The sequence below is a fragment of the Patagioenas fasciata genome, chromosome 24 (genome assembly GCF_037038585.1).
Source record: "Patagioenas fasciata isolate bPatFas1 chromosome 24, bPatFas1.hap1, whole genome shotgun sequence".
NCBI classification, from domain to species: domain Eukaryota; kingdom Metazoa; phylum Chordata; class Aves; order Columbiformes; family Columbidae; genus Patagioenas; species Patagioenas fasciata.
In genome coordinates this window covers 383,386-455,474 of record NC_092543.1, presented here as the reverse complement: position 1 = coordinate 455,474, position 72,089 = coordinate 383,386, and positions in this window count along the sequence as shown.

Below are 72,089 nucleotides of genomic sequence, written 5' to 3'. Positions count from 1 at the left end.
ACAAGCGGGGGTCTCCATGGTGTCACAATGGGCCCTGGGGACAATGGGGGGTCCTGGGATGTCACAATGGACCCTGGGGACAAGGGGGTGCCGAGGATGTCACAATGGGCCCTGGGGACAATGGGGGGTCCTGGGACCTCACAATGGGCCCTGAGGACAATGGTGGGTCCCCTGAATGTCAAAATGGGCCCTGGGGACAAAGAGGGGTCCCCTGAATGTCACAATGGGCCCTGGGGTCATGGGGGTGCAGTGGATGTCACAATGGGCCCTGGGGACAATGGGGGGCGTCCAGGATGTGAGAATGAGTCCTGAGGACAAGGCGGGGTCCCCATGGTATCACAGTGGGTCCCCAGTGACAAGGAGGGGTCCCCATGGTGTCACAATAGGCCCTGGGGACAAAGTGGGGTCCAAGAATGTCACAATGGGCCCTGGGGACAAAAGCGGTTGCCATGGTGCCACAATGGGCCCTGGGGTCAAAGGGGGTCCCCATGGTGCTACAATGGGCCCTGGGGACAAAGGGGGGTCCTGGGATGTCACAATAGGCCCCAGTGACAAAGAGGGTCCCCAAGATGTCACAATGGGCCCTGGGGACAAAGAGGGGTCCCCTGAATGTCACAATGGGCCCTGGGGACAAGGGTGGTACCCACGGGGTCACAATGGGCCCTGGGCAAAACGGGGGGTCCCCATAGTGTCACAATGGGTCCTGGGGACAATGGGGGGTCCTGGGACGTCTCAATGAGCCCTGGGGACAAGGGGGGGTCCCCAGGATGTCACAATGGGCCCTGGGGACAAAGAGGGGTCCCCTGAATGTCACAATGGGCCCTGGGGACAAGGGGTTGCAGTGGATGTCACAATGGGCCCTGGGGACAATGCGGGGTGTCCAGGATGTGAGAATGAGTCCTGAGGACAAGGGGGGTCCCCATGGTGTCACAATGGGTCCCCAGTGACAAGGAGGGGTCCCCATGGTGTCACAATAGGCCCTGGGGACAAAGTGGGGTCCAAGAATGTCACAATGGGCCCTGGGGACAAAAGGGGTTGCCATAGTACCACAATGGGCCCTGGGGTCAAAGGGGGTCCCCATGGTGCTACAATGGGCCCTGGGGACAAAGGGGGGTCCTGGGATGTCACAATGGGCCCTGGGGACAAAGGGGGTGTCCCCATGGTGCCACAACGGGCCCTGGAAGCAAGGGGGTGGCCAGGATGTCACAACGGGTCCTGGGGAAAATGGGGGGTGCCCAGGATGTCACAATGGAGCCTGAGGACAAGCGGGGGTCTCCATGGTGTCACAATGGGCCCTGGGGACAATGGGGGGTCCTGGGATGTCACAATGGACCCTGGGGACAAGGGGGTGCCGAGGATGTCACAATGGGCCCTGGGGACAATGGGGGGTCCTGGGACCTCACAATGGGCCCTGAGGACAATGGTGGGTCCCCTGAATGTCAAAATGGGCCCTGGGGACAAAGAGGGGTCCCCTGAATGTCACAATGGGCCCTGGGGTCATGGGGGTGCAGTGGATGTCACAATGGGCCCTGGGGACAATGGGGGGCGTCCAGGATGTGAGAATGAGTCCTGAGGACAAGGCGGGGTCCCCATGGTATCACAGTGGGTCCCCAGTGACAAGGAGGGGTCCCCATGGTGTCACAATAGGCCCTGGGGACAAAGTGGGGTCCAAGAATGTCACAATGGGCCCTGGGGACAAAAGCGGTTGCCATGGTGCCACAATGGGCCCTGGGGTCAAAGGGGGTCCCCATGGTGCTACAATGGGCCCTGGGGACAAAGGGGGGTCCTGGGATGTCACAATAGGCCCCAGTGACAAAGAGGGTCCCCAAGATGTCACAATGGGCCCTGGGGACAAAGAGGGGTCCCCTGAATGTCACAATGGGCCCTGGGGACAAGGGTGGTACCCACGGGGTCACAATGGGCCCTGGGCAAAACGGGGGGTCCCCATAGTGTCACAATGGGTCCTGGGGACAATGGGGGGTCCTGGGACGTCTCAATGAGCCCTGGGGACAAGGGGGGGTCCCCAGGATGTCACAATGGGCCCTGGGGACAAAGAGGGGTCCCCTGAATGTCACAATGGGCCCTGGGGACAAGGGGTTGCAGTGGATGTCACAATGGGCCCTGGGGACAATGCGGGGTGTCCAGGATGTGAGAATGAGTCCTGAGGACAAGGGGGGTCCCCATGGTGTCACAATGGGTCCCCAGTGACAAGGAGGGGTCCCCATGGTGTCACAATGGGCCCCAGTGACAAGGAGGGATCCCCAGGATGTCACAATGGGCCCTGGGGACAATGGGGGGTCCTGGGACGTCACAATGGGCCCTGGGGACAAGAGGGGGTCCCCAGGATGTCACAATGGGCCCTGGGGACAAAGAGGGGTCCCCTGAATGTCACAATGGGCCCTGGGGACAAGGGGGTGCCGAGGATGTCACAATGGGCCCTGGGGACAATGGGGGTCCTGGGACGTCACAATGGGCCCTGGGGACACAGAGGGGCCCTAGGACGTCACAATCAGTCCTGGGGACAAGGTGGGGTCCCCTGAGAGTCACAATGAGCCCTGGGAAGAGAGGGGGCTCCCAAGGACATCACAATGGGCCCTGGGAACAATGGGGGGTCCTGGGACGTCACAATTGGCCCTGGGGACAAGGGGGGGTACCCATAGTGTCACAATGGGTCCTGGGGAAAATGGGGTCCCCAGGATGTCACAATGGGCCCTGGGGACAATGTGGGGTCCTGGGATGTCACAATGGGCCCCAGTGACAAAGGGGGTCCCCTGAATGTTACAATAGGTCCTGAGGACAGTGGGGAGACCTGGGACGTCACAATGGGCCCTGGGGACAAGGAGGGATCCCCAGGATGTCACAATGGGCCCTGGGGACAACGGGGGGTCCTAAGACGTCACAATGGGCCCTGGGGACAAGCAGGGATCCCCAGGATGTCACAATGGGCCCTGGACACAATGGGGGGTCCTGGGACGTCACAATGGGCCCCGTTGACAAGGGGGCATCCCCAGGATGTCAAAATGCGCCCTGGGGCCCAGGGGGGTCCTGCGATGTCACAATGGGCCCTGGGGACAAAGGAGGTCCCCTGGATGTCACAATGGATTCTGGGGACAAAGGGGATCCCCACGGTATCAGAATGGGCCCTGGGGACAAAGGGGGGTCCTGCGATGTCACAATGAGCCCTGCGGACAAGGGTGGGTCCTGGGACGTCACAGTGGGCCCTGGGGACAAGGGGGTGCAGAGGATGTCACAATGGGCCCTGGGGACAATGTCGGGTCCTGGGACCTCACAATGGGCCCTGGGGACAAGGGGGGGTCCCCATAGTGTCACAGTGGGTCCTGGGGACAAGTGGGGTCCCCAGGATGTGACAATGTGTCCTGGGGACAATGTGGGGTCCTGGGATGTCACAATGGGCCCTGGGGACAAAGGGGCCACCTGAATGTCACAATGGGTCCTGGGGACAATGGGGGGTCCTGGGACGTCACAATGGGCCCTGGGGACAAGAAGGGATCCCCAGGATGTCACAATGGGCCCTGGCGACAATGGGGGGTCCTGGGACGTCACAATGGGCCCCAGTGACAAGGGGGGGTCCCCAGGATGTCACAGTGTGCCCTGGGTACAAAGAGGGGTGCCCTGAATGTCACAATGGGCCCTGGGGACAAGGGGGTGCAGTGGATGTCACAATGGGCCCTGGGGACAATGGGGGGTCCTGGGATGTCACAATGGGTCCCAGTGACAAGTGGGGGTCCCCAGGATGTCACAATGGGCCCTGGGGACAAAGAGGGGTGCCCTGAATGTCACAATGGGCCCTGGGGACAAGGGGGTGCCCTGAATGTCACAATGGGCCCTGGGGACAATGGGGGGTCCTGGAATGTCACAATGGCCCCCAGTGACAAAGGGGTTCCCCATGGTGTCATAATGGGCCCTGGGGACATAAGGGGTCCCCAGGATTTCACAATAGCACTGGGGACAAAGGGGGGTCATGGGATGTCACAATGGGCCCTGGGGACAAGGGAGATCCCCATGGTGTCACAATAAGCCCTGGGGACAAAGTGGGGTCCTGGGATGTCACAATGGGCCCTGGGGACAAAGGGGGGTCCTGGGATGTCACAATGGGGCCCAGTGACAAAGAGGGTCCTCATGGTGCCACAATGGGCCCTGGGGACAAAGGGGGTCCCCTGGATGTCACAATGGGCTCTGGGGACAAGGAGGGTCCCCAGGATGTCACAATGGGCCCTGGGGACAAAGAGCGTCCCCAGCATGTCACAATGGGCCCTGGGGACAAAGAGGGCTCCCCAACATATCACAATGGGCCCTGGGGACAATGGGGGGTCCTGGGACGTCACAATGGGCCCTGGGGACAAGGAGGGATCCACAGGATGTCACAATGGGCCCTGGGGACAATGGGGGGTCCTGGGACGTCACAATGGGCCCTGGGGACAAGGGGGGGTCCCCAGGATGTCACAATGGGCCCTGGGGACAAAGAGGGGTCCCCTGAATGTCACAATGGGCCCTGGGGACAAGGGGGTGCAGTGGATGTCACAATGGGCCCTGGGAACAATGGGGGGCGTCCAGGATGTGAGAATGAGTCCTGAGGACAAGGCGGGGTCCCCATGGTATCACAATGGGTCCCCAGTGACAAGGAGGGGTCCCCATGGTGTCACAATAGGCCCTGGGGACAAAGTGGGGTCCAAGAATGTCACAATGGGCCCTGGGGACAAAAGCGGTTGCCATGGTGCCACAATGGGCCCTGGGGTCAAAGGGGGTCCCCATGGTGCTACAATGGGCCCTGGGGACAAAGGGGGGTCCTGGGATGTCACAATAGGCCCCAGTGACAAAGAGGGTCCCCAGGATGTCACAATGGGCCCTGGGGACAAAGAGGGGTCCCCTGAATGTCACAATGGGCCCTGGGGACAAGGGTGGTACCCACGGGGTCACAATGGGCCCTGGGCAAAACGGGGGGTCCCCATAGTGTCACAATGGGTCCTGGGGACAATGGGGGGTCCTGGGATGTCTCAATGAGCCCTGGGGACAAGGGGGGGTCCCCAGGATGTCACAATGGGCCCTGGGGACAAAGAGGGGTCCCCTGAATGTCACAATGGGCCCTGGGGACAAGGGGTTGCAGTGGATGTCACAATGGGCCCTGGGGACAATGCGGGGTGTCCAGGATGTGAGAATGAGTCCTGAGGACAAGGGGGGTCCCCATGGTGTCACAATGGGTCCCCAGTGACAAGGAGGGGTCCCCATGGTGTCACAATGGGCCCCAGTGACAAGGAGGGATCCCCAGGATGTCACAATGGGCCCTGGGGACAATGGGGGGTCCTGGGACGTCACAATGGGCCCTGGGGACAAGAGGGGGTCCCCAGGATGTCACAATGGGCCCTGGGGACAAAGAGGGGTCCCCTGAATGTCACAATGGGCCCTGGGGACAAGGGGGTGCCGAGGATGTCACAATGGGCCCTGGGGACAATGGGGGTCCTGGGACGTCACAATGGGCCCTGGGGACACAGAGGGGCCCTAGGACGTCACAATCAGTCCTGGGGACAAGGTGGGGTCCCCTGAGAGTCACAATGAGCCCTGGGAAGAGAGGGGGCTCCCAAGGACATCACAATGGGCCCTGGGAACAATGGGGGGTCCTGGGACGTCACAATTGGCCCTGGGGACAAGGGGGGGTACCCATAGTGTCACAATGGGTCCTGGGGAAAATGGGGTCCCCAGGATGTCACAATGGGCCCTGGGGACAATGTGGGGTCCTGGGATGTCACAATGGGCCCCAGTGACAAAGGGGGTCCCCTGAATGTTACAATAGGTCCTGAGGACAGTGGGGAGACCTGGGACGTCACAATGGGCCCTGGGGACAAGGAGGGATCCCCAGGATGTCACAATGGGCCCTGGGGACAACGGGGGGTCCTAAGACGTCACAATGGGCCCTGGGGACAAGCAGGGATCCCCAGGATGTCACAATGGGCCCTGGACACAATGGGGGGTCCTGGGACGTCACAATGGGCCCCGTTGACAAGGGGGCATCCCCAGGATGTCAAAATGCGCCCTGGGGCCCAGGGGGGTCCTGCGATGTCACAATGGGCCCTGGGGACAAAGGAGGTCCCCTGGATGTCACAATGGATTCTGGGGACAAAGGGGATCCCCACGGTATCAGAATGGGCCCTGGGGACAAAGGGGGGTCCTGCGATGTCACAATGAGCCCTGCGGACAAGGGTGGGTCCTGGGACGTCACAGTGGGCCCTGGGGACAAGGGGGTGCAGAGGATGTCACAATGGGCCCTGGGGACAATGTCGGGTCCTGGGACCTCACAATGGGCCCTGGGGACAAGGGGGGGTCCCCATAGTGTCACAGTGGGTCCTGGGGACAAGTGGGGTCCCCAGGATGTGACAATGTGTCCTGGGGACAATGTGGGGTCCTGGGATGTCACAATGGGCCCTGGGGACAAAGGGGCCACCTGAATGTCACAATGGGTCCTGGGGACAATGGGGGGTCCTGGGACGTCACAATGGGCCCTGGGGACAAGAAGGGATCCCCAGGATGTCACAATGGGCCCTGGCGACAATGGGGGGTCCTGGGACGTCACAATGGGCCCCAGTGACAAGGGGGGGTCCCCAGGATGTCACAGTGTGCCCTGGGTACAAAGAGGGGTGCCCTGAATGTCACAATGGGCCCTGGGGACAAGGGGGTGCAGTGGATGTCACAATGGGCCCTGGGGACAATGGGGGGTCCTGGGATGTCACAATGGGTCCCAGTGACAAGTGGGGGTCCCCAGGATGTCACAATGGGCCCTGGGGACAAAGAGGGGTGCCCTGAATGTCACAATGGGCCCTGGGGACAAGGGGGTGCCCTGAATGTCACAATGGGCCCTGGGGACAATGGGGGGTCCTGGAATGTCACAATGGCCCCCAGTGACAAAGGGGTTCCCCATGGTGTCATAATGGGCCCTGGGGACATAAGGGGTCCCCAGGATTTCACAATAGCACTGGGGACAAAGGGGGGTCATGGGATGTCACAATGGGCCCTGGGGACAAGGGAGATCCCCATGGTGTCACAATAAGCCCTGGGGACAAAGTGGGGTCCTGGGATGTCACAATGGGCCCTGGGGACAAAGGGGGGTCCTGGGATGTCACAATGGGGCCCAGTGACAAAGAGGGTCCTCATGGTGCCACAATGGGCCCTGGGGACAAAGGGGGTCCCCTGGATGTCACAATGGGCTCTGGGGACAAGGAGGGTCCCCAGGATGTCACAATGGGCCCTGGGGACAAAGAGCGTCCCCAGCATGTCACAATGGGCCCTGGGGACAAAGAGGGCTCCCCAACATATCACAATGGGCCCTGGGGACAATGGGGGGTCCTGGGACGTCACAATGGGCCCTGGGGACAAGGAGGGATCCACAGGATGTCACAATGGGCCCTGGGGACAATGGGGGGTCCTGGGACGTCACAATGGGCCCTGGGGACAAGGGGGGGTCCCCAGGATGTCACAATGAGCCCTGGGGACAAAGAGGGGTCCCCTGAATGTCACAATGGGCCCTGGGGACAAGGGGGTGCAGTGGATGTCACAATGGGCCCTGGGAACAATGGGGGGCGTCCAGGATGTGAGAATGAGTCCTGAGGACAAGGCAGGGTCCCCATGGTATCACAATGGGTCCCCAGTGACAAGGAGGGGTCCCCATGGTGTCACAATAGGCGCTGGGGACAAAGTGGGGTCCAAGAATGTCACAATGGGCCCTGGGGACAAAAGGGGTTGCCATGGTGCCACAATGGGCCCTGGGGTCAAAGGGGGGTCCTGGGATGTCACAATAGGCCCCAGTGACAAAGAGGGTCCCCAGGATGTCACAATGGGCCCTGGGGACAAAGAGGGGTCCCCTGAATGTCACAATGGGCCCTGGGGACAAGGGGGTGCAGAGGATGTCACAATGGGCCCTGGGGACAAGGGTGGTACCCACGGGGTCACAATGGGCCCTGGGCAAAAGGGGGGGTCCCCATAGTGTCACAATGGGTCCTGGGGACAATGGGGGGTCCTGGGACGTCACAATGGGCTCTGGGGACAAGGGGGGGTCCCCAGGATGTCACAATGGGCCCTGGGGACAAAGAGGGGTCCCCTGAATGTCACAATGGGCCCTGGGGACAAGGGGTTGCAGTGGATGTCACAATGGGCCCTGGGGACAATGCGGGGTGTCCAGGATGTGAGAATGAGTCCTGAGGACAAGGGGGGTCCCCATGGTGTCATAATGGGTCCCCAGTGACAAGGAGGGGTCCCCATGGTGTCACAATGGGCCCCAGTGACAAAGGGGGTCCCCTGAATGTCACAATAGGTCCTGGGGACAATGGGGGGTCCTGGGACGTCACAATGGGCCCTGGCGACAAGGAGGGATCCCCAGGATGTCACAATGGGCCCTGGGGACAAAGAGGGGTCCCCTGAATGTCACAATGGGCCCTGGGGACAAGGGGGTGCAGAGGATGTCACAATGGGCCCTGGGGACAATGGGGGGTCCTCGGACATCACAATGGGCCCTGAAGACAAGGAGGGATCCCCAGGATGTCACAATGGGCCATGGGGACAAAGAGGAGTCCCCTGAATGTCACAATGGGCCCTGGGGACAGGGGGGTGCAGTGGATGTCACAATTGGCCCTGGGGACAATGGGGGGTGTCCAGGATGTCAGAATGACTCCTGAGGACAAGGGGGGGTCCCCATGGTGTCACAATGGGTCCCCAGTGGCAAGGAGGGGTCCCCATGGTGTCACAATAGGCCCTGGGGACAAAGTGGGGTCCAAGAATGTCACAATGGGCCCTGGGGACAAAAGGGGTTGCCATAGTACCACAATGGGCCCTGGGGTCAAAGGGGGTCCCCATGGTGCTACAATGGGCCCTGGGGACAAAGGGGGGTCCTGGGATGTCACAATGGGCCCTGGGGACAAAGGGGGTGTCCCCATGGTGCCACAACGGGCCCTGGAAGCAAGGGGGTGGCCAGGATGTCACAACGGGTCCTGGGGAAAATGGGGGGTGCCCAGGATGTCACAATGGAGCCTGAGGACAAGCGGGGGTCTCCATGGTGTCACAATGGGCCCTGGGGACAATGGGGGTCCTGGGATGTCACAATGGACCCTGGGGACAAGGGGGTGCCGAGGATGTCACAATGGGCCCTGGGGACAATGGGGGGTCCTGGGACCTCACAATGGGCCCTGAGGACAATGGTGGGTCCCCTGAATGTCAAAATGGGCCCTGGGGACAAAGAGGGGTCCCCTGAATGTCACAATGGGCCCTGGGGTCATGGGGGTGCAGTGGATGTCACAATGGGCCCTGGGGACAATGGGGGGCGTCCAGGATGTGAGAATGAGTCCTGAGGACAAGGCGGGGTCCCCATGGTATCACAATGGGTCCCCAGTGACAAGGAGGGGTCCCCATGGTGTCACAATAGGCCCTGGGGACAAAGTGGGGTCCAAGAATGTCACAATGGGCCCTGGGGACAAAAGCGGTTGCCATGGTGCCACAATGGGCCCTGGGGTCAAAGGGGGTCCCCATGGTGCTACAATGGGCCCTGGGGACAAAGGGGGGTCCTGGGATGTCACAATAGGCCCCAGTGACAAAGAGGGTCCCCAGGATGTCACAATGGGCCCTGGGGACAAAGAGGGGTCCCCTGAATGTCACAATGGGCCCTGGGGACAAGGGTGGTAACCACGGGGTCACAATGGGCCCTGGGCAAAACGGGGGGTCCCCATAGTGTCACAATGGGTCCTGGGGACAATGGGGGGTCCTGGGACGTCTCAATGAGCCCTGGGGACAAGGGGGGGTCCCCAGGATGTCACAATGGGCCCTGGGGACAAAGAGGGGTCCCCTGAATGTCACAATGGGCCCTGGGGACAAGGGGTTGCAGTGGATGTCACAATGGGCCCTGGGGACAATGCGGGGTGTCCAGGATGTGAGAATGAGTCCTGAGGACAAGGGGGGTCCCCATGGTGTCACAATGGGTCCCCAGTGACAAGGAGGGGTCCCCATGGTGTCACAATGGGCCCCAGTGACAAGGAGGGATCCCCAGGATGTCACAATGGGCCCTGGGGACAATGGGGGGTCCTGGGACGTCACAATGGGCCCTGGGGACAAGAGGGGGTCCCCAGGATGTCACAATGGGCCCTGGGGACAAAGAGGGGTCCCCTGAATGTCACAATGGGCCCTGGGGACAAGGGGGTGCCGAGGATGTCACAATGGGCCCTGGGGACAATGGGGGTCCTGGGACGTCACAATGGGCCCTGGGGACACAGAGGGGCCCTAGGACGTCACAATCAGTCCTGGGGACAAGGTGGGGTCCCCTGAGAGTCACAATGAGCCCTGGGAAGAGAGGGGGCTCCCAAGGACATCACAATGGGCCCTGGGAACAATGGGGGGTCCTGGGACGTCACAATTGGCCCTGGGGACAAGGGGGGGTACCCATAGTGTCACAATGGGTCCTGGGGAAAATGGGGTCCCCAGGATGTCACAATGGGCCCTGGGGACAATGTGGGGTCCTGGGATGTCACAATGGGCCCCAGTGACAAAGGGGGTCCCCTGAATGTTACAATAGGTCCTGAGGACAGTGGGGAGTCCTGGGACGTCACAATGGGCCCTGGGGACAAGGAGGGATCCCCAGGATGTCACAATGGGCCCTGGGGACAACGGGGGGTCCTAAGACGTCACAATGGGCCCTGGGGACAAGCAGGGATCCCCAGGATGTCACAATGGGCCCTGGACACAATGGGGGGTCCTGGGACGTCACAATGGGCCCCGTTGACAAGGGGGCATCCCCAGGATGTCAAAATGCGCCCTGGGGCCCAGGGGGGTCCTGCGATGTCACAATGGGCCCTGGGGACAAAGGAGGTCCCCTGGATGTCACAATGGATTCTGGGGACAAAGGGGATCCCCACGGTATCAGAATGGGCCCTGGGGACAAAGGGGGGTCCTGCGATGTCACAATGAGCCCTGCGGACAAGGGTGGGTCCTGGGACGTCACAGTGGGCCCTGGGGACAAGGGGGTGCAGAGGATGTCACAATGGGCCCTGGGGACAATGTCGGGTCCTGGGACCTCACAATGGGCCCTGGGGACAAGGGGGGGTCCCCATAGTGTCACAGTGGGTCCTGGGGACAAGTGGGGTCCCCAGGATGTGACAATGTGTCCTGGGGACAATGTGGGGTCCTGGGATGTCACAATGGGCCCCAGTGACAAAGGGGCCACCTGAATGTCACAATGGGTCCTGGGGACAATGGGGGGTCCTGGGACGTCACAATGGGCCCTGGGGACAAGAAGGGATCCCCAGGATGTCACAATGGGCCCTGGCGACAATGGGGGGTCCTGGGACGTCACAATGGGCCCCAGTGACAAGGGGGGGTCCTCAGGATGTCACAGTGTGCCCTGGGTACAAAGAGGGGTGCCCTGAATGTCACAATGGGCCCTGGGGACAAGGGGGTGCAGTGGATGTCACAATGGGCCCTGGGGACAATGGGGGGTCCTGGGATGTCACAATGGGTCCCAGTGACAAGTGGGGGTCCCCAGGATGTCACAATGGGCCCTGGGGACAAAGAGGGGTGCCCTGAATGTCACAATGGGCCCTGGGGACAAGGGGGTGCCCTGAATGTCACAATGGGCCCTGGGGACAATGGGGGGTCCTGGAATGTCACAATGGCCCCCAGTGACAAAGGGGTTCCCCATGGTGTCATAATGGGCCCTGGGGACATAAGGGGTCCCCAGGATTTCACAATAGCACTGGGGACAAAGGGGGGTCATGGGATGTCACAATGGGCCCTGGGGACAAGGGAGATCCCCATGGTGTCACAATAAGCCCTGGGGACAAAGTGGGGTCCTGGGATGTCACAATGGGCCCTGGGGACAAAGGGGGGTCCTGGGATGTCACAATGGGGCCCAGTGACAAAGAGGGTCCTCATGGTGCCACAATGGGCCCTGGGGACAAAGGGGGTCCCCTGGATGTCACAATGGGCTCTGGGGACAAGGAGGGTCCCCAGGATGTCACAATGGGCCCTGGGGACAAAGAGCGTCCCCAGCATGTCACAATGGGCCCTGGGGACAAAGAGGGGTCCCCTGAATGTCACAATGGGCCCTGGGGACAATGGGGTGCAGTGGATGTCACAATGGGCCCTGGGGACAATGGGGGGTGTCCAGGATGTGAGAATGAGTCCTGAGGACAAGGGGGGGTCCCCATGGTGTCACAATAGGTCCTGGGGACAAAGTGGGGTCCAAGAATGTCACATTGGGCCCTGGGGACAAAAGGGGTTGCCATGGTGCCACAATGGGCCCTGGGGTCAAAGGGGGGTCCTGGGATGTCACAATGGGCCCTGGGGACAAGCGGGGGTCTCCATGGTGTCACAATGGGCCCCAGTGACAAAGGGGGTCCCCTGAATGTCACAATAGGTCCTGGGGACAATGGGGATCCTGGGACGTCACAATGGGTACTGGGGACAAAGAGGGGTCCACTGAATGTCACAATGGGCCCTGGGGACAAGGAGGGATCCCTAGGATGTCACAATGGCCCCTGGGGACAATGGGGGCCCTGGGACGTCACAATGGGCCCTGGGGACAAGGGGGGGTCCCCAGGATGTCACAATGGGCCCGGGGGACAAAGGGGTGCCGAGGATGTCACAATGGGCCCTGGGGACAATGGGGGGTCCTGGGATGTCACAATGGGCCCTGGGGACAATGGGGGGTCCTGGGATGTCACAATGGGCCCTGGGGACAAGGGGGTCCCCCAGATATCACAATGGGCCCTGGGGACAATGTAAGGTCCTGGGCTGTCACAATGGACCCTGAGGACAAGGGGGGTCCCCAGGATGTCACAATGGGGCCTGGGGACCAGGGGGTATCCTGGGATGTCACAATGGGCCCCAGTGACAAAGGGGGTCCCTATGGTGCCACAATGGGCCATGGGGACAAAGGGGGTCCCCTGGATGTCAGAGTGGGCTCTGGGGACAAGGAGGGTCCCCAGGATGTCACAATGGGCCCTGGGGACAATGTGGGGTCCTGGGATGTCACAATGGGCCCCAGTGACAAAGGGGCCCCCTGAATGTCACAATGGGTCCTGGGGACAATGGGGGGCCCTGGGGACTAGGAGGGATCGCCAGGATGTCACAATGGTCCCTGGGGACAATGGGGGGTCCTGGGACGTCACAATGGGCCCCAGTGAGAAGGGGGGTCCCCAGGATGTCACAATGGGCTCTGGGGACAAAGAGGGGTCCCCTGAATGTCACAATGGGCCCTGGGGACAAGGGGGTGCCGAGGATGTCACAATGGGCCCTGGGGACAATGGGGGGTCCTGGGATGTCACAATGGGCCCTGGGGACAATGGGGGGTCCTGGGATGTCACAATGGGCCCTGGGGACAAGGGGGTCCCCCAGATATCACAATGGGCCCTGGGGACAATGTAAGGTCCTGGGCTGTCACAATGGACCCTGAGGACAAGGGGGGTCCCCAGGATGTCACAATGGGGCCTGGGGACCAGGGGGTATCCTGGGATGTCACAATGGGCCCCAGTGACAAAGGGGGTCCCTATGGTGCCACAATGGGCCATGGGGACAAAGGGGGTCCCCTGGATGTCAGAGTGGGCTCTGGGGACAAGGAGGGTCCCCAGGATGTCACAATGGGCCCTGGGGACAATGTGGGGTCCTGGGATGTCACAATGGGCCCCAGTGACAAAGGGGCCCCCTGAATGTCACAATGGGTCCTGGGGACAATGGGGGGCCCTGGGGACTAGGAGGGATCGCCAGGATGTCACAATGGTCCCTGGGGACAATGGGGGGTCCTGGGACGTCACAATGGGCCCCAGTGAGAAGGGGGGTCCCCAGGATGTCACAATGGGCTCTGGGGACAAAGAGGGGTCCCCTGAATGTCACAATGGGCCCTGGGGACAAGGGGGTGCAGTGGATGTCACAATGGGCCCTGGGGACAATGGGGGGTCCTGGAATGTCACAATGGGCCTTGGGGACAATGGGGGTCCCCAGGATGTCACAATGGGCCCTGGGGACAATGGGGTTGCCCAGGATGTCACAATGGGCCCTGGGGACAATGGGAGTCCCCAAGGTGTCAGAACGAGCCCTGGGGACAAAGTGAAATCCTGGAATGTCACAATGGCCCCAGTGACAAAGGGGTTCCCCACGGTGTCACAATGGGCCCTGGGGACAAAAGGGGTCCCCAGGATTTCACAATAGCACTGGGGACAAAGGGGGGTCATGGGATGTCACAATGGGCCCTGGGGACAAGGGGGGGTCCCCATGGCGTCACAATAAGCCCTGGGGACAAAGTGGGGTCCTGGGATGTCACAATGGGCCCCAGTGACAAAGAGGGTCCTCATGGTGCCACAATGGGCCCTGTGGACAAAGAGCGTCCCCAGCATGTCACAATGGGCCCTGGGGACAATGGGGGGTCCCCACGGTATCAGAATGGGCCCTGGGGACAAAGGGGGTCCCCTGAATGTCACAATGGGCCCTGGGGACAGTGGGGGGTCCTGGGACGTCTCAATGAGCCCTGGGGACAAGGGGGGGTCCCCAGGATGTCACAATGGGCCCTGGGGACAAAGAGGGGTCCCCTGAATGTCACAATGGGACCTGGGGACAAGGGGGTGCAGTGGATGTCACAATGGGCCCTGGGGACAATGGGGGGTGTCCAGGATGTGAGAATGAGTCCTGAGGACAAGGGGGGGTTCCCATGGTGTCACAATGGGTCCCCAGTGACAAGGAGGGGTCCCCATGGTGTCACAATAGGCCCTGGGGACAAAGTGGGGTCCAAGAATGTCACAATGGGCCCTGGGGACAAAAGGGGTTGCCATGGTGCCACAATGGGCCCTGGGGTCAAAGGGGGTCCCCATGGTGCTACAATGGCCCTGGGGACAAAGGGGGGTCCTGGGATTTCACAATGGGCCCTGGGGACAAAGGGGGTATCCCCATGGTGCCACAACGGGCCCTGGGAGCAAGGGGGTGGCCAGGATGTCACAATGGGTCCTGGGGAAAATGGGGGGTGCCCAGGATGTCACAATGGACCCTGAGGACAAGCGGGGGTCTCCATGGTGTCACAATGGGCCCCAGTGACAAAGGGGCTCCCCTGAATGTCACAGTAGGTCCTGGGGACAATGGGGGGTGCTGGGACGTCACAATGGGCCCTGGGGACAAGGAGGGATCCCCAGGATGTCACAATGGGTCCTGGGGAAAATGGGGGGTGCCCAGGATGTCACAATGGGCCCTGGGGACAAGGGGGTGTCCCTAGGATGTCACAATGGGCCCTGCGGACAAGGGTGGTACCCACGGTGTCACAATGGTCACTGGGCACAAGGGGGGGTCCCTATAGTGTCACAATGGGTCCTGGGGACAAGTGGGCTCCCCAGGATGTCACAAGGGCCCTGGGGACAATGTGGGGTCCTGGGATGTCACAATGGGCCCCCGTGACAAACGGGGGCCCCTGAATGTCACAATGGGCCCTGGGGACAATGGGGGTCCTGGGACGTCCCAATGGGCCCTGGGGACAAGGAGGGATCCCCAGGATGTCAAAATGGGCCCTGGGGACAATAGCGGGTCCTGGGACGTCCCAATGGGCCCTGGGGACAAGTAGGGATCCCCAGGATGTCACAATGGGCCCTGGGGACAATGGCGGGTTCTGGGACGTCACATTGGGCCCTGGGGACAAGGGGGGTCCCCAGGATGTCACAATGGGCCCTGGAGAAAAAGAGGGGTCCCCTGAATGTCACAATGGGCCCTGGGGACAAGGGGGTGCTGAGGATGTCACAATGGGCCCTGAGGACAATGGTGGGTCCCCTGAATGTCACAATGGGCCCTGGGGACAACGGGGGGTCCGCAGGATGTCACAATGGGCACTGGGGACAAAGGGTGGGTCCCCATGGTGTCACAATGGGCCCAAGTGACAAGGAGGGTCCCCACGGTGCCAGGATGGGTCCTGGGGACAAGGGCGTCCCCCAGATGTCACAATAAGCCCTGGGGACAAAGTGGGGTCCTGGGATGTCACAATGGGCCCTGGGGACAATGGGAGTCCCCAAGGTGTCAGAACGAGCCCTGGGGACAAAGTGGAATCCTGGAATGTCACAATGGTCCCCAGTGACAAAGGGGTTCCCCATGGTGCCACAATGGGCCCTGGGGACAAAAGGGGTCCCCAGGATTTCACAATGGCCCTGGGGACAAAGGGGGGTCCTGGGATGTCACAATGGGCCCTGGGGACAAAGGGGGTGTCCCCATGGTGCCACAACGGGCCCTGGGAGCAAGGGGGTGGCCAGGATGTCACAATGGGTCCTGGGGAAAATGGGGGGTGCCCAGGATGTCACAATGGACCCTGAGGACAAGCGGGGGTCTCCATGGTGTCACAATGGACCCCAGTGACAAAGGGGCTCCCCTGAATGTCACAGTAGGTCCTGGGGACAATGGGGGGTGCTGGGACGTCACAATGGGCCCTGGGGACAACGAGGGATCCCCAGGATGTCACAATGGGCCCTGGGGACAAAGAGGGGTCCCCTGAATGTCACAATGGGCCCTGGGGACAAGGGGGTGCAGAGGATGTCACAATGGGCCCTGGGGACAATGTGGGGTCCTGCGATGTCACAATAGGCCCCAGTGACAAAGGGGGTCCCCTGAATGTCACAATGCGTCCTGGGGACAATGGGGGGTCCTGGGACGTCACAATGGGCCCTGGGGACAAGGAGGGATCCCCAGGATGTCACAATGGGCCCTGGGGACAATGGGCGGTCCTGGGACGTCACAATGGGCCCTGGGGACAAGAGGGGGTCCCCTGGATGTCACAATGGGCTCTGGGGACAAGGGGGGTCCCCAGGACGTCACAATGGGCCCTGGGGACAAAGGGGGGTGTCGACGGTGTCACAATGGGCCCCAGTGTCAAAGGGGGTCCCCATGGTGCCACAATGGGCCCTGGAGACAAAGGGGGTCCCTTGGATGTCACAATGGGCTCTGGGGACAAGGAGGGTCCCCAGGATGTCACAATGGGCCCTGGGGACAATGGGGGGTCCTTAGAATTCACAATGGGCCCTGGGGACAAATAGGGGTCCCCTGAATGTCACAATCGGCCCTGGGGACAATAGCGGGTCCTGCGACGTCACAATGGGCCCCAGTGACAAGAGGGGGTCCCCAGGATGTCACAATGGGCCCTGGGAACAAACAGGGGTCCCCGGAATGTCACAATGGGCCCTGGGGACAAGGGGGTGCAGAGGATGTCACAATGGGCCCTGGGGACAATGGGGGGTCCTGGGACGTCACAATGGGCCCTGCGGACAAGGGTGGTACCCAGGATGTCACAATGGGCCCTGGGAACAAGGGGGGGTCCCCATAGTGTCACAATGGGCCCTGGGAACAATGGGGGGTCCTGGGACGTCACAATGGGCTGTGGGGACAAGGGGGGGTCCCCAGGATGTCACAATGTGCCCTGGGTTTCAAAGAGGCGTCCCCTGAATGTCACAATGGGCCCTGGGGACAACGGGGGTTCCTAAGACGTCACAATGGGCCCTGAGGACAAGGAGGGATCCCCAGGATGTCACAATGGGCCCTGGGGACAATGGGGGGTCCTGGGACGTCAGAATGGGCCCTGGGGACAAGGGGGTGCAGTGGATGTCACAATGGGCCCTGGGGACAATGGGGGGTCCTGGAATGTCACAATGGGCCCTGGGGACAAAGGGGATGTCCACATGGCGCCACAATGGGCCCTGGGAGCAAGGGGGTCCCCAGGATGTCACAATGGGTCCTGGGGACAATGGGAGGTGCCCAAGATGTCACAATGGACCCTGAGGACAAGCAGGGGTCTCCATGGTGTCACAATGGGTCCCCAGTGACAAGGGGGGGTCCCCATGGTGTCACAATGGGCCCTGGGGACAAACGTGGTTCCCCTCAATATCAAAATGGGTCCTGGGGACAAAGTGGGCTCCTCGGATGTCACAATGGACACTGGGGACAACGGGAGGTCCTGGGACGTCACAATGGGCCCTGGGGACAAAGTTGGTCCCCACGATGTCTCAATGAGCCCCAGTGACAAAGGGGGGTCCCCAGGATGTCACAATGGGCCGTGGGGACAATGAGGGGTCCTGGGACATCACAATGGGTCCTGGGGACAAGGGGGGGACCCCTGAATGTCACAATGGGCCCTGGGGACAATGTGGGGTCCTGGGATGTCACAATGGGCCCCAGTGCCAAAGGGGGTCCCCTGAATGTCACAATGGGCCCTGGGGACAATGGGGGATCCTGGGACGTCACAATGGGCCCTGGGGACAAGGGGGGTGTCCCCTGAATGTCACAATGGGCCCTGGGGACAATGTGGGGTCCTGGGATGTCACAATGGGCCCCAGTGACAAAGGGGGTCCCCTGAATGTCACAATGGGCTCTAGGGACAATGGGGGTCCTGGGAAGTCACAATGGGCCCTGGGGACAAGGGGGGTGTCCCCTGAATGTCACAATGGGCCCTGGGGAGAAAGGGGGTCCCCAGGATGTCAAAATGGGCCTTGGGGACAAAGTGGGGTTCTTGGATATCACAATGTGACACAGTGCAAAGGGGGTCCCCATGGTGCCACAATGAACCCTGGGGACAAAGGGAGGTCCCTAGGATGTCACAATGGGCCCTTGGGACAATGGGGTTCCTGGGATGTCACAACGGGTCCCCAGTGACAAAGGGGGTCCCCAGGATGTCTCAATGGGCCCTGAGGACAATGGGAGGTCCCCATGGTGTCACAATGGGTCCCCAGTGACAAGGGAGGTCCCCACGGTGCCAGGATGGGTCCTGCGGACAAGGAGGTCCCCAGGATGTCACCATGGGCCCTGGGGACAAAGGGGGTCCCCAGGATGTCACAATGGGCCCTGGGGACAAAGAGACTCCCCAGGATGTCACAATGGGACCTGGGGACAAGGGGGTCCCCAGGAACTCACAATGGGCTCTGGGGACAATGGAGGTTCCCCAGGATGTTCACAATAGGTCCTGAGGACAAGGGGTGGTCCCCATAGTGTCACAATGGGTCCCCAGTGACAAGGGGGTCCCCAAGGTGTCACAATGGGCCCTGGGAACAACGGGGGGTCCTGGGACGTAACAATAGGCCCTAGGGACAAAGGGGGTCCCCACGGTGTTACAATGGTCCCGGGTGACAAAGGGGGATGCCCAGGATGTCACAATGGGCCCTGAGGCAAGGAGGGGTCTCCATGGTGTCACGATGGGTCCTGGGGACAAGGGGGTCCCCAGGATGTAAGAATGAACCCTGGGGACAATGGGGGGTCCTGGGACGTCACAATGGGTCCTGGGGACAAAGGGTGTCTCCAGGATGTCACAATGAGCTCTGGGGACAATGCAGGGTCCTGGGACGTCACAATGGGTCCTTAGGACAAAGAGGGGTCCCCAGGATGTCACAATGGGCCCTGGGGACAATGTGGGGTCCTGGGATGTCACAATGGGCCCCAGTGACAAAGGGGGTGCCCTGAATGTCACAATGGGCCCTGGGGACAATGGGGGGGTCTTGGGACGTCACAATGGGCCCTGGGGACAAGGAGGGATCGCCAGGATGTCACAATGGGCCCTGGGGACAATGGGGGGTCCTGGGACGTCACAATGGGCCCTGGGGACAAGAGGGGGTTCAGGATGTCACAATGGGCCCTGGGGACAAAGAGGTGTCCCCTGAATGTCACAATGGGCCCTGGGGACAAGGGGGTGCAGAGGATGTCACAATAGGCCCTGGGGACAATGGGGGGTCCTGGGACGTCACAATGGGCCCTGGGGACAAGGAGGGATCCCCAGGATGTCACAATGGGCCATGGGGACAATGGGGGGTCCCGGGACATCACAATGGGCCCGGGGAACAAGGGGGTTCCCCAGGATGTCACAATGGGCCCTGGGGACAAAGAGGGGCCCTACAACGTCACAATCAGCCCTGGGTACATGGGGGGATCCCCTGAAAGTCACAATGAGCCTTGGGAGCAGACGGGGCTCCCCAGGACGTCACAATGGGCCCTGGGAACAATGGGGGTCCCTTGAAGGTCACAATGGGCCCTGGGGACAAAGGGGGGTCCGCAGGATGTCACAATGGGCACTGGGGACAAAGGGGAGGTCCCCATGGTGTCACAATGGGCCCAAGTGACAAGGAGGGTCCCCACGGTGCCACGATGGGTCCTGGGGACAAGGGGGTCCCCCAGATGTCACAATGGGCCCTGGGGACAATGGGGTTGCCCAGGATGTCACAATGGACCCTGGGGACAAAGGGGGATCCCCAGGATGTCACAATGGGCCCTGGGGACCAGGGGGGTCCTGCGATGTCACAATGGGCCCTGGGGAGAAAGTGGGTCCCCTGGATGTCACAATGGGCTCTGGGGACAAGGAGGGTCCCCAGGATGTCACAATGACCCCTGCGGACAAGGGGGGTGTCGATGGTTTCACAATGGGCCCTGGGAACAAGGTGGGGTCCCCATAGTGTCACAATGGGTCCTGGGGACAAGTGGGGTCCCCAGGATGTCACAATGGGTCCTGGGGACAATGTGGGGTCCTGGGATGTCACAATGGGCCCCAGTGACAAAGGGGTTCCCCATGGTGCCACAATGGTCCCTGGGGACAAAGGGGGTCCCCAGGATTTGACAATAGCACTGGGGACAAATGGGGATCATGGGATGTCACAGTGGGCCCTGGGGACAAGGGAGGTCCCCATGGTGTCACAATAAGCCCTGGGGACAAAGTGGGGTGTTGGGATGTCACAATGGGCCCTAGTGACAAAAGGGGGTCCCCATGGTGCCACAATGGGCCGTGGGGACCAGGGAGGGTACTGCAATGTCACAATGGGCCCTGGGGAGAAAGGGGGTCCCCACGGTATCAGAATGGGCCCTGGGGACAAAGGGGGGTCCCCTGAATGTCACAATGGGCCCTGGGGACAATGGGGGTCCTGGGATGTCACAATGAGCCCTGCGGACAAGGGTGGTACCCACAGTGTCACAATGGGCCCTGGGCACAAGGGGTGGTCCCCATAGTGTCACAATGGGTCCTGGGGACAAGTGGGGTCCCCAGGATGTCACAATAGGTCCTGGGGACAATGTGGAGTCCTGGGATGTCACAATGGGCCCCAGTGACAAAGGGGGTCCCCTGAATGTCACAATGGATCCTGGGTACAATGTGGGGTCCTGGGACGTCACAATGGGCCCTGGGGACAAGGAGGGATCCCCAGGATGTCACAATGGGCCCTGGGGACAATGGGGGGTCCTGGGACGTCACAATGGGCCCCAGTGATAAGGGGGGGTCCCCAGGATGTCACAATGGGCCCTGAGGACAAAGAGGGGTCCCCTGAATGTCACAATGGGCCCTGGGGACAAGGGCGTGCCGAGGATGTCACAATGGGCCCTGGGGACAATGGGGGGTCCTGGAATGTCACAATGGGCACTGGGGACTATGGGGGTCCCCAGGATGTCACAATGGGCCTTGGGGACAATAGGAGGTTCTGGGATGTCACAATGGGCCCTGGGGACAAGGGGGGGTGCCCAGGATGTGAAAATGAGTCCTGAGGACATGGGGGGGTCCCCATGGTGTCACAATGGGTCCCCAGTGACAAGGAGGGGTCCCCATGGTGTCACAATAGGCCCTGGGGACAATGGGGTCCCCTGAATGTCACAATGGGCCCTGGGAACAAAAGTGGTTGCCATGGTGCCACAAGGGGCCCTGGGGTCAAAGGCGGTCCCCATGGTGCTAAAATGGGCCCTGGGAGCAAGGTGGTGGCCAGGATGTCACAATGGGTCCTGGGGACAATGGGGGGTGCCCAGGATGTCACAATGGACCCTGAGGACATGGGGGGGTCCCCATGGTGTCACAATGGGTCCCCAGTGACACGGGGGGGTCCCCATGGTGCCACAATGAGCCCTGGGGACAAAGGGAGGTCCCTACAATGTCACAATGGGCCCTGGGGACTAATGAGGTCCCCACGGTGTCACAATGCGTCCTGGAGAAAAAGGGGGGTCCCCAGGATGTTACAATCTGCTCTTGGCACAATGGGGTTCCTGGGATGTCACAATGGGCCCTGGGGACAATGGGGGTCCCCACGGTGCCACGATGGGTCCTGGGGACAAGGGCGTCCCCCTAGATGTCACAATGGGCCCTGGGGACAATGGGGTTGCCCAGGATGTCACAATGGACCCTGGGGACAAAGGGGGGTGGGCAGGATGTCACAATGGGCACTGGGGACAAAGGGGGGGTCCCCATGGTGTCACAATGGGTCCCCAGTGACAAGGAGGGTTCCCCATGGTGTCACAATAGGCCCTGGGGACAAAGTGGGGTCCTAGAATGTCACAATGAGCCCTGGGGACAAAGGGGGGTCCTGGGATGTCACAATGGGCCCTGGGGACAAGAGGGGATTCCTAGGATGTCACAATGGGCCCTGGGGACTAATGTGGTCCCCACGGTGTCACAATATGTCCTGGAGACAAAGAGGGGTCCCCAGGATGTCACAATGGGCCCTTGGGACAATGGGGTTCCTGGGATGTCACAATGGGTCCCCAGTGACAAAGGGGGTCCCCAGGATGTCTCAATGGGCCCTGAGGACAATGGGAGGTCCCCATGGTGTCACAATGGGTCCCCAGTGACAAGGGAGGTCTCCACGGTGCCAGGATGGGTCCTGGGGACAAGGAGGTCCCCAGGATGTCACAATGGGCCGTGGGGACAAAGAGGCTCCCCAGGATGTCACAATGGGACCTGGGGACAAGGGGGTCTCCAGGAACTCACAATGGGCTCTGGGGACAATGGAGGTTCCCCAGGATGTTCACAATAGGCCCTGAGGACAAGAGGTGGTCCCCATGGTGTCACAATGGGTCCCCAGGGACAAGGGGGGTCCCCAAGTGTCACAATGGGCCCTGGGGACAATGGGGGTCCCGGGACGGAATAATAGGCCCTGGGGACAAAGGGGGGGTCCCACAGTGTCACAATGGGCCCTGGGGACAAAGGGGGTCCCCACGGTGTTACAATGGTCCAGGGAGAAAAAGGGGGATGCCCAGGATATCACAATGGGCCCTGAGGACAAGGGGGTTCCCCAGAGTGTCGGAATGGGTCCCCAGTGACAAGGAGGGTCCCCATGGTGTCACGATGGGTCCTGGGGACAAGGGGGTCCCCAGGATGTAACAATGGACCCTGGGGACAATGGGGGGTCCTGGGACGTCACAATGGGCCCTGGAGACAAAGGGGGTCCCCAGGATGTCACAATGGGCCCTGGGGACAATGTGGGGTCCTGGGACGTCACAATGGGCCCCAGTGACAAAGGGGGTCCCCAGGATGTCACAATGGGCCCTGGGGACAATCTGGGGTCCTGGGACGTCACAATGGGCCCTGGGGACAAGGAGGGATCCCCAGGATGTCACAATGGGCCCTGGGGACAATGGGGGGTCCTGGGACGTCACAATGGGCCCTGGGGACAAGAGGGGGTCCCCAGGATGTCACAATGGGCCCTGGGGACAAAGAGGGGTCCCCTGAATGTCACAATGGGCCCTGGGGACAAGGGGGTGCCGAGGATGTCACAATGGGCCCTGGGGACAAGGGGGGGTCCCCAGGATGTCACAATGGGCCCTGGGTACAAAAAGGGGTCTCTAAAGTGTCACAATGGGCCCTGGGGACACAGAGGGGCCCTAGGACGTCACAATCAGCCCTGGGGACAAGGGGGGGGTCCCCTGAAAGTCACAATGAGCCCTGGGAACAGAGGGGGTCCCCAGGACGTCACAATGGGCCCTGGGAACAATGGGGGTCCCTTGAAGGTCACAATGGGCCCTGGGGACAATGGTGGGTGTCCTGAATGTCAAAATGGGCCCTGGGGACAAAGGGGGGGTCCGCAGGATGTCACAATGGGCACTGGGGACAAAGAGGGAGTCCCCATGGTGTCACAATGGGCCCAAGTGACAAGGAGGGCACCCACGGTGCCACGATGGGTCCTGGGGACAAGGGGGTCCCCCAGATATCACAATGGGCCCTGGGGACATTGGGGTTGCCCAGGATGTCACAATGGGCCCTGGGGACAATGGTGGGTCCCCTGAATGTCAAAATGGGCCCTGGGGATAAAGGGGGGTAGCAGGATGTCACAATGGGCCCTGGGGACAATGGTGGGTCCCCTGAATGTCAAAATGGGCCCTGGGGACAAAGGGGGGTAGCAGGATGTCACAATGGGTACTGGGGACAAAGGGGGCGTCCCCATGGTGTCACAATGGGCCCTGGGGACAATGGGAGTCCCCAAGGTGTCAGAACGAGCCCTGGGGACAAAGTGGAATCCTGGAATGTCACAATGGCCCCAGTGACAAAGGGGTTCCCCATGGTGCCACAATGGGCCCTGGGCACAAAGGGGGTCCCCAGGATTTCACAATAGCACTGGGGACAAAGGGGGGTCACGGGATGTCACAATGGGCCCTGGGGACAAGGGAGGTCCCCATGGTGTCACAATAAGCCCTGGGGACAAAGTGGGGTCCTGGGATGTCACAATGGGCCCCAGTGACAAAGGGGGTCCCCATGGTGCCACAATGGGCCGTGGGGACAAAAGGGGTCCGCAGGATGTCACAATGGGCCCTAGTGACCAGGGGGGGTCCTGCGATGTCACAATGGGCCCTGGGGACAAAGGGGGTCCCCTGGATGTCACAATGGGCTCTGGGGACAAGGGTGGTACCCACGGTGTCACAATGGGCCCTGGGAACAAGGCGGGGTGCCCATAGTGTCACAATGGGTCCTGGGGACAAGTGGGGTCCCCAGGATGTCACAATGGGCCCTGAGGACAATGTGGGGTCCTGGGATGTCACAATGGGCCCCAGTGACAAAGGGGGTGCCCTGAATGTCACAATGGGTCCTGAAGACAATGGGGGGTCCTGGGACGTCACAATGGGCCCTGGGGACAAGGAGGGATCCCCAGGATGTCACAATGGGCCCTGGGGACAAGGGGGGGTCCCCAGGATGTCACAATGTGCCCTGGGTACAAAGAGGCGTCCCCTGAATGTCGCAATGGGCCCTGGGGACAAGGGGGGGTCCTGGGATGTCACAATGGGCCCTGGGGCCAAACAGGGATCCCCAGGATGTCACAATGGGCCCTGGGGACAATGGGGGGTCCTGGGACGTCACAATGGGCCCCAGTAATAAGGGGGTATCCCCAGGATGTCATAATGGGCCCTGGGGACCAGGGGGGTCCTTCGATGTCACAATGGGCCCTGGGGACAAAGGGGGTCCCCTGGATGTCACAATGGGCCCTGGGGACAAAGGGGGGTCCTGGGATGTCTCAATGAGCCCTGCGGACAAGGGTGGTACCCACGGTGTCACAATGAGCCCTGGGAACAAGGGGGGGACCCCATAGTGTCACAATGGGTCCTGGGGACAATGTGGGGTCCTGGGATGTCACAATGGGCCCCAGTGACAAAGGGGCCCCGTGAATGTCACAATGGGTCCTGGGGAAAATGGGGGGTCCTGGGACGTCACAATGGGCCCTGGGGACAAGGAGGGATCCCCAGGATGTCACAATGGGCCCTGGGGACAAAGAGGCGTCCCCGGAATGTCACAATGGGCCCTGGGGACAAAGAGGAGTCCCCTGAATGTCACAATGGACCCTGGGGACAATGGGGGATCCTGGGACGTCACAATGGGCCCCAGTGACAAGGGGGGGTCCCCAGGATGTCACAATGGGCCCTGGGGACAAGGGGGTACCCTGAATGTCGCAATGGGCCCTGGGGACAATGGGGGGTCCTAAGACGTCACAATGGGCCCTGGGGACAAGGAGGGATCCTGGGACGTCACAATGGGCCCCAGTGACAAGGGGGGGTCCCCAGGATGTCACAATGGGCCCTGGGGACAAAGAGGGGTCCCCTGAATGTCACAATGGGCCCTGGGGACAAGGGGGTGCAGTGGATGTTACAATGGGCCCTGGGGACAATGGGGGGTGTCCAGGATGTGAGAATGAGTCCTGAGGACAAGGGGGGGTCCCCATGGTGTCACAATGGGTCCCCAGTGACAAGGAGGGGTCCCCATGGTGTCACAATAGGCCCTGGGGACAAAGTGGGGTCCAAGAATGTCACAATGGGCCCTGGGGACAAAAGGGGTTGCCATGGTGCCACAATGGGCCCTGGGGTCAAAGGGGGGTCCTGGGATGTCACAATGGGCCCTGGGGACAAAGGGGGTGTCCCCATGGTGCCACAACGGGCCCTGGGAGCAAGGGGGTGGCCAGGATGTCACAATGGGTCCTGGGGAAAATGGGGGGTGCCCAGGATGTCACAATGGACCCTGAGGACAAGCGGGGGTCTCCATGGTGTCACAATGGGCCCCAGTGACAAAGGGGGTCCCCTGAATGTCACAATAGGTCCTGGGGACAATGGGGGGTCCTAGGACGTCACAATGGGCCCTGGGGACAAGGAGGGATCCCCAGGATGTCAGAATGGGCCCTGGGGACAATGGGGGGTCCCCTGAATGTCACAATGGGCCCTGGGAAGAAGCGGGGGTCCCCAGGATGTCACAATGGGCCCTGGGGACAAGGGCGTGCCGAGGATGTCACAATGGGCTCTGGGGACAATGGGGGGTCCTGGGCTGTCACAATGGACCCTGAGGACAAGGGGGGTCCCCAGGATGTCACAATGGGCCCTGGGGACAAAGGGGGTCCCCACGGTATCAGAATGGGCCCTGGGGACAAGGGGGGTCCCCTGAATGTCACAATGGGCCCTGGGGACAATGGGGGGTCCTGGGATGTCACAATGAGCCCTGCAGACAAGGGTGGTACCCACAGTGTCACAATGGGCCCTGGGCACAAGGGGGGGTCCCCATAGTGTCACAATGGACCCTGGGGACAAGGGGGTGCCGAGTATGTCACAATGGGCCCTGGGGACAATGGGGGGTCCTGGGACCTCACAATGGGCCCTGAGGACAATGGTGGGTCCCCTGAATGTCAAAATGGGCCCTGGGGACAAAGGGGGGTCCGCAGGATGTCACAATGGGCACTGGGGACAAAGGGGGGGTCCCCAGGATGTCACAATGGGCCCTGGGGACAATGTGGGGTCCTGGGATTTCACAACGGGACCCAGTGACAAAGGGGGTCCCCTGAATGTCACAATGGGTCCTGGGGACAATGGGGGGTCCTGGGACGTCACAATGGGCCCTGGGGACAAGGGGGGGTCCCCAGGATGTCACAATGGGCCCTGGGGACAAAGAGGGGTCCCCTGAATGTCACAATGGGCCCTGGGGACAGGGGGGTGCAGTGGATGTCACAATGGGCCCTGGGGACAATGGGGGGTCCTAAGACGTCACAATGAACCCTGGGGACAACGGGGGGTCCTGGGACGTCACAATGGGCCCCAGTGACAAGGGGCGGTCCCCAGGATGTCACAATGGGCCCTGGGGACAAAGAGGAGTCCCCTGAATGTCACAATGGGCCCTGGGGACAATGGGGGTCCCCAGGATGTCACAATGGGCCCTGGGGACAATAGGAGGTTCTGGGATGTCACAATGGGCCCTTGGGGTTTAGAAGTCAGGTCTAAGAGTGCAGCGTTTGGGGTGCAGGGGCTTGGGGGGAAATTTAAGGTTGCAGAGTGTGGGGTGCACAGGACTGGGGCACAGGATTTGGGGGTGCGGGGTTTCAGGGTTCAGGATTTGGAGGTGTGGAGTTTTGGGGTGCAGGGGTTGGGAGTGCAGGGTGGTGGGGGTGAGAGATTTGGGTGCAGGATTTGGGGGTGCAGAGTCTTGGGAGGCAAGGATCCGGGTCTTCAGGATTTGGGGGTTCAGTGTTTAGGGCAGCACAATCTTGGGGTGCAGGGGTTTGCAGTGAAAGGTTTGGTAGGCAGGATTTGGGGTGCAGGATTCTGGGGTGCTGGGTTTGGGGTACAGGATTTGGTGTTGCAGGTATGGGGTTGAAGGGCTTGGGTTGCCAGGCCTTTGAGGTGCAGGATTTGGAGGTGCAGGGTTTGGGAGGGAATTCTTTGGGGTGCAGGGTTTGGGGGCAGGTTTAGGGGTGTAGGGTATAGGACGGAAAGATTTGGGAATGCAGGGTTTGGGGTGCAGGTTTCGGGGTTCAGGAAGGTAGGGAGGGCAGGATTAGGGGGTGCAAGGTTTCAGTTGTAGGGTTTAGGGGTGCAGAGTTTGGTAGGGCCGAATTTGGGGGTGCAGGATCTGGCTTGCAGGGTTTGGGAAGACAGGATCGGGGGTGGAGGATTTGGGGGTGCAGGATTGAGGGGCAGGGTTTTGGTGCAGGGCTTGGGGTCAGGATCTGGGGTGCAGGTTTGGGAAGAGTATTTTGGGGTGCAGGATTTTGGGTGCCGCGTCTGCGGGGCAGGTTTGGGGTGATCACTGCTGATCCGCACACACTCTCTCTCTCTGTCCCCATTGTCCCCAATGCCCCCTTACCTGTCTCACCTCCCTCTCCAGCTCCGCTCCCACCCCCCCAATCCCCCTCAGCGGGGCCAGCCCGGGGTGCAGCTCCTGCAACGGCTCCTCCTCTGCATTCATTAACAATTAACACCCTCAGCAGCTCTAATTAACACCCCCCCCACCCCCCCGTATCCCCGCTGCCCCCTAATTACCCCCTAATTCGCGCTAATCACCCCTAATTCCCCCTCATTACTCACCCAGCAGCCCCTCGATGTCCGGAGCCGCCATCTTGCCCCGCCGGGAGGGCCACAAACCACCTCAAAATTGACCCAAAATAGCGCTTTTTCAACCCAAAACCCTCCCGCTGAGGCTCCCCGAGCTGTGTCCCCAAAGCCCCCGCTGTTGTCACCTCGGGAAAAGCGCGAAAAAAGCGGCCCCGGGGGTCCCCGCGCTTCGCTTCGCGCTCTGAGGGAAAGCGCGGGAAAACGAGCGGAGACGGAAAGAACCGAGCTGAGCCGAATGGGCCCGAGCGGAGCCGAACGGCGCCCGAGCGGAGCCGAACGGCGCCCGAGCGGAGCCGAGCGGCGCCCGAGCGGCGCCCGAGTCCCGGCCGGGGCCGAACGCACCCGAAGGGACCCGAAGTCTTCCCGAAGGGGTCCGAGTGGAGCCGAACGCACCCGAACGCACCCGAAGGGGCCGAACGCACCCGAAGGGACCCGAAGTCTTCCCGAAGGGGTCCGAGTGGAGCCGAACGCACCCGAAGGGACCCGAACCCACCCGAAGGGGCCCGAGTGGAGCCGAACAAACCCGAAGGGACCCGAACCCACCCGAAGGGACCCGAACCCACCCGAAGGGACCCGAACGCACCCGAAGGGGTCCGAGTGGAGCCGAACGCACCCGAAGGGACCCGAACGCACCCGAAGGGACCCGAAGTCTCCCCGAAGGGGCCTGAACCCACCCGAAGGGGCCCGAAGTCTCCCCGAAGGGACCCGAAGTCTCCCCGAAGGGACCCGAACCCACCCGAAAGTGCCCCAAAAGGCGCCAAACTCCCAAATCCCCCCCTTTTTACCCCAAAACCCGTGTTCCGCTCCCCCCCCGGCCCCTCCTCTTCCTCCCCCCGCCCCCTTTCTTCCCCTTTTCCCGCCTCACGATCGTTTCCCGCCGCGGCGGTGGCTGCGAGCGAGGCCACGCCCCCTTCCTCAGGCGGCGGCCAATGGGAAGCGGGGGGGGTGCGTGGCCACGCCCACTGTGCGTGGCGTGCGCGGAGGCGGCTCCGAGAGGAGCCGAAGATACACGAAGGGAGCCGAAGGGACCCGAGGGGACCCGAAGGGACCCGAACGCACCCGAAGGGACCCGAACGCACCCGAAGGGACCCGAGTGGGGCCCGAACGCACCCGAGGGGACCCGAAGGCACCCGAAGGCACCCGAAGGGACCCGAACGCACCCGAAGGGACCCGAACGCACCCGAAGGGACCCGAGTGGGACCCGAACACACCCGAAGGGACCCGAAGGGACCCGAGTGGGGCCCGCACTCACCCGAAGGGACCCGAAGGGACCCGAACACACTTAGGGGGCTCCATGAGTCACTTATGGGTCACTATGGGGCACTCCTGGGTCCCTAAGGGGGAAATTATGGGGGTCTATGGGGAGTTCAGGAGGGACCCAGGAGTACCCCAAGGGACCCAGGAGTGCCCCAAGGGACCCAGGAGTTCAGGAGGGACCCAGGAGTGCCCCAAAGGACCCAGGAGTTCAGGAGGGACCCAGGAGTGCCCCAAAGGACCCAGGAGTACCCAAATGTGTTGTGTTTTGTTTTTTCTCTCTTGTTTATGTCCTCTTTTACCTGAAATGGGACAATGGGGGCAATGGGGGGCAATGGGGTCAATGGGGGGCAATGGGGTCAGTGGGGGGCAATGGGGTCAGTGGGGGGCAATGGGGTCAGTGGGGGGCAATGGGGGACAATGGGGGACAATGGGGGCAGTGGGTACAATGGGGGCAATGGGGGGCAATGGGGGCAGTGGGGGGCAATGGGGGGCAATGGGACAATGGGGGGCAATGGGGTCAATGGGGGCAATGGGAGTCAATGCGGTCAATGGGTCAATGGGTCAATGGGGTCAATGGGGGCAATGGGAGTCAATGGGGGGCAATGGGGATCAATGGGTCAACGGGGTCAATGGGGGTCAATGGGGGTCAATGGGTCAATGGGGGCAATGGGGGCAATGGGGATCAATGGGGGGCAATGGGGGGCAATGGGGGGCAATGGGGATCAATGGTGATCAATGGGGGGCAATGGGGGGCAATGGGGGGTCAATGAAGTCAATGACTCAATGACTCAATGGGGGTCAATGGGGATCAATGGGTCAATGGGGTCAGTGGGGTCAATGGGTGTCAATGGGGTCAATGGGGGTCAATGGGGTCAATGGGGTCAATGGGGGTCAATGGGTCAATGGGGATCAATGGGGTCAATGGGTCAATGGGGTCAATGGGGATCAATGGGTCAATGGGTCAATGGGGATCAATGGGGGGCAATGGGGATCAATGGGTCAATGGGGTCAATGGGGTCAATGGGTCAATGGGGGTCAATCGGTCAATGGGGATCAATGGGGGTCAATGGAGTCAGTCAATGGGGTCAATGGGAGTCAATGGGGTCAATGGGTCCCAGGGTCGCATTCCCGCTGTCCCTGTCCCCGCTGTCCCAGGGCTCAGTGCTCACTCCTCATTGGTTCCTGGCCTTTTGCATTCATTAATATTCGGTTAATTATTCGTTAAGGTTTTCTTGCCATAGTTGAGCCCAGCAGGAACCCCCGGGGTCCTAAAACCCTCCCTCTCTATGGGTCCCTATGGGGCTCTATGGGTCCCTATGGAGCTCTATGGGTCCCTATGGAGCTCTCTAGGTCCCTATGGGGTTCCATGGGGCTCTGTGGTTTCCTATGGGCCTCCATGGGGCTCTATGGGTCCCTATGGGTCCCTATGGGTCCTTATGGGTCTTAATGGGTCTCTATGGGGCTCCTTGGCTCTCTATGGGTCCCTATGGGTCTCTATGGGTCTCTACGGGTCCCTATGGGTCTCTATGGGTCTCTACAGGCTCTATGGGTCCCTATGGGGCTCCTTGATGCTCTATGGGTCTCTATGGAACCCCCAGGGTCCTAAAACCCTCCCTCTCTATGGGTCCCTTTGGGTCTCTATGGGTCCCTATGGGTCTCTATGGGGTTCCATGGGGCTCTGTGGCTCCCTATGGGCCTCTATGGTCTCTATGGGTCCCTATGGGGTCCTACGGAGCTCTATGGGTCCCTATGGGTCTCTACAGGCTCTACGGTCCCTATGGGTCTCTATGGGGTTCCATGGGGCTCTGTGGCTCCCTATGGGCCTCTATGGTCTCTATGGGTCCCTATGGGGTCCTACGGAGCTCTATGGGTCCCTATGGGTCTCTACAGGCTCTACGGTCCCTATGGGTCTCTATGGGGTTCCATGGGGCTCTGTGGCTCCCTATGGGCCTCTATGGTCTCTATGTGTCCCTCTGGGGTCCTATGGAGCTCTATGGGTCCCTATGGGTCTCTACAGGCTCTACGGTCCCTATGGGTCCCTATGGGTCTCTATGGTCTCTATGGGTCCCTATGGGTCCCTTTGGGTCTCTATGGGTCCCTATGGGGTTCCATGGGGCTCTGTGGCTCCCTATGGGCCTCTATGGTCTCTATGGGTCCCTATGGGGTCCTATGGAGCTCTATGGGTCCCTATGGGTCTCTACAGGCTCTACGGTCCCTATGGGTCCCTATGGGTCTCTATGGTCTCTATGGGTCCCTATGGGTCCCTTTGGGTCTCTATGGGTCCCTATGGGGTTCCATGGGGCTCTGCGGCTCCCTATGGGCCTCTATGGTCTCTATGGGTCCCTATGGGGTCCTATGGAGCTCTATGGGTCTCTATGGGTCCCTATGGGTCTCTACAGGCTTTACGGTCCCTATGGGTCTCTATGGGGTTCCATGGGGCTCTGTGGCTCCCTATGGGCCTCTATGGTCTCTATGGGTCCCTATGGGGTCCTATGGAGGTGGGTGCTTTTTTCCAACCAAAGTGATTAATGAGTTTTTAGGGTTTATCCCAAATGATGGGAACCCCCGGTTCCTTCCTTCCTTCCTTCCTTCCTTCCTTCCTTCCTTCCTTCCTTCCTTCCTTCCTTCCTTCCTTCCTTCCTTCCTTCCTTCCTTCCTTCCTTCCCTCCTTCCTTCCCTCCTTCCTTCCTTCCTTCCTTCCTTCCCTCCTTCCTTCCTTCCCTCCTTCCTTCCTTCCTTCCTTCCTTCCTTCCTTCCTTCCTTCCTTCCTTCCTTCCTTCCTTCCTTCCCTCCTTCCTTCCTTCCTTCCTTCCTTCCCTCCTTCCTTCCTTCCTTCCTTCCTTCCTTCCTTCCTTCCTTCCTTCCTTCCTTCCCTCCTTCCCTCCGTCCTTCCTTCCTTCCCTCCTTCCTTCCCTCCTTCCTTCCCTCCTTCCTTCCCTCCTTCCTTCCTTCCTTCCCTCCTTCCCTCCTTCCTTCCTTCCCTCCTTCCTTCCTTCCTTCCCTCCTTCCCTCCTTCCTTCCCTTCTTCCCTCCTTCCTTCCCTCCTTCCTTCCCTCCTTCCTTCCCTCCTTCCTTCCCTCCTTCCTTCCCTCCTTCCTTCCTTCCTTCCCTCCTTCCCTCCTTCCTTCCTTCCCTCCTTCCTTCCTTCCTTCCCTCCTTCCCTCCTTCCTTCCCTCCTTCCCTCCTTCCTTCCCTCCTTCCTTCCCTCCTTCCTTCCCTCCTTCCTTCCCTCCTTCCTTCCCTCCTTCCTTCCCTCCTTCCTTCCTTCCTTCCTTCCTTCCCTCCTTCCTTCCTTCCTTCCTTCCTTCCTTCCTTCCTTCCTTCCTTCCCTCCTTCCTTCCTTCCTTCCTTCCTTCCTTCCTTCCCTCCTTCCTTCCTTCCCTCCTTCCCTCCTTCCTTCCCTCCTTCCTTCCCTCCTTCCTTCCTTCCCTCCTTCCTTCCTTCCCTCCTTCCTTCCCTCCTTCCTTCCTTCCTTCCCTCCTTCCTTCCCTCCTTCCTTCCTTCCTTCCTTCCCTCCTTCCTTCCTTCCCTCCTTCCTTCCCTCCTTCCTTCCTTCCTTCCCTCCTTCCTTCCCTCCTTCCTTCCTTCCCTCCTTCCCTCCTTCCCTCCTTCCCTCCTTCCCTCCTTCCTTCCCTCCTTGCCCTCTCATAACCGCACGCGAGCCCCGATGCTGAGGGCCCTTGAGCTCCTCCTCGCCTTTGAAAACAACATGGACGACCTCACCTTGTTGATGATGGGGATCTTCTGGAGCAGGCCAGGGATCCTCTGGAGATCCTCGCAACGTGGTGCTTTCCTTTGAGCCCACGACTTCTCTGCCTGGGGCCTCTTCCCATTGGACGCTCTTGGAGGAGCCACTGAGTTTTTGGAGCTCGCCACCTCTTTTGGATGAAGCTGGAGCAGCTGGGGATGGGCCTGGGATGCTGGGCAGGAAGAGCCAGGGCCGGTGCTGGACCCTCCCCAGCCCATTTCTCTCTGTTCGCTCCTCCAGAATCCTCGGAATCTGATGGCGAAGATGACGAAGATGACGAAGATGACGAAGATGACGAAGATGACGAAGATGACGAGCGTGTCCCCACGCAGGAAGACATCAAGAAGCTGATGGAAAGCAAGAAGAAGCAGCAGTCGCTCCAGGAGAGCTTTGGATACCCCAGACCACCCCTTGTGCTTCGGATGCCCACACCACCCCTTGTGTTTTGGATACCCCAGACCACCCCTTGTGCTTCGGATGCCCACACCACCCCTTGTGTTTTGGATACCCCAGACCACCCCTTTGGGGAAGACCCTCCGTATGCTGAGGTGTTGCGTCTCCTTCCTCTTCATCCTCTAAAAGGTGTTTGGTGAAGAGCAGAGCTGGAAGCGGGGGTTCCCATCATTTGGGATAAACCCTAAAAACTCATTTTGGTTGGAAAAGACCCTCGAGGTCATGGAGGCCAAGCATAACCCACCCCTGGCACTGACCCGTATCCCTGAGGACGGTGTTTTGTGACACCATGGGGACCCCGCCTTGTCCCCAGAGCCCATTGTGACATCCTGGGGACCCCCTTTGTCCCCAGGGCCCATTGGACGTCCCATGACTCCCCCTTGTCCCCAGGGCCCATTGTGACATCCCAGGACCCCGCTTTCTCCCCTGGGCGCATTGTGACTTCCTAGGACCCCCCATTGTCCCCAGGGATCATTGGGACACCGTGGGGACCCCCTTTGTCCCCAGGGCCCATTGTGATATTCGGGGGACCCCCTTGTCCCCAGGGCCCATTGTGACATCCCAGGACCCCCCATTGTCCCCAGAGCCCATTGTGACATCCTAGGGACCCCCTTTGTCCCCAGGGCCCATTTTCGCACCATGGGGACCCCCTTTGTTACTGGGTCCCATTGTGACATTCCAGGACCTTACTTTGTCCCCAGGGCCCATTGTGACACCATCGGGACCCCCATTTGTCCCCAGGGCCCATTGTGACATTCAGAGGACCCCTCTTTGTCCCCAGGGCCCATTGTGAATTCCCAGGGCCCCATGTTGTCCCCAGGGCCCATTGTGACATCCTGGGGACCCCCTTTGTCCCTGTCGAGGGTTAAGATTCCTAACCCCAACTCCTAACCCCAACTCCTAAACCAGACCATAACGCTAATCCTAATCCTAAACCTAAGCCTAATTCCTAACCCTAAACCCAATCCTAACCCAATCCCTTAACCCTAACCCAATCTCTTAACCCTTATCCCAATCCCTTAACCCTAACCCAAACTCCTAACTCTAAGCCTAAGCCCAACCCAGACGCCTAAGCCCAACCCAGACGCCTAAGCCAAACTCCTAACACTAAGCCTAACCCTAACGGAAACTCCTAACCCTAACCCAAACTCCTAGCCTTAAGACTAACCCTAAATCCTAACTCAAACTCCTAACCCTAAGTCTAAGCCTAAACCAAACTCCTAAGCTTAAGACTAAGCCTAACCCAAACTCCTAAGCCTAACCCTAACCCAAACTCCAAAACCTAAGCCTAACCCTAACCCAAACCCAAACTCAGTGGCCACTAAGCAGGCCTGGAGCTGTCAGGAGAAAGGACTCCCTGGAGCTCACCCAGCTCTAAACTCAGCCCCAACCTGCTGCTGCCTCGGCAGCCGGCACTGCGAGCGGCGCAGAGACGGAGCAGTTGGCAAAGAGCTTTGCAAGGCAGAGCCCTCTGGGGCACAGCACTGAGCTGGACCCACTTCCCCTCTGCGTGACCGAGCGTCAGCCAAGAAAGCAGCAAGCTAAATTTCACAGGAACGGAAAATTAACATGGAAACGCTCATTTGTTCCCAGGTCGTACCTGTGGGATCGCCCCGAGGCTCACGGACACACTCAGGTGAAGCAGTCAAGGAGCCGCTGCCTACAGGGACGGCTGGAATCGAGCAGAAAGGAAAAGCGTTTCCATTTCACGTTGTGAAATGACCTGCAGCGCCTGGACGGGGGTCAGGCAACAACACGGGACCCAGACGCATGCTGAAATTGCCAAAGCTGCAGAGGGGCTGCAGACCCCTTGTCTGGGACCTGGCAGCTTCCAAACTACTGTGTCCAGGCCACATGCAACACCCCTCAAGGACCAGATGGACCAACACGGGGCCTCTCAGGGCCTTCTGACCAGGAGACCTCTCACACACACAAAAGGAAACCCACACTAACGTGGGAGCATGGAGCACCAGGGCAAAAAATGATCATCCATGTTTCTCCTAAATCAGAGCCTGCTGGCTACTGCAAGGCTCAACTATTGCAAGAAAACGTTCACAAATAATAAACCAAATACTAACAAATGCAAAAGGCCAGTAACCAATGAACACTGAACACTGGGCACTGGAGACAGTGGGGGGTCCTGGGATGTCACAATGGGCCCTGGGGACAAAGTAAGGTCCTCGGCTGTCACAATGAGCCCTGAGGACAAGGGGGGTCCCCAGAATTTCACAATGAGCACTGGGGACAAAGTGGGGTCCTGGGATGTCAAAATGGGCCCTGGGGACAAAGGGGGTCCCTTAATTGTCACAATGGGCCCTGGGGACAAAGTGGGGTCCTGGAATGTCACAATGGGCCCAGAGGACAAAGGGGGTCCCCATGGTGCCACAGTGGGCCCTGGGGATAAAGGGGGTCCTGAGACGTCACAATGGGCCCTGGGGAAAAGGCGGGGTCCCCACGGTGTCACAATGGGCCCTGGGGACAATGGGGGGTCCTGGGATGTCACAATGGGCCCCAGTGACAAAGGGGGTCCCCATGGTGCAACAACGAGCTCTGGGGATAAAGGGGGTCTCCAGGATGTCACAATGGGCCCTGGGGACAAAGGAAGTCCCCAGAATGCCACAATGGGGCCTGGAAAGAAGTGGGGTCCCCACGGTGTCACAATGGGCCTTGGGGACAAAGGGGGGTCTCCAGGATGTCACAATGGGCCCCGGGGACAAAGGGGTCCCCAGGATGTCACAATGGGTACTGGGGACAAAGGCGGGGTCCCCATGGTGTCACAATGGACCCAAGTGACAGGACGAGTCCCCACGGTACCACTATGGGCCCTGGAGACCAGGGGGTTCCCCGGATTTCACAATCGGCCCTGGGGACAAGGGGGGTCCCCCGGATGTCACAAGTGGCCCTGGGGATAAAGGGGGTCCCCATGGTGCCACAATGTGCCCCTGGGACAAAGGGGTCCCCAGGATGTCACAATAAGCCCTGGGGACAAGGGGGGTCCCCAGGATGTCAGAATGGGCACTGGGGACAACGCGGGGTCCTGGGATGTCACAATGGGCCACGGGGACAAAGGCGATCCCCATGGTGTCACAATGGGCCCTGGGGACAAGGGGGTCCCCAGGATGTCACAATGGGCTCATGGGATAAAGGGGGGACCCACGGTGTCACTATAGGCCCTGGGGACAACGGGGGGTCCCCACAGTGCCACGATGGGTCGTGTGGACAAGGGGGTCCCCAGGATGTTCACAACGGGCCCTGAGGACAAAGGGGGTCCCCACGGTGTCACAATGGTCCCTGGGGACAACTTGGGGTCCTGGGATGTCACAATGGGCCCTGGGGACAAAGGCGGTCCCCAGGATGTCACAATAAGCCCTGGGGACAAGGGGGGTCCCCAGGATGTCACAATGGGCACTGGGGACAAAGGGGGTACCCACGGTGTCACTATAGGTCCTGGGGACAACGGGGGGTCCCCACGGTGCCACGATGGGCCCTGGGGACAAGGGGGTCCCCAGGATGTTCACAATGGGCCCTGGAGACAATGGGGTGTCCCCAGGATGTCACAATGGGCCCTGGGGACAAAGAGGGTCCCCAGGATGTCACAATCGGCCCTGGGCACAAAGGGGGGTGCACATGGTGTCAAAATGGGCCCTGGGGACAAAGGGCGTCCCCAGGATGTCACAGTGGGCCCTGGGGACAAAGTGGTCCCCATGGTATCAGAATGGGCCCTGGGGACAAAGAGGGGTGCCCTGAATGTCACAATGGGCCCTGAGGACAAAGGGGGGTCCCCAGGATGTCGCAATGGGCCTTGGGGACAATGGGGGGTCCTAGGATGTCACAATGGGCCCGAGTGACAAATGGGGTCTCTATGGTGTCACAATGGGCCCTGAAGACAAAGGGGGTCCCCTGAATGTCACAATGGGCCCTGAGGACAATGGGGGTTCCTGGAACGTCACAATGGGCCCTGGGGAGAAAGGGAGGTCCCCAGGATGTCACAATGGGCCCTGGAGACAATTGGGGGTTTTGGGATGTCACGATGGGCTCTGACGACAAGGGGAGGTGCCCATGGTGTCACAATGGCTCCTCAGTGACAAGGGGGGTCCCTATAGTGTCACAATGGGCTCTGCAGACAATGGGGGGTCCTGGGATGTCACAATGGGCACCAGTGACAAAGGGGGTCCTCATGGTGCCACAATGGGCCCTGGGGAGTAAGTGGGGTCCTGGGATGTCACAATGGGTCCTGGGGACAAAGGGTGATCCTTTGATGTCACAAGGGGCCCTGGAGGCAAGGGGGTCCCCAGGATGTTACAATGGGCCCTGGGCACAAAGGGGGGTCCCCATAGTGTCACAATGGGTCCCCAGTGACAAGGGGGTCCCCACGGTGCCACGATGGGCCCTGGGGACAAGAGGGGGTCCCCATGGTGTCACAATGGACCCTGGGGACAAAGCGGTTCCCCAGGATGTCACAATGGGCCCCGGGGACAAAGCAGGGTCCTGGGACGTCACAATGGGCCCTGGAGACAAAGGGATTCCCCAGGATGTCACAATGGGCCCTGGGGACAAAGGGGGTCCCCACAGTGTCACAATGGTCCCTGGGGACAAAGGAGATCCCCACAGTGTCACAATGGGCCCAGGGGACAAAAGGGGGACCCCAGGATGTCACTATGGGCCCAGGGGACAATGGGGGGTCCTGGGACGTTATAATGGGCCCTCGGGAAAAAGGGGGTCCACATGGTGCCACAATGGGCCCTGGGGACAACGGGGGTCCCAGGATGCCACAATGGACACTGGGGACAAGGGGGTCCCCAGGATGTCACAATGGGCCCTGGGGACACAGGTGGTCCCCAGGATGTCACAATGGTCCCTGGGGACAAAGTGGGGTCCTAAGATGTCACAATGGGCACTGGGGACAAAGGGGGTCCCCATGGTGCCACAATGGGCCTTGGGGACAATGGGGTCTCCCCAGGATGTCACAATGGGCCTTGGGGACAAAGGGGTGTCCCCTGAATGTGCATAATGGGCCCTGGGGACAAAGGGTGGTCGCCGGGATGTCTCAGTGGGCCCTGGGGACAATGGGGGGTCCTGGGATGTCACAATGGGCCCCAGTGACAAAGGGGGTCCCCATGGTGCGACAACGAGCTCTGGGGATAAAGGGGGTCTCCAGGATGTCACAATGGGCCCTGGGGACAAAGGAAGTCCCCAGAATGCCACAATGGGTCCTGGAAAGAAGTGGGGTCCCCAGGATGTCACAATGGGCACTGGGGACAACGAGGGGTCCTGGGACGTCACAATGAGCCCTGGGGAGAAAGGGGGGTCCCCACCCTGTCAGAAGGGACCCTGGGGAGAAGGTGGGGTCCTGGGATGTCACAATGGGCCCTGGGGACAAAGGGGGTGTCCATGGTGCCACAATGGGCCCTGGGGACTAGGTGGGGGGGGTCCCCTCGGTGCCACGATGGGCCCTGGGGACAAGGGGGTCCCCAGGATGTCACAATGGGCCCTGAGGACAAATTGGGGTTCTGGGATGTCACAATGGGCCCTGGGGACAAAGGGGGTCCCCATGGTGCCACAATGGGCCCTGGGGACAAAGAGGGGTCCCCAGAATGTCACAATGGGCCCTGGGGACATTTGGGGTCCCCAGAATGTCACAATGGGCCCTGGGAACAATAGGGGGTCCTTGGACGTCACAATGGGCCCTGGAGTAAAGGGGGGTCCCCAGGATGTCACAATAGGCCCTGGGGACAAAGAGGAGTCCCCTGAATGTCATAATGGGCCCTGAGGACAAGGAGGGTCTCCACGGTGTCACAATGGGCCCTGGGGACAATGGGGGGTCCTGGGATGTCACAATAGGCCCTGGGGACAAAGGGGGTCCCCATGATTTCACAATGGGCCCAGGGGACAATGGGGCATCCTGGGACGTCACAATGGGTCCTGGGGACAAAGGGGGTCCCCATGGTGTCACAATGGCCCTGGGGATAAAGGGGGTCCCCATGGTGTCACAATGGCCCTGGGGATAAAGGGGGACCCCATGGTGTCACAATGGGCCCTGGGGACAAAGGGGGTCCCCATGGTGTCACAATGGCCCTGGGGATAAAGGGGGTCCCCATGGTGTCACAATGGGCCCTGGGGACAAAGGGGGTCCCCATGGTGTCACAATGGCCCTGGGGATAAAGGGGGACCCCAGGATGTGTATAATGGGGCCTGGGGACAATGGGGGGTCCTGGGATGTCACAATGGGCTCTGGGGACAATAGGGGGTCCTGGGACGTCACAATGGGCCCTGGAGAAAAGGGGGGGTCCTGGCATGTCACAATAGGCCCTGGGGACAAAGGGGGTCTTCAGGATGTCACAATGGGCCCGGGGGACAAAGGGGGTCCCCAGGATGTCACAGTAGGCCCTGGGGAAAAAGAGGGCTCCCCAGGATATCACAATGGGCCCTGGGGACAAAGAGGGGTCCACAGGATGTGCACAATGGGCCCTGGGGACAAAGGGGGCTCCCCAGGATATCACAATGGGCTCTGGTGACATAGGGGTCCCCAAGATGTCACAACGGGTCCTGGGGACAAGGGGGGTCCCAAGGATGTCACAATGGGCACTGGAGACAAAGGGGGGGTCCCCACGGTGCCACGATGGGCCCTGGGGACAAGGGGGTCCCCAGGATGTAACAATGTGCCCTTGGGACAATGGGGGCTCCTGCGATGTCACAATGGGCCCTGGGGACAAAGGGAGGCCCCAGGATGTCACAATGGACCCTGGGGACAAAAGGGGTCCCCGGGATGTCACAATGGGCCCAGGGGACAACGAAGCATCCTGGGACGCCACAATGGGCCCGGGGAAAAAGGGGGGTCCCCAGGTTGTTCACAATGGGCCCTGGGGACAATGGGGGTCCTGGGATGTCACAATGAACCCTAGGGACAAAGGGGGTCCCCAGGATGTCACAATGGGCCCTGGGGATAAAGGGGGTGCCCAGGATGTCACAACGGGCCCTGGGTACAAGGGGGGTCCCACCCTGTCACAATGAGCACTGGGGACAAAGGTGGTCCCCAGGATGTCACAATGGGCACTGGAGACAAAGGGGGGGTCTCCACGGTGCCACAATGGGCCCTGGGGACAAGAGGGTCCCCACGGTTTCACAATGGGCCCTGGGGACAAGGGGGATCCCCGCCCTGTCACAATGGGCCCTGGGGCCAAAGGGATCCCCAGGATGTCACAATGGGCCCTGGGGACTGCGGGGGGTACTAGGATGTCACAATGGGTCTTGGGGACAAAGGGGGTACCCAGGATGTCACAAGGGCCCTGGGGACAATGGGGGGTCCCTTGAAGGTCACAATGGGCCCATGGGACAAAGAGGGTGCCCACGGTGTCACAGTGGGCCCTGGCGACAAAGGGGGATCCCCAGGATGTCACAATGGGCCCCGGGGACAAAGTAAAATCCTGGAATGTCACAATGGTCCCCAGTGACAAAGGCGCTCCCCATGGTGCCACAATGGGCCCTGGGGACAAAGTGGGTCCCCAGGATTTCACAATGGGCTTTGGGGACAAGGCGGGGTCCCCAGGATGTCACAATGGGGTCTTGGGACAAAGGGGGTCCCCAGGATGTCACAATGGTCCCTGGGGACAATGGGGGGTCCTGGGACATCACAATGGGCCCTGGGGACAAAGGCGGTCCCAGGGTGTCACAATAAGCCATGGGGACAAGGGGGGTCCCCAGGATGTCACAATGGGCACTGGGGACAAAGGGGGGTCCCCACGGTGCCATGATGGGCCCTGGCGACAAGGGGGTCCCCAGGATGTCACAATGGGCCCATGGGACAAAGGGGGTACCCATGGTGTCACAATGGGCCCTGGGGACAACTTGGGGTCCTGGGATGTCACAATGGGCCCCGGTGACAAAGGGGGTCCCCGTGGTGCCACAATGTGCCCCTGGGACAAAGGGGGTCCCCAGAATGTCATAATGGGCACTGGGGACAAAGGGGGGTCCCCAGGATGTCACAAGTGGCCCTGGGGATAAAGGGGGTCCCCATGGTGCCACAATGTGCCCCTGGGACAAAGGGGTCCCCAGGATGTCACAATAAGCCCTGGAGACAAGGGGGGTCCCCAGGATGTCAGAATGGGCCCTGGGGACAACGCGGGGTCCTGGGATGTCACAATGGGCCACAGGGACAAAGGCGATCCCCATGGTGTCACAATGGGCCCTGGGGACAAGGGGGTCCCCAGGATGTCACAATGGGCTCATGGGATAAAGGGGGTACCCACGGTGTCACTATAGGCCCTGGGGACAACGGGGGGTCCCCACGGTGCCACGATGGGTCGTGTGGACACGATGGGTCGTGTGGGTTTTGGGATGTCACGATGGGCTCTGACGACAAGGGGAGGTGCCCATGGTGTCACAATGGGTCCTCAGTGACAAGGGGGGTCCCTATAGTGTCACAATGGGCTCTGCAGACAATGGGGGGTCCTGGGATGTCACAATGGGCACCAGTGACAAAGGGGGTCCTCATGGTGCCACAATGGGCCCTGGGGAGTAAGTGGGGTCCTGGGATGTCACAATGGGTCCCGGGGACAAAGGGTGATCCTTTGATGTCACAAGGGGCCCTGGAGGCAAGGGGGTCCCCAGGATGTTACAATGGGCCCTGGGAACAAAGGGGGGTCCCCATAGTGTCACAATGGGACCCCAGTGACAAGGGGGTCCCCACGGTGCCACGATGGTCCCTGGGGACAAGAGGGGGTCCCCATGGTGTCACAATGGACCCTGGGGTCAAAGGGGGTTCCCAGGACATCACAATGGGCTCTGGGGACAATGGGGATCCTGGGAAATCACAATGAGCCCTGGGGACAAGGGGGGGTCCTGGGATGTTCAATGGGTCCTGGGGACAAAGCGGTTCCCCAGGATGTCACAATGGGCCCCGGGGACAAAGCAGGGTCCTGGGACGTCACAATGGGCCCTGGAGACAAAGGGATTCCCCAGGATGTCACAATGGGCCCTGGGGACAAAGGGGGTCCCCACAGTGTCACAATGGTCCCTGGGGACAAAGGAGATCCCCACAGTGTCACAATGGGCCCAGGGGACAAAAGGGGGACCCCAGGATGTCACAATGGGCCCAGGGGACAATGGGGGGTCCTGGGACGTTATAATGGGCCCTCGGGAAAAATGGGGTCCACATGGTGCCACAATGGGCCCTGGGGACAAGGGGGTCCCCAGGATGTCACAATGGGCCCTGGGGACACAGGTGGTCCCCAGGATGTCACAATGGGCCCTGGGGACAAAGTGGGGTCCTAAGATGTCACAATGGGCACTGGGGACAAAGGGGGTCCCCAGGATGTCACAATGGGCCCTGGGGACACAGGTGGTCCCCAGGATGTCACAATGGGCCCTGGGGACAAAGTGGGGTCCTAAGATGTCACAATGGGCACTGGGGACAAAGGGGGTCCCCATGGTGCCACAATGGGCCTTGGGGACAATGGGGTCTCCCCAGGATGTCACAATGGGCCTTGGGGACAAAGGGGTGTCCCCTGAATGTGCATAATGGGCCCTGGGGACAAAGGGTGGTCGCCGGGATGTCTCAGTGGGCCCTGGGGACAATGGGGTGTCCTGGGATGTCACAATGGGCCCCAGTGACAAATGGGGTCTCCACGGTGTCACAATGGGCCCTGGGGATAAAGGGGGGTCTCCAGGATGTCACAATGGGCCCAAGTGATGAGTCCCCACAGTGCCACTATGGGCCCTGGAGACAAGGGGGGTCCCCAGGATGTCACGATGGGGCCTGGGGACAACGAGGGGTCCTGGGACGTCACAATGAGCCCTGGGGAAAAAGGGTGGTCCCCATGATGTCACAATGGGCACTGGAGACAGTGGGGGGTCCTGGGATGTCACAATGGGCCCTGGGGACAAAGTAAGGTCCTCGGCTGTCACAATGAGCCCTGAGGACAAGGGGGGTCCCCAGAATTTCACAATGAGCACTGGGGACAAAGTGGGGTCCTGGGATGTCAAAATGGGCCCTGGGGACAAAGGGGGTCCCTTAATTGTCACAATGGGCCCTGGGGACAAAGTGGGGTCCTGGAATGTCACAATGGGCCCAGAGGACAAAGGGGGTCCCCATGGTGCCACAGTGGGCCCTGGGGACAAAGGGGGTCCTGAGACGTCACAATGGGCCCTGGGGAAAAGGCGGGGTCCCCACGGTGTCACAATGGGCCCTGGGGACAATGGGGGGTCCTGGGATGTCACAATGGGCCCCAGTGACAAAGGGGGTCCCCATGGTGCGACAACGAGCTCTGGGGATATAGGGGGTCTCCAGGATGTCACAATGGGCCCTGGGGACAAAGGAAGTCCCCAGAATGCCACAATGGGTCCTGGAAAGAAGTGGGGTCCCCACGGTGTCACAATGGGCCTTGGGGACAAAGGGGGGTCCCCAGGATGTCACAATGGGCCCCGGGGACAAAGGGGTCCCCAGGATGTCACAATGGGTACTGGGGACAAAGGCGGGGTCCCCATGGTGTCACAATGGACCCAAGTGACAGGACGAGTCCCCACGGTACCACCATGGGCCCTGGAGACCAGGGGGTTCCCCGGATTTCACAATGGGCCCTGGGGACAAGGTGGGTCCCCAGGATGTCACAATGGGCACTGGGGACAACGAGGGGTCCTGGGACGTCACAATGAGCCCTGGGGAGAAAGGGGGGTCCCCACCCTGTCAGAAGGGACCCTGGGGAGAAGGTGGGGTCCTGGGATGTCACAATGGGCCCTGGGGACAAGGGGGTCCCCAGGATGTCACAATGGGCCCTGAGGACAAATTGGGGTTCTGGGATGTCACAATGGGCCCTGGGGACAAAGGGGGGTCCCCAGGATGTCACAATGGGCCCCGGGGACAAAGGGGTCCCCAGGATGTCACAATGGGTACTGGGGACAAAGGCGGGGTCCCCATGGTGTCACAATGGACCCAAGTGACAGGACGAGTCCCCACGGTACCACTATGGGCCCTGGAGACCAGGGGGTTCCCCGGATTTCACAATGGGCCCTGGGGACAAGGGGGGTCCCCAGGATGTCACAATGGGCCCTGGGGACAAAGGAGATCCCCACAGTGTCACAATGGTCCCTGGGGATAAAGGGTACTCCCCAGGATGTCACAATAGGCCCTGGGGACAAAGGGGGTCCCCAGGATGTCACAACGGGCCCTGGGGACATTTGGGGTCCCCAGAATGTCACAATGGGCCCTGGGAACAATAGGGGGTCCTGGGACGTCACAATGGGCCCTGGAGTAAAGGGGGGTCCCCAGGATGTCACAATAGTCCCTGGGGACAAAGAGGAGTCCCCTGAATGTCATAATGGGCCCTGAGGACAAGGAGGGTCTCCACGGTGTCACAATGGGCCCTGGGGACAATGGGGGGTCCTGGGATGTCACAATAGGCCCTGGGGACAAAGGGGGTCCCCATGATTTCACAATGGGCCCAGGGGACAATGGGGCATCCTGGGACGTCACAATGGGCCCTGGGGACAAAGGGGGTCCCCATGGTGTCACAATGGCCCTGGGGATAAAGGGGGACCCCAGGATGTGTATAATGGGGCCTGGGGACAATGGGGGGTCCTGGGATGTCACAATGGGCTCTGGGGACAATAGGGGGTCCTGGGACGTCACAATGGGCCCTGGAGAAAAGGGGGGGTCCTGGGATGTCACAATAGGCCCTGGGGACAAAGGGGGTCTTCAGGATGTCACAATGGGCCCATGGGACAAAGGGGGTACCCATGGTGTCACAATGGGCCCAGGGGACAAAAGGGGGACCCCAGGATGTCACAATGGGCCCAGGGGACAATGGGGGGTCCTGGGACGTTATAATGGGCCCTCGGGTAAAAGGGGGTCCACATGGTGCCAGAATGGGCCCTGGGGACAACGGGGGTCCCAGGATGCCACAATGGACACTGGGGACAAGGGGGTCCCCAGGATGTCACAATGGGCCCTGGGGACAACGGTGGCTCCTGGGATGTCACAATGGGCCCTGGGGACACAGGTGGTCCCCAGGATGTCACAATGGGCCCTGGGGACAAAGTGGGGTCCTAAGATGTCACAATGGGCACTGGGGACAAAGGGGGTCCCCATGGTGCCACAATGGGCCTTGGGGACAATGGGGTCTCCCCAGGATGTCACAATGGGCCTTGGGGACAAAGGGGTGTCCCCTGAATGTGCATAATGGGCCCTGGGGACAAAGGGTGGTCGCCGGGATGTCTCAGTGGGCCCTGGGGACAATGGGGTGTCCTGGGATGTCACAATGGGCCCCAGTGACAAATGGGGTCTCCACGGTGTCACAATGGCCCTGGAGTAAAGGGGGGTCCCCAGGATGTCACAATAGTCCCTGGGGACAAAGAGGAGTCCCCTGAATGTCATAATGGGCCCTGAGGACAAGGAGGGTCTCCACGGTGTCACAATGGGCCCTGGGGACAATGGGGGGTCCTGGGATGTCACAATAGGCCCTGGGGACAAAGGGGGTCCCCATGATTTCACAATGGGCCCAGGGGACAATGGGGCATCCTGGGACGTCACAATGGGCCCTGGGGACAAAGGGGGTCCCCATGGTGTCACAATGGCCCTGGGGATAAAGGGGGACCCCAGGATGTGTATAATGGGGCCTGGGGACAATGGGGGTCCTGGGATGTCACAATGGGCTCTGGGGACAATAGGGGGTCCTGGGACGTCACAATGGGCCCTGGAGAAAAGGGGGGGTCCTGGGATGTCACAATAGGCCCTGGGGACAAAGGGGGTCTTCAGGATGCCACAATGGACACTGGGGACAAGGGGGTCCCCAGGATGTCACAATGGGCCCTGGGGACAACGGTGGCTCCTGGGATGTCACAATGGGCCCTGGGGACACAGGTGGTCCCCAGGATGTCACAATGGGCCCTGGGGACAAAGTGGGGTCCTAAGATGTCACAATGGGCACTGGGGACAAAGGGGGTCCCCATGGTGCCACAATGGGCCTTGGGGACAATGGGGTCTCCCCAGGATGTCACAATGGGCCTTGGGGACAAAGGGGTGTCCCCTGAATGTGCATAATGGGCCCTGGGGACAAAGGGTGGTCGCCGGGATGTCTCAGTGGGCCCTGGGGACAATGGGGTGTCCTGGGATGTCACAATGGGCCCCAGTGACAAATGGGGTCTCCACGGTGTCACAATGGGCCCTGGAGTAAAGGGGGGTCCCCAGGATGTCACAATAGTCCCTGGGGACAAAGAGGAGTCCCCTGAATGTCATAATGGGCCCTGAGGACAAGGAGGGTCTCCACGGTGTCACAATGGGCCCTGGGGACAATGGGGGGTCCTGGGATGTCACAATAGGCCCTGGGGACAAAGGGGGTCCCCATGATTTCACAATGGGCCCAGGGGACAATGGGGCATCCTGGGACGTCACAATGGGCCCTGGGGACAAAGGGGGTCCCCATGGTGTCACAATGGCCCTGGGGATAAAGGGGGACCCCAGGATGTGTATAATGGGGCCTGGGGACAATGGGGGTCCTGGGATGTCACAATGGGCTCTGGGGACAATAGGGGGTCCTGGGACGTCACAATGGGCCCTGGAGAAAAGGGGGGGTCCTGGGATGTCACAATAGGCCCTGGGGACAAAGGGGGTCTTCAGGATGTCACAATGGGCCCGGGGGACAAAGGGGGTCCCCAGGATGTCACAATAGGCCCTGGGGAAAAAGAGGGCTCCCCAGGATATCACAATGGGCCCTGGGGACAAAGAGGGGTCCACAGGATGTGCACAATGGGTCCTGGGGACAAGGGGGGTCCCAAGGATGTCACAATGGGCACTGGAGACAAAGGGGGGGTCCCCACGGTGCCACGATGGGCCCTGGGGACAAGGGGGTCCCCAGGATGTAACAATGTGCCCTTGGGACAATGGGGGCTCCTGCGATGTCACAATGGGCCCTGGGGACAAAGGGAGGCCCCAGGATGTCACAATGGACCCTGGGGACAAAAGGGGTCCCCGGGATGTCACAATGGGCCCAGGGGACAACGAAGCATCCTGGGACGCCACAATGGGCCCGGGGAAAAAGGGGGGTCCCCAGGTTGTTCACAATGGGCCCTGGGGACAATGGGGGTCCTGGGATGTCACAATGAACCCTAGGGACAAAGGGGGTCCCCAGGATGTAACAATGGGCCCTGGGCACAAATGGGATCCCCATGATGTCACAATGGGCCTTGGAGACAAGGGGTGTCCCGCCCTGTCACAATGGTGCCTGGGGACAAAGGGGTCCCCAGGATGTCACAATGGGCCCTGGGGACAAAGTGGAGTCCTGGTATGCCACAATGGGCCCCAGTGACAAAGGGGGTCCCCACGGTGTCACAATGGGCCCTTGAGACAACAGGGTCCCCAGGATGTCACAATGGGCCTGGGGACAAAGGGGGCTGCCCAGGATGTCACAATGGACTCTGGGGACAAGGGTGGGTCCTGGTATGTCACAATGGCCCCTGGGGACAAAGGGGGTCCCCAGGATGTCACAATGCGCCCTGGGGAAAATGGGGGGTCCTGGGATGTCACAATGGGCCCTGGGGACAAGAGGGGTCCCAAGGATGTCACAATTGGCACTGGAGCAAAAGGGGAGGGTCCCCACGGTGCCACGATGGGCCCTGGGGACAAGGGGGTTCCCAGGATGTCACAATGGGCCCTGGGTACAATGGGGGGTCCTGGGATGTCACAATGGGCCCTGGGGACAAAGTGAGTCCCCAGGATGTCACAATGGGCCCTGGGGACAAAGGGGGTTCCCCTGAACGTCACAATGGGCCCTGGAGACAAAGGGGGGTCCCCAGGATGTCACAATGGGCACTGGAGAAAAAGGGGGGTCCCCACGGTGTCACAATGAGCCCTGGGGACAATGGGGGATTTTGGGATGTCACAATAGGCCCTGGGGACAAAGGGGCTCCCCAGGATGTCACAATGGGTCCTGGGGACAACGGGGGTCCCCACAGTGTCAGAATGGGGACGGGGGATAAAGGGGGACCGCAGGATGTGCATAATGGGGCCTGGGGACAATGGGGGGTCGTGGGATGTCACAATGGGCCTTGGGGAAAAAGAGGGTGTCTCCAGGATTTAACAATGGGCCGGGGGAACAACAGGGGTTCCTGGGACGTCACAATGGGCCCTGGAGAAAAGGGGGGTCCCCAGGATGTCACAATAGGCCCTGGGGACAAAGAGGAGTCCCCTGAATGTCATAATGGGCCCTGAGGACAAGGAGGGTCTCCACGGTGTCACAATGGGCCCTGGGGACAATGGGGGGTCCTGGGATGTCACAATAGGCCCTGGGGAAAAAGAGGGCTCCCCAGGATATCACAATGGGCCCTGGGGACAAAGAGGGGTCCACAGGATGTGCACAATGGGCCCTGGGGACAAAGGGGGCTCCCCAGGATATCACAATGGGCTCTGGTGACATAGGGGTCCCCAAGATGTCACAACGGGTCCTGGGGACAAGGGGGGTCCCAAGGATGTCACAATGGGCACTGGAGACAAAGGGGGGGTCCCCACGGTGCCACGATGGGCCCTGGGGACAAGGGGGTCCCCAGGATGTAACAATGTGCCCTTGGGACAATGGGGGCTCCTGCGATGTCACAATGGGCCCTGGGGACAAAGGGAGGCCCCAGGATGTCACAATGGACCCTGGGGACAAAAGGGGTCCCCGGGATGTCACAATGGGCCCAGGGGACAACGAAGCATCCTGGGACGCCACAATGGGCCCGGGGAAAAAGGGGGGTCCCCAGGTTGTTCACAATGGGCCCTGGGGACAATGGGGGTCCTGGGATGTCACAATGAACCCTAGGGACAAAGGGGGTCCACATGGTGCCAGAATGGGCCCTGGGGATAAAGGGGACTCCCCAGGATGTCACAATAGGCCCTGGGGACAAAGGGGGTCCCCAGGATGTCACAACGGGCCCTGGGTACAAGGGGGGTCCCACCCTGTCACAATGAGCACTGGGGACAAAGGGGGTCCCCAGGATGTCACAATGGGCACTGGAGACAAAGGGGGGGTCTCCACGGTGTCACAATGGGCCCTGGGGACAAGAGGGTCCCCACGGTTTCACAATGGGCCCTGGGGACAAGGGGGATCCCCGCCCTGTCACAATGGGCCCTGGGGCCAAAGGGATCCCCAGGATGTCACAATGGGCCCTGGGGACTGCGGGGGGTACTAGGATGTCACAATGGGTCTTGGGGACAAAGGGGGTACCCAGGATGTCACAATGGGCCCTGGGGACAATGGGGGGTCCCTTGAAGGTCACAATGGGCCCATGGGACAAAGAGGGTGCCCACGGTGTCACAGTGGGCCCTGGCGACAAAGGGGGATCCCCAGGATGTCACAATGGGCCCCGGGGACAAAGTAAAATCCTGGAATGTCACAATGGTCCCCAGTGACAAAGGCGCTCCCCATGGTGCCACAATGGGCCCTGGGGACAAAGTGGGTCCCCAGGATTTCACAATGAGCACTGGGGACAAAGGGGGGTCCCAGGATGTCACAATGGGCCCTGGGGACAAGGGGGGGTCCCCATAGTGTCACAATGGGTCCCCAGTGACAAGGGGGTCCCCACGGTGCCACGATGGGCCCTGGGGACAAGAGGGGGTCCCCATGGTGTCACAATGGACCCTGGGGTCAAAGGGGGTTCCCAGGACATCACAATGGGCTCTGGGGACAATGGGGATCCTGGGACATCACAATGAGCCCTGGGGACAAGGGGGGGTCCTGGGACGTCACAATGGGTCCTGGGGACAAAGCGGTTCCCCAGGATGTCACAATGGGCCCCAGGGACAAAGCAGGGTCCTGGGACGTCACAATGGGCCCTGGAGACAAAGGGATTCCCCAGGATGTCACAATGGGCCCTGGGGACAAAGGGGGTCCCCACAGTGTCACAATGGTCCCTGGGGACAATGGGGGGTCCTGGGACGTTATAATGGGCCCTCGGGAAAAAGGGGGTCCACATGGTGCCACAATGGGCCCTGGGGACAACGGGGGTCCCAGGATGCCACAATGGACACTGGGGACAACGGTGGCTCCTGGGATGTCACAATGGGCCCTGGGGACAAAGTGGGGTCCTAAGATGTCACAATGGGCACTGGGGACAAAGGGGGTCCCCATGGTGCCACAATGGGCCTTGGGGACAATGGGGTCTCCCCAGGATGTCACAATGGGCCTTGGGGACAAAGGGGTGTCCCCTGAATGTGCATAATGGGCCTGGGGACAAAGGGTGGTCGCCGGGATGTCTCAGTGGGCCCTGGGGACAATGGGGTGTCCTGGGATGTCACAATGGGCCCCAGTGACAAATGGGGTCTCCACGGTGTCACAATGGGCCCTGGGGATAAAGGGGGGTCTCCAGGATGTCACAATGGGCCCAAGTGATGAGTCCCCACAGTGCCACTATGGGCCCTGGAGACAAGGGGGGTCCCCAGGATGTCACGATGGGGCCTGGGGACAACGAGGGGTCCTGGGACGTCACAATGAGCCCTGGGGAAAAAGGGTGGTCCCCATGATGTCACAATGGGCACTGGAGACAGTGGGGGGTCCTGGGATGTCACAATGGGCCCTGGGGACAAAGTAAGGTCCTCGGCTGTCACAATGAGCCCTGAGGACAAGGGGGGTCCCCAGAATTTCACAATGAGCACTGGGGACAAAGTGGGGTCCTGGGATGTCAAAATGGGCCCTGGGGACAAAGGGGGTCCCTTAATTGTCACAATGGGCCCTGGGGACAAGGGGGGTCCCCACGGTGTCACAATGGGCCCTGGGCACAAAGTGGGGTCCTGGAATGTCACAATGGGCCCAGAGGACAAAGGGGGTCCCCATGGTGCCACAGTGGGCCCTGGGGACAAAGGGGGTCCTGAGACGTCACAATGGGCCCTGGGGAAAAGGCGGTGTCCCCACGGTGTCACAATGGGCCCTGGGGACAATGGGGGGTCCTGGGATGTCACAATGGGCCCCAGTGACAAAGGGGGTTCCCATGGTGCGACAACGAGCTCTGGGGATAAAGGGGGTCTCCAGGATGTCACAATGGGCCCTGAGGACAAATTGGGGTTCTGGGATGTCACAATGGGCCCTGGGGACAAAGGGGGTCCCCAGAATGTCACAATGGGCCCTGGGGACATTTGGGGTCCCCAGAATGTCATAATGGGCCCTGGGGACAATGGGGGATCCTGAGACGTCACAATGGGCCCTGGGGACAAAGTGGGTCCCCATGGTGTCACAATGGCCCTGGGGACAATGCAGGGTCCCCAGGATGTCACAATGGCCCCTGGGGACATTAGGGGTCCCCACAGTTTCACGATCTTAACCCTTGACACCCCCCAACTACTGGGTCCTTAGGGTTACTCCCGGGTGTATTTGGGTGTTATTTGGGTGTAATTTGGGGGGTTCTGGGGCACGTAGCACCCTTGGTTCAGCCAGGGACACACACACGGGTGCTCTGGGAAGCGACTCCGGCACCGCCGGTTGCCGAATCATCGCACAACCATCCAAGTACTCCTCACCCACCTCGTTCCTTGTCACTGGAACCAACACCGGGATCACCAGGGGGGTTTTCGGACAGCGTCGGGGGTTCGGAGGCACCGTTTCCATCTCCCAACGATGGTTTCGCGGTGTTTGCATCGCCCGCGTCGCGCACCTGAGCACAAACGGAACCGGGAGCGTCGGTGGCGCTGGAGGATATCAAAGCGCTTTGCAAACTGCTCTTCCCAATTATTTCTCCATTATATAACGAGGATAATAAAACCCGCTACGCTAAACACGACCCAAACCGGGCGGGAGCGCGCAACGCGAATCTTTACACCGCAGCGATTCCCTATTTCTCGTTTTCTCACCCCGTCGTCTCCACTCAATCGGCAGCGACTTTCACAAATCATCCAGTTACGCACAATTTGGTAACGACCCCCGCAAAGGGCTTCGACGGCACCGCCGTCCCCCCCGCCGCCTTCGCTCAGATCCCCGCTCAATGAGCAGCACCCATGGGTGCCCGTTACCTGCCCCCTCTCGGCGTCCACCGACCACCCGTGGTTCCGGCACATGGAGACGCCGCCATCCTCAACCGGAGTAGCCGCCAAGCGGCTAAAGTGACAAAAATCAGGATAAATAGGTAAAAAAATCAACATGATAAAGTCACGGCGCTTTTAGAACAGATGGCGTAGTCGGCACTGAAGCTCCAGGCAGGTGGAGCTTGCCCGGTGGAATCAATCGGCGTTCGGTCTCAAAGGTTTCAAGCCAAAAGGGTTAAATAACAAGGATTTAAGGCAAACGTGCCCTCAAGCTCCCACGGGTTCACTCACCGCCCGGCGCAGGCGTTTTCCTCCGCGCCGCGGTCGGCAGGCGGTAGATGTTCCCACCCTGCACGAGAGAAGCAACGGTGGCGGGCAGGGGTTGCTCTGCCGTTAATAAATGCTCATCATTAATAGATAGCGACCGTTAATCAATACCGATTGTTGATAAATACCAGCCACCGTTAATAAATACTGACCGTCATTAGTAAATACTGATCATCCTTAATAAATACTGATCGCCGTTAATAAATACCGACCATCATTAATAAATACTGATCATTATTAATAAATGCTGATCACCATTAATAAATATTGGTCTTTATTAATAATGCTGATTGTCAGTAATAAATACTGATCATCATTAATGAATACTGATCATCATTAATACTGATCGTTATTAATAAATACTGATCGCCATTAATAAATACTGACCATCATTAATAAATACTGGTTATCATTAATACTGATCGTTATTAATACATACTGATCATTATTAATAAATGCTGATCACCATAAATAAATATTGATCCTTATTCATATTGCTGATCATCATTAATAAATACTGTCCATCATTAATAAATACTGATCATCATTAATAAATACCAATCGTTATTAATAAATACTGACCGTCATTAATAAATACTGATTGTCATTAATAAATACTGATCGCTATTAATAAATACTGACCATCATTAATAAATACTGATCGCCATTAATAAATACTGACCATCACTAATAAATACTGATCGTTATTAATAAATGATCACCGTTAATAAATATTGATCCTTATTAATAATGCCGATTGTCATTAATAAATACTGACCATCATTAATAAATACTGATCATCATTAATACTGATCCTTATTAATAAATACTGATCACCATTAATAAAAACTGACCATCATTAATAAATACTGATTGTCCTTAATAAATACTGACTATCATTAATAAATACTGATGTCCTTAATAAATACTGACCACCATTCATAAATACTGACTGTCCTTAATAAATGCTGACTGTCACTAATAAATACTGATTGTTATTAATAAATACTGATCATCATTAATAAATAATGATCATCATTAATAATACTGATCGTCATTAATAAATACTGACCATCATTAATAAATAGTGATCGTCATTAATAAATACTGACTGTTATTAATAATTACTGATCACCATTAATAAATACTGATCGTCCTTAATAAATACTGACCATCATTAATAAATACTGATCACCATTAATAAATACTGACCATCACTAATAAACACTGGTCGTTATTAATAAATACTGATCACCATTAATAAATATTGATCCTTATTAATAATGCTGATCGTCATTAATAAATACTGACCATCATTAATAAATGCTGATTGTCCCTAATAAATACTGACCATCATTAATAAATACTGATCGTCATTAATAAATACCGTTATTAATAATTACTGATCACCACTAATACTGATCGTCATTAATAAATACTGACCATCATTAATAAATACTGACCATCATTAATAAATACTGAGCGTCATTAATAAATACTAGCCGTTATTAATAATTACTGATCACCATTAATAAATACTGATCATCATTAATAAATACTGACCATCATTACTAAATACTGATCAGTAGTAAATACTGAGCTCAAGGCTCAGGTTGGGCTCCAGGCTCAGGTCGGGCTCCAGGCTCAGGTTGGGCTCCAGGCTCAGGTTGGGCTCCAGGTCGGGCTCCAGGCTCAGGTCGGGCTCCAGGCTCAGACTGGGCTCCAGGTCGGGCTCCAGCGCTTCCCCGCAGAGCAGCCCGGGGCTCTGGGCAAAGCCACGCAGCTCGTCGCCCAAGGGAAACAGGTCCATGGTCACCGGGCTCCAAACACCCCGGAGCAAAAACCAGAGCGGCCCCAGGACACCCGGGCTCCCAAAGAGCCTGGAAAAGGGACACAAAGAGTTAAATTGGGGGGAGTGAAGTGGCTGCTGATGCTGAGAAACCCCCGGGGGTTCGGGGCTGGGGGGAAAGGGGGGATCTGTATGAAAACTGCTCTGGGGAAAAGGGGGGAAGGGGTTGGGCTGCACGGGAATGGGAGGAGGGACGGGAAAACGGGAGAGGGAAACGGGGAAGAGGGAAAAGGGGGGAAAGGGGGAAAAAGGGGGGAAAGAGGGAAAAGGGGGAAAAAGGGAAAAGAGGGGAAAAGGGGGGAAAGAAGGAAAAGGGGGAAAAAGCAAGGAAAGAGGGAAAAGGGGGAAAAAGGGGGGAAAGAGGGAAAAAGGGGGGAAAGAGGGAAAAAGAGGGAAAAAGCGAGGAAAGAGGGAAAAGAGGGAAAAAGGGGGGAAAGAGGGAAAAATAGGGAAAAAGCGAGGAAAGAGGGAAAGGGGGGGAAAAGGGAAGAAACAGGGATAAAGGGGGAAAAGAGGGATAAGATGGAAAGAGGGGGAAAGAGGGAAAGGGGGGAAAGAAGGGAAAAGAGGGAAGAGGGAAAAGGGGAGAAAAGGGGGGAAAGAGGAAAAAGGGGGAAAAGGGGGGAAAAGGGAAAAAGGGGGAAGAGGGAAAAGAGGGGGAAGAGGGGGGGAAGAGGAAAAAGAGGGAAAAAGGGGGCAAAGAGGGATAAAGGGGAAAGAGGGAAAAGAGGGAAAAAGGGGGGAAGAGGGAAAAGGGCGGAAAGAGGGAAAAGAGGGATAAAGGGGGAAAGAGGGAAAAGGCGGAAAAGGGGGGGAAGAAGGAAAAAGGGAGAAAAAGGGGGAAAAGAGGGGGAAGAGGGAAAAAGGGGGGAAAGGGAGAAAAAGGGGGGAAACAGGGATAAAGGGGGAAAGAGGGAAAAGAGGGAAAAAGGGGGGGAAAAGTGGGAAGAGGGAAAAGGGGGGAAAGAGGGAAAAGAGGGAAAAACGGCGGAAAGAGGGAAAAGAGGGAAAAAGGGGGGGAAGGGAAAAAGGGGGGAAAGAGGGATAAAGGGGGAAAGAGGGAAAAGAGGGAAAAGGGGGATGAAAGAGAGAAAAAGTCTGTGGGGGGATTGATGGCGGATCCGCCCCAGCCCCGGGGTCTCTCCTGGAGGGGAGGGACGGGCGGGCTCCAGCGGGGGTGCTGAGGAGATGAGGGGACACGAGGGGCCCCGAGGGACCCGAGGGGACGCGATGGGACATGAAGAGACACGAGGGACCCGAGGGGACGCGATCTCCTCACCCGGTGCTTCCCGCCCCGGCGCTTCCCGCCCGCCGGCGCCGCGGCCACGCCCCCTCGCCGCCGGCCACGCCCCCTCGCCGGCGTCACGTGCCGGGAGTGTGTGGCGGGAAAAGGCGGGAGGGAGTAGGGGGAGGCGCCGCCGTTTTGGTGGAGGTTGTGAGGGGAACTGGGGGTCGGCGTGAGGGGCATTGGGGGTCGGTGTGGGGGGAGGAATTGGGGTCGGCGTGAGGGGGGGATTTGGGGGGCAGTGTGGGGGTGGGGATTTGGGGTCGGTGTGAGGGGGGAATTGGGGGGCGGTGTGGGGGAGGAACTGGGGGTCGGTGTGAGCGGGACATTGGGGGTCGGTGTGGGGAGGAATTGGGGATCGGTGGGGGGGGCTTGGGGGGTCGGTGTGAGGGGGAATTGGGGGTCGGTGTGGGGGAAGTTGGGGGTTGGTCTGGGGAGGATTTGAGGGGTCAGTGTGGGGAGGATTTGGGGGTCGATGTGAGGGGCATTAGGGGTTGGTGTGGGGGGCAGGAACTGGGGGTCAGTGTGTGGGGGGGCATTGGGGGTCGGTGCGAGGGGGAATTAGGGTCCAGTGGGGGGGCACTGGGGGTCGGTGTTTGAGGGGGGAATTGGGGGGTCGGTGTGGGGGGGTCAGTGCAGGGGGGGCCTTGGGGGTCGGTGTGAGGGGGCATTGGGGGTCAGTCTGGGGAGGAATTGGGGGTCGGTGTGTGGGGGGGCATTGGGGATCAGTGTGGGGGGAATTGGGGGTCGGTGTGTGGGGGAATTGGGGTCTGGTGTGGGGGGGGGGACATTGGGGGTCGGTGTGAGGGGGAATTGGGGGTCGGTGTGGGGGGGAAGTTGGGGGTTGGTCTGGGGAGGATTTGAGGGGTCAGTCTGGGGAGGATTTGGGGGTCGATGTGAGGGGCATTAGGGGTTGGTGTGGGGGGCGTTGGGGGTCAGTGCGAGGGGGAATTAGGGTCCGGGGGGGGATTGGGGGTCGGTGTTTGAGGGGGGAACTGGGGGGTTGGTGTGCGGGGGCGGCCTTGGGGGTCGGTGTGAGGGGGCATTGGGGGTCAGTCTGGGGAGGAACTGGGGGGCATTGGGGGGTCGGGGTGGGGGGAGCTGGGGGTCGGGTGGGGGGTGGATTGGGGGTCGGGGTGGGGGGGGGGAGCTGGGGGTCGGGGTGGGGGGTGGATTGGGGGTCGGGGTGGGGGGGGGAGCTGGGGGTCGGGTGGGGGGTGGATTGGGGGTCGGTGTGAAGGGAATGGGGGGGCATGAGGGGAACGGAGGCGCAAAAACAACTTTACAGCCTCCGGAGCCATGAACCTCCACACCCCGCAGGGCTCCAGAGCAGCTGCGTTCGTTTCGCCGTCGGGCGCAAGGGGAGCGATGGTTCCACCCCTCGTGCGCCGCTCCGAGCGGCAGGAGCTGCGTTTAAATACAGCGAGGTGCTCGTGTCCCAACGACCCCAGAGCGCCCGCGCACATCCATAACCTTTCCCGCTCATCACTGCCGTAGTCTCCGCCTGGACGCCCCCTGTTCGCCTGCGCGGCGCCACCTGGTGCTCTGGAGGAGGGGTCTTTGGATGAAGGCTCCTTCAGCTTCCTCAGGTTTGGCTCCTTGTGTTGAATGGACTGGGACCCAAGCTCCAGGTCGGTTGAACCCAGCCTGGCACCCCCTTTTTGCTGTAAATCTCGGTTCTCTCGTCCCCTCGAGTTCACAGCTGGTGCCGTAAAACTCCTGATCCTGGCACTGCTGGGTTCTGGTTTCCTTACCATGAGTTCACCTAAAGCTCTGAACTAAGGGCTCGTGTGGCTCAGCCCTAAAGTGTTGGCTCGTTAGTGGGCACCCAATTATGTTTTGTTAACCCTTAAAATGTTCGTGCCCTCTATCAGACCCAGGAGTTCGGGCGGGGATTCAGTTCAGGAGGGACCCGGGAGTAACCCTAAGGACCCAGTAGTTGGGGGGTGTCAAGGGTTAAGATCGTGAAACTGTGGGGACCCCTAATGTCCCCAGGGGCCATTGTGACATCCTGGGGACCCTGCATTATCCCCAGGGCCATTGTGACACCATGGGGACCCACTTTGTCCCCAGGGCCCATTGTGACGTCTCAGGATCCCCCATTGTCCCCAGGACCCATTGTGACATTCTGGGGACCCCAAATGTCCCCAGGGCCCATTGTGACATTCTGGGGACCCCCTTTGTCCCCAGGGCCCATTGTGACATCCCAGAACCCCAATTTGTCCTCAAGGCCCATTGTGACATCCTGGGGACCCCCTTGTCCCCAGGGCCCATCGTGGCACCGAGGGGACCCCCCCCCCCCTACTCCCCAGGGCCCATTGTGGCACCATAGACACCCCCTTTGTCCCCAGGGCCCATTGTGACATCCCAGGACCCCACCTTGTCCCCAGGGTCCCTTCTGACAGGGTGGGGACCCCCCTTTCTCCCCAGGGCTCATTGTGACGTCCCAGGACCCCTCGTTGTCCCCAGTGCCCATTGTGACATCCTGGGACCCCCCTTGTCCCCAGGGCCCATTGTGAAATCCGGGGAACCCCCTGGTATCCAGGGCCCATAGTGGTACTGTGGGGACTCGTCCTGTCACTTGGGTCCATTGTGACACCATGGGGACCCCGCCTTTGTCCCCAGTACTCATTGTGACATCCTGGGGACCTCTTTGTCCCCGGGGCCCATTGTGACATCCTGGGGACCCCCCTTTGTCCCCAAGGCCCATTGTGACACGGTGGGGACCCCACTTCTTTCCAGGACCCATTGTGGCATTCTGGGGACTTCCTTTGTCCCCAGGGCCCATTGTGACATCCTGGAGACCCCCTTTATCCCCAGAGCTCGTTGTCGCACCATGGGGACCCCCTTTGTCACTGGGGCCCATTGTGACATCCCAGGACCCCCCATTGTCCCCAGGGCCCATTGTGACACCGTGGGGACCCTGCCTTTTCCCCAGGGCCCATTGTGACGTCTCAGGACCCCCTTTGTCCCCAGGGCCCACTGTGGCACCATGGGGACCCCCTTTGTCCTCTGGGCCCATTGTGACATTCCAGGACCCCACTTTGTCCCCAGGGCCCATTGTGACAATTAAGGGACCCCCCTTGTCCCCAGGGCCCATTGTGACAATTAAGGGACCCCCTTTGTCCCCAGGGCCCATTTTGACATCCCAGGACCCCACTTTGTCCCCAGTGCTCATTGTGAAATTCTGGGGACCCCCCTTGTCCTCCGGGCTCATTGTGACAGCCGAGGACCTTACTTTGTCCCCAGGGCCCATTGTGACATCCCAGGACCCCCCACTGTCTCCAGTGCCCATTGTGACATCATGGGGACCACCCTTTTTCCCCAGGGCTCATTGTGACGTCCCAGGACCCCTCGTTGTCCCCAGGCCCCATCGTGACATCCTGGGGACCCCCCTTGTCTCCAGGGCCCATAGTGGCACTGTGGGGACTCATCACTTGGGCCCATTGTGACATCCTGGAGACCCCCCTTTATCCCCAGGGCCCATTGTGACACCGTGGAGACCCCATTTGTCACTGGGGCCCATTGTGACATCCCAGGACACCCCATTGTCCCCAGGGCCCACTGAGACATCCCGGCGACCACCCTTTGTCCCCAGGGCCCATTATGCACATTCAGGGGACACCCCTTTCCCCACAAGGCCCATTGTGACATCCTGGGGAGACCCCATTGTCCCCAAGGCCCATTGTGGCACCATGGGGACCCCCTTTGTCCCCAGTGCCCATTGTGACATCTTAGGACCCCACTTTGTCCCCAGGGCCCATTGTGACATCCTGGGGACCACCTGTGTCCCCAGGGCCCATTGTGACATCCCAGGAGCCACGGTTGTCCCCAGGGCCCATTGTGACATCCTGGGGACCCCCTTGTCCCCAGTGTCCATTGTGGCATCCTGGGACCCCCGTTGTCCCCAGGGCCCATTGTGGCACCATGTGGACCCCCTTTTTCCCGAGGGCCCATTATAACGTCCCAGGACCCCCCATTGTCCCCTGACCCCATTGTGACATCCTGGGGTCCCCCTTTTGTCCCCTGGGCCCATTGTGACACTGTGGGGATCTCCTTTGTCCCCAGGGACCATTGTGACACTGTGGGGACCCCCTTTGTCCCCAGGGCCCATTGTGACATCCTGGGGAATCCCTTTGTCTCCAGGGCCCATTGTGACGTCCCAGGACCCTGCTTTGTCCCCGGGGCCCATTGTGACATCCTGGGGAACCGCTTTGTCCCCAGGACCCATTGTGACGTCCCAGGACCCCCCCTTGTCCCCAGGGCTCATTGTGATGTCCCAGGATCCCCATTGTCCCCAGAGCCCATTGTGATGTCCTGGGAACCCCCTTTGACCCCAGGGTCCATTGTGACACCATGGGGACCCCCTCTTGTCCCCAGGGCCCATCGTGGCACCGTGGGGACCCCCTTGTCACTGGGGACCCATTGTGACACTATGGGGACCCCCCTTTGTGCCCAGGGCCCATTGTAACATCCTGGGGACCCCCTTGCCTCCAGGGCCCCTTGTGACATCAAAGGATCACCCTTTGTCCCCAGGACCCATTGTGACATCCCAGGACCCCACTTACTCCCCAGGGCCCATTGTGGCACCATGAGGACCCCCTTTGTCACTGGTGCCCATTGTGACATCCCAGGACCCCCCATTGTCTGCAGAGCCCATTGTGACACTATAGGGACCCCCCTTGTCACTGAGGAGCCATTGTGACACCATGGGCACCTCCCCTTGTCGTCAGAGCCCATCGTGACATCCCAAAACCCCCAATTGTCTCCAGGGCCCATTGTGACATCCTGGGGACCTCCCTTTCTCCCCAGGGCCCATTGTGACGTTCCAGGAACCCCCATTGTCCTCAGGGCCCATTGTGACATTCAGGGGACCCCCTTTGTCTTCAGGGCCCATTGTGACACCATGGAGACCCCATTTGTCACTCGAGCCCATTGTGACATCCTAGGACCCCCCATTGTCCCCAAGGCCCATTGCGACATCCTGGGGACCCCCCTTTGTCCTCAGGGCCCATTGTGACATTCAGGGCACCCCTCTTTGTCCCCAGGGCCCATTCTGATACCATGGGGACCACTTTGTCCCCAGGGCCCACTGTGACATCCTGGGGACGCCCTTTGTCCCCAGGGCCCATTTTGACACCATGTGCACCCCCCTTTGTGCCCAGGGCCGATTGTGACATCCTGGGGACCCTCTTTGTCCCCAGGGCCCATTGTGACATCCTGGGGACACCCCATTGTCTCCAGGGCCCATTGTGAACATCCTGGGGACCCCCTTGTCCCCAGGGCCCATCGTGGCACCGTGGGGACCCCCCGTTGTCCCCAGGGCCTATAGTGACACCGTGGGTACCCCCTTTGTCCCCAGTGCCCATTGTGACATCCTGGGGACCCCCCTTGTCCCCAGGGCTTATTGTGACATCCTGGGGACCGCCTTTGTCCCCAGGGCCCATTGTGACATCCCAGGACCCCGTGTTGTCCCCAGGGACCATTGTGACACCGTGGGGACCCCCTTTGTCCTCAGGGCCCGTTGTGAACATCCTGGGGACCCCCTTGTCCACACGACCCATCGTGGCACCGTGGGGACCCCCCGTTGTCCCCAGGGCCTATAGTGACACCGTGGGTACCCCCTTTATCCCATGAGCCCATTGTGACATCCTGGGGACCCCCTTGTCCCCAGGGCCCATTGTGACACCATGGGGATCGCCTTTGTCCCCGTGGCCCATTGTGACATCCCAGGACCCCGCGTTGTCCCCAGGGCCCATTCTGACATCCTGGGGACCCTCCTTGTCCCCAGGGCTTATTGTGACATCCTGGGGACCCCTTTGTCCCAGGGGCACGTTGTGGCACCATGGGGACCCCCTTTATCCCCAGGGCCACTTGTGACATCCTGGGGACCCCCTTTGTCCCCAAGACCCATTGTGACATCCTAGTACCCCCCGCAGTCCCCAGGGCCCATTGTGACATCCTGGGGATCCCTTTGGCCCCAGGGCCCATTGTGACAGGGCAGGGATCCCCCTTGTCCCCAGGGCCCATTGTGAAACCGTGGGGACCCTCTTGTCCCCAGGGCCCATTGTGGCACCGTGGAGACCCCCCCTTTGTCTCCAGTGCCCATTGTGACATCCTGGGGACCCCCTTTGTCCCCAGTGCTCATTGTGACAGGGTGGGACCCCCCTTGTACCCAGGGCCCGTTGTGACATCCTGGGGACCCCCTTTGTCCCCAGGGCCTATTGTGACATCCTGGGGAGTCCCCTTTATCCCCAGGGCCCATTGTGACATCCTGGGGACCCCCTTTGTCCCTAGGGTTCATTGTGACATCCCAGGACCCCCATTGTCCCCAGGGCCCATTGTGAACAACCTGGGGACCCCCCTTTTTCCCCGGGCCCATTGTGGCGTCCCAGGATGCTTCGTTGTCCCCTGGGCCCATTGTGACATCCCGGGGACCCCTTTTGTCCCCAGGGTCCATTGTGACATCCTGGGGCCTCCCTTTGTCCCCAGGGCCCATTGTGACATCGCAGGAGCCCCCATTGTCCCAAGGGCACATTGTTACATCCTGGGGACCCCCTTGTCCCCAGGGCCCATCGTGGCACCGTGGGGACCCCCCCTTTGTCTCCAGTGCCCATTGTGACATCCTTGGGACCCCCCTTGTCCCCAGGACCCGTTGTGACATCTTGGGGACCCCTATGTCACCAGAGCCCATTGTGATATCCTGGGGAGCCCCCTTTGTCCCCAGGGCCCATTGTGCACATCCTGTGGACCCCTCTTTGTCCCCAGGGCCCATTGTGATATCCTGGGGAGCCCTCTTTTTCCCCAGGGCCTATTGTGACATCCTGGGGACCCCCTTTGTCCCCCGGGCCCATTGTGACATCCTGAAGACCCCCTTTGTCCCCAGGGCCTATTGTGACATGCCAGGACCCCCCCTTTTCTCCAGGGCCCATTGTGACGTCCCAGGACCCCCTATTGTCCCCAGAGCCCATTGTGACATCCCAGGACCCCCCATTGTCCCCAGGCCCCATTATACACATCCTGGGGTCCCCCTTTATCCCCAGGGCCATTGTGACACCATGGGGACCCCCTTTGTCCCCAGGGCCCATTGTGACGTCCCAGGATGCCCCATTGTCCCCTGGGCCCATTGTGAAATCATGGGGACCTCCTTTGTCCCCAGGGCCTATTGTGACATCCCAGGACCCCCCATTGTCCCCAGGGCCCATTGTGACACCGTGGAGACCCTCCTTGTCCTCAGGGCCCATTATGACATTCAGGGGACTCCTCTTTGTCCCCAGGGACTATTGTGACATCCTGGGGACCCCCCTTTACTCCAGGGCCCATTGTGACGTCCCAGGACCCCCTATTGTTCCCAGGGCCCATTGTGACATTCTGGGGACCCCAAATGTCCCCAGGGCCCGTTGTGACATCCTGGGGACCCCCCTGTGTCCCCAAGGCCCATTGTGACACCGTGGGGACCCCACTTCTTTCCAGGACCCATTGTGGCACCATGGGGACCCCCTTTGTCCCCAGTGCCCATTGTGACATCTTAGGACCCCACTTTGTCCCCAGGGCCCATTGTGACATCCTGGGGACCACCTGTGTCCCCAGGGCCCATTGTGACATCCCAGGAGCCACGGTTGTCCCCAGGGCCCATTGTGACATCCTGGGGACCCCCTTGTCCCCAGTGTCCATTGTGGCATCCTGGGACCCCCGTTGTCCCCAGGGCCCATTGTGGCACCATGTGGACCCCCTTTTTCCCGAGGGCCCATTATAACGTCCCAGGACCCCCCATTGTCCCCTGACCCCATTGTGACATCCTGGGGTCCCCCTTTTGTCCCCTGGGCCCATTGTGACACTGTGGGGATCTCCTTTGTCCCCAGGGACCATTGTGACACTGTGGGGACCCCCTTTGTCCCCAGGGCCCATTGTGACATCCTGGGGAATCCCTTTGTCTCCAGGGCCCATTGTGACGTCCCAGGACCCTGCTTTGTCCCCGGGGCCCATTGTGACATCCTGGGGAACCGCTTTGTCCCCAGGACCCATTGTGACGTCCCAGGACCCCCCCTTGTCCCCAGGGCTCATTGTGATGTCCCAGGATCCCCATTGTCCCCAGAGCCCATTGTGATGTCCTGGGAACCCCCTTTGACCCCAGGGTCCATTGTGACACCATGGGGACCCCCTCTTGTCCCCAGGGCCCATCGTGGCACCGTGGGGACCCCCTTGTCACTGGGGACCCATTGTGACACTATGGGGACCCCCCTTTGTGCCCAGGGCCCATTGTAACATCCTGGGGACCCCCTTGCCTCCAGGGCCCCTTGTGACATCAAAGGATCACCCTTTGTCCCCAGGACCCATTGTGACATCCCAGGACCCCACTTACTCCCCAGGGCCCATTGTGGCACCATGAGGACCCCCTTTGTCACTGGTGCCCATTGTGACATCCCAGGACCCCCCATTGTCTGCAGAGCCCATTGTGACACTATAGGGACCCCCCTTGTCACTGAGGAGCCATTGTGACACCATGGGCACCTCCCCTTGTCGTCAGAGCCCATCGTGACATCCCAAAACCCCCAATTGTCTCCAGGGCCCATTGTGACATCCTGGGGACCTCCCTTTCTCCCCAGGGCCCATTGTGACGTTCCAGGAACCCCCATTGTCCTCAGGGCCCATTGTGACATTCAGGGGACCCCCTTTGTCTTCAGGGCCCATTGTGACACCATGGAGACCCCATTTGTCACTCGAGCCCATTGTGACATCCTAGGACCCCCCATTGTCCCCAAGGCCCATTGCGACATCCTGGGGACCCCCCTTTGGACTCAGGGCCCATTGTGACATTCAGGGCACCCCTCTTTGTCCCCAGGGCCCATTCTGATACCATGGGGACCACTTTGTCCCCAGGGCCCACTGTGACATCCTGGGGACGCCCTTTGTCCCCAGGGCCCATTTTGACACCATGTGCACCCCCCTTTGTGCCCAGGGCCGATTGTGACATCCTGGGGACCCTCTTTGTCCCCAGGGCCCATTGTGACATCCTGGGGACACCCCATTGTCTCCAGGGCCCATTGTGAACATCCTGGGGACCCCCTTGTCCCCAGGGCCCATCGTGGCACCGTGGGGACCCCCCGTTGTCCCCAGGGCCTATAGTGACACCGTGGGTACCCCCTTTGTCCCCAGTGCCCATTGTGACATCCTGGGGACCCCCCTTGTCCCCAGGGCTTATTGTGACATCCTGGGGACCGCCTTTGTCCCCAGGGCCCATTGTGACATCCCAGGACCCCGTGTTGTCCCCAGGGACCATTGTGACACCGTGGGGACCCCCTTTGTCCTCAGGGCCCGTTGTGAACATCCTGGGGACCCCCTTGTCCACACGACCCATCGTGGCACCGTGGGGACCCCCCGTTGTCCCCAGGGCCTATAGTGACACCGTGGGTACCCCCTTTATCCCATGAGCCCATTGTGACATCCTGGGGACCCCCTTGTCCCCAGGGCCCATTGTGACACCATGGGGATCGCCTTTGTCCCCGTGGCCCATTGTGACATCCCAGGACCCCGCGTTGTCCCCAGGGCCCATTCTGACATCCTGGGGACCCCCCTTGTCCCCAGGGCTTATTGTGACATCCTGGGGACCCCTTTGTCCCAGGGGCACGTTGTGGCACCATGGGGACCCCCTTTATCCCCAGGGCCACTTGTGACATCCTGGGGACCCCCTTTGTCCCCAAGACCCATTGTGACATCCTAGTACCCCCCGCAGTCCCCAGGGCCCATTGTGACATCCTGGGGATCCCTTTGGCCCCAGGGCCCATTGTGACAGGGCAGGGATCCCCCTTGTCCCCAGGGCCCATTGTGAAACCGTGGGGACCCTCTTGTCCCCAGGGCCCATTGTGGCACCGAGGAGACCCCCCCTTTGTCTCCAGTGCCCATTGTGACATCCTGGGGACCCCCTTTGTCCCCAGTGCTCATTGTGACAGGGTGGGACCCCCCTTGTACCCAGGGCCCGTTGTGACATCCTGGGGACCCCCTTTGTCCCCAGGGCCTATTGTGACATCCTGGGGAGTCCCCTTTATCCCCAGGGCCCATTGTGACATCCTGGGGACCCCCTTTGTCCCTAGGGTTCATTGTGACATCCCAGGACCCCCATTGTCCCCAGGGCCCATTGTGAACAACCTGGGGACCCCCCTTTTTCCCCGGGCCCATTGTGGCGTCCCAGGATGCTTCGTTGTCCCCTGGGCCCATTGTGACATCCCGGGGACCCCTTTTGTCCCCAGGGTCCATTGTGACATCCTGGGGCCTCCCTTTGTCCCCAGGGCCCATTGTGACATCGCAGGAGCCCCCATTGTCCCAAGGGCACATTGTTACATCCTGGGGACCCCCTTGTCCCCAGGGCCCATCGTGGCACCGTGGGGACCCCCCCTTTGTCTCCAGTGCCCATTGTGACATCCTTGGGACCCCCCTTGTCCCCAGGACCCGTTGTGACATCTTGGGGACCCCTATGTCACCAGAGCCCATTGTGATATCCTGGGGAGCCCCCTTTGTCCCCAGGGCCCATTGTGCACATCCTGTGGACCCCTCTTTGTCCCCAGGGCCCATTGTGATATCCTGGGGAGCCCTCTTTTTCCCCAGGGCCTATTGTGACATCCTGGGGACCCCCTTTGTCCCCCGGGCCCATTGTGACATCCTGAAGACCCCCTTTGTCCCCAGGGCCTATTGTGACATGCCAGGACCCCCCCTTTTCTCCAGGGCCCATTGTGACGTCCCAGGACCCCCTATTGTCCCCAGAGCCCATTGTGACATCCCAGGACCCCCCATTGTCCCCAGGCCCCATTATACACATCCTGGGGTCCCCCTTTATCCCCAGGGCCATTGTGACACCATGGGGACCCCCTTTGTCCCCAGGGCCCATTGTGACGTCCCAGGATGCCCCATTGTCCCCTGGGCCCATTGTGAAATCATGGGGACCCCCTTTGTCCCCAGGGCCTATTGTGACATCCCAGGACCCCCCATTGTCCCCAGGGCCCATTGTGACATCCTGGGGACCCCCCTTTGTCCCCAGGGCCCATTCTGACACCATGGGGACCTTCTTTGTCCCCAGGGCCCATTGTGATATCCTGGGGACTCCCTTTGTCCCCAGGGCCCATTGTGACACCGTGGAGACCCTCCTTGTCCTCAGGGCCCATTATGACATTCAGGGGACTCCTCTTTGTCCCCAGGGCCTATTGTGACATCCTGGGGACCCCCCTTTTCTCCAGGGCCCATTGTGACGTCCCAGGACCCCCTGTTGTTCCCCCGGCCCATTGTGAAATCCTGGAGATACCCTCTTTTTCCCCAAGGCCCATTGTGACATCCCACGACCCCCCATTGTCCCCTAGGCCCCATTATGCACATCCTGCGGTCCCCCTTTATCCCCCGGCCCCATTCTGACACTGTGGGGACCCCCGTTGTCCCCAGGACCCATTGTGACATCCTGGGGACCCCCTTTGTCCCCAGGGCCTATTGTGACATCCCAGAATCCCCCATTGTCCCCAGGGCTCATTGTGACACCGTGGGGACCCCCCCTTTTTCTCCAGTGCCCATTGTGACATCCTGGGGACCCCCCTTTGTCTCCAGGGCCCATTGTGACGTTCAGGTGAACCCCCTTTGTCCCCAGGGCCCATTGTGACATCCTGGGGACTCACTTTGTCCCCAGGGCCCATTGTGACATCCCAGGACCCCCCATTGTCCCCAGGGCCCATCGTGGCACCGTGGGGACCCTCCCCTTTTTCTCCAGTGCCAATTGTGACATCCTTGGGACCCCTACTTGTCCTCAGAGCCCATTGTGACATCCTGGGGAGCACCCTTTGTCCCCAGGGCCCATTGTGACATCCCAGGACCCCCCATTTTCCCCAGGGCGCATTGTGACATCCTGGGGACCCCCTTTGTCCCCAGGGGCCATTGTGACATACCAGGACCCACCCTTGTCCCCAGAGTCCATTGTGACATCCTGGGCAGCCCCCTTTGTCCCCAGGGCCCATTGTGACATCCTGGGGACCCTGTTGTCTCAAGGGCCCATTGTGACACCGTGGGACCCCCTTTGTCACTGGGGCCCATTGTGGCATACCAGGACTCCACTTTGTCCCCAGGGCCCATTGTGACACCGTGGAGACCCCATTTGTCACTGGGGCCCATTGTGACATCCCAGGACACCCCATTGTCCCCAGGGCCCACTGAGACATCCTGGCGACCACCCTTTGTCCCCAGGGCCCATTATGCACATTCAGGGGACACCCCTTTGTCCCCAAGGCCTATTGTGACATCCTGGGGAGACCCCATTGTCCCCAAGGCCCATTGTGGCACCATGGGGACCCCCTTTGTCCCCAGTGCCCATTGTGACATCTTAGGACCCCACTTTGTCCCCAGGGCCCATTGTGACATCCTGGGGACCACCTGTGTCCCCAGGGCCCATTGTGACATCCCAGGAGCCACCGTTGTCCCCAGGGCCCATTGTGACATCCTGGGGACGCCCTTTGTCCCCAGGGCCCATTTTGACACCATGTGCACCCCCCTTTGTGCCCAGGGCCGATTGTGACATCCTGGGGACGCTCTTTGTCCCCAGGGCCCATTGTGACATCCTGGGGACACCCCATTGTCTCCAGGGCCCATTGTGAACATCCTGGGGACCCCCTTGTCCCCAGGGCCCATCGTGGCACCGTGGGGACCCCCCGTTGTCCCCAGGGCCTATAGTGACACCGTGGGTACCCCCTTTGTCCCCAGTGCCCATTGTGACATCCTGGGGACCCCCCTTGTCCCCAGGGCTTATTGTGACATCCTGGGGACCGCCTTTGTCCCCAGGGCCCATTGTGACATCCCAGGACCCCAAGTTGTCCCCAGGGACCATTGTGACACCGTGGGGGCCCCCTTTGTCCTCAGGGCCCGTTGTGAACATCCTGGGGACCCCCTTGTCCACATGACCCATCGTGGCACCGTGGGGACCCCCCGTTGTCCCCAGGGCCTATAGTGACACCGTGGGTACCCCCTTTATCCCATGAGCCCATTGTGACATCCTGGGGACCCCCTTGTCCCCAGGGCCCATTGTGACACCATGGGGATCGCCTTTGTCCCCGTGGCCCATTGTGACATCCCAGGACCCCGCGTTGTCCCCAGGGCCCATTCTGACATCCTGGGGACCCCCCTTGTCCCCATGGCTTATTGTGACACCCTGGGACCGCCTTTGTCCCCAGGACCCACTGTGATGTCCCAGGAACCCCCATTGTCCCCAGGGACCATTGTGACATCCTGGGGACCCCCTTTGTCCCAAGACCCCATTGTGACATCCTGGGGACCCCGCCTTGTCCCCAAAGCCCATTGTGACATCCTGGGGACCCTCTTTGTCCCCAGGGCCCATTGTGGCACCATGGGGACACCCTTTGTCACTGGGGCCAATTGTGACATCCCAGGACCCCACTTTGTCCCCAGGGCTTATTGTGATACCATGGGGACCCCCCTTGTCCCCAGGGCCCATTGTGACATTCAGGGGGACTCCTCTTTGTCCCCAGGGCCTATTGTGTCATCCTGGGGATCTCCCCTTGTCTCTAGGGCCCATTGTGAGACTGTGGAAGACCCCCTTTGTCCCCAAGTCCCATTGTGACGTCCCAGGACGCCTCGTTGTCCCCAGGACCCATTGTGACTCCATGGGAACCCCTCCTTGTCCCCAGGGCCCATTGTGACAACCTGGGACCCCCCTTTGTCCCCAGTGCTCATTGTGAAATCCTGGGGACCCACTTTGTCCCCAGGGCCCATTGTGGCACCATGGGGAGCGCCTTTGTCACTGGGGACCATTGTGACATTCCAGGATTTTACTTTGTCCCCGGGGCCCATTGTGACATCCTGGGGATCCCCCTTTGTCGCCAGGGCCCACTGTGACACCGTGGGCACCCTCTTTGTCCCATGGGCCCATTGTGACCTTCAAGGGACCCCCCATTGTCCCCAGGGCCCATTCTGACATCCTGGGTACCCCCTTTGTCCCCAAGACCCATTGTGACATCCTAGTACCCCCCGCAGTCCCCAGGGCCCATTGTGACACCATGGGGATCGCCTTTGTCCCCGTGGCCCATTGTGACATCCCAGGACCCCGCGTTGTCCCCAGGGCCCATTCTGACATCCTGGGGACCCCCCTTGTCCCCAGGGCTTATTGTGACATCCTGGGGTCCCCTTTGTCCCAGGGGCACATTGTGGCACCATGGGGACCCCCTTTATCCCCAGGGCCACTTGTGACATCCTGGGGACCCCCCTTGTCCCCAGTGCCCATTATGACATTCTGGGGACCCCCTTTGTCCCAGGGGCACATTGTGGCACCACGGGGACCCCCTTTGTCACCGGGGCCCATTGTGACATCCCAGGACCCCAAGTTGTCCCCAGGGCCCATTGTGACACCATGGGTACCCCCTTTGTCCCATGGGCCCATTGTGACATCCTGGGGACCCCCTTGTCCCCAGGGCCCATCATGGCACCGTGGGGACCCCCCTTTGTCCCCAGTGCCCATTGTGACATCCTGGGGACCCCCCTTGTCCCCATGGCTTATTGTGACACCCTGGGACCGCCTTTGTCCCCAGGGCCCATTGTGATGTCCCAGGACCCCCCATTGTCCCCAGGGACCATTGTGACATCCTGGGGACCCCCTTTGTCCCAAGACCCCATTGTGACATCCTGGGGACCCCGCCTTGTCCCCAAAGCCCATTGTGACATCCTGGGGACCGTCTTTGTCCCCAGGGCCCATTGTGGCACCATGGGGACACCCTTTGTCACTGGGGCCAGTTGTGACATCCCAGGACCCCACTTTGCCCCCAGGGCTTATTGTGATACCATGGGGACCCCCCTTGTCCCCAGGGCCCATTGTGACATTCAGGGGGACTCCTCTTTGTCCCCAGGGCCTATTGTGTCATCCTGGGGATCTCCCCTTGTCTCTAGGGCCCATTGTGAGACTGTGGAAGACCCCCTTTGTCCCCAAGTCCCATTGTGACGTCCCAGGACACCTCGTTGTCCCCAGGACCCATTGTGACTCCATGGGAACACCCCCTTGTCCCCAGGGCCCATTGTGACATCCTGGGACCCCCCTTTGTCCCCAGTGCTCATTGTGAAATCCTGGGGACCCACTTTGTCCCCAGGGCCCATTGTGGCACCATGGGGAGCGCCTTTGTCACTGGGGACCATTGTGACATTCCAGGATTTTACTTTGTCCCCGGGGCCCATTGTGACATCCTGGGGACCCCCCATTGTCCCCAGGGCCCATTGTGACATCCTGGGTACCCCCTTTGTCCCCAAGACCCATTGTGACATCCTGGGGACCCCCCATTGTCCCCAGGGCCCATTGTGATATCCTGGGGAGCCCTCTTTTTCCCCAGGGCCTATTGTGACATCCTGGGGACCCCCTTTGTCCCATGGGCCCATTGTGACATCCTGAAGACCCCCTTTGTCCCCAGGGCCTATTGTGACATGCCAGGACCCCCCCTTTTCTCCAGGGCCCATTGTGACGTCCCAGGACCCCCTATTGTCCCCAGAGCCCATTGTGACATCCCAGGACCCCCCATTGTCCCCAGGCCCCATTATACACATCCTGGGGTCCCCCTTTATCCCCAGGGCCATTGTGACACCATGG